Here is a 58,820-nt window from a genome sequence, read left to right as displayed (position 1 = left end):
TAAATAGCTGCTTGTGCACGATATCTAAGGAAGTCTCCAGGTTATGCTCGCCTGAGGTAGAGTATCTCATGATAAGCTGTAGACCACACTATCTACAGTGAGGGGAAAAAAGTATTTGATCCCCTGCTGATTTTGTACGTTTGCCCACTGACAAAGAAATGATCAGTCTGTAATTTTAATGGTAGGTTTATTTGAACAGTGAGAGACAGAATAATAACAACAAAAATCCAGAAAAACGCATGTCAAAAATGTTATAAATTGATTTGCATTTTAATGAGGGAAATAAGTTTTTGACCCCCTCTCAATCAGAAAGATTTCTGGCTCTCAGGTGTCTTTTATAAAGGTAACAAACTGAGATTAGGAGCACACTCTTAAAGGGAGTGCTCCTAATCTCAGCTTGTTACCTGTATAAAAGACACCTGTCCACAGAAGCAATCAATCAATCAGATTCCAAACTCTCCACCATGGCCAAGACCAAAGAGCTCTCCAAGGATGTCAGGGACAAGATTGTTGACCTACACAAGGCTGGAATGGGCTACAAGACCATCGCCAAGCAGCTTGGTGAGAAGGTGACAACCTTTGGTGCGATTATTGCAAGTGGAAGAAACACAAAAGACCTGTCAATCTCCCTCGGCCTATGGCTCCGTGCAAGATCTCACCTTGTGGAGTTGCAATGATCATGAGAACGGTGAGGAATCAGCCCAGAACTACACGGGAGGATCTTGTCAATGATCTCAATGCAGCTGGGACTATAGTCACCAAGAAAACAATTGGTAACACACTACGCCGCGAAGGACTGAAATCCTGCAGCGCCCGCAAGGTCCCCCTGCTCAAGAAAGCACATATACATGCCCGTCTGAAGTTTACCAATGAACATCTGAATGATTCAGAAGACAACTGGGTGAAAGTGTTGTGGTCAGATGAGACCAAAATGGAGCTCTTTGGCATCAACTCAACTCGCCATGTTTGGAGGAGGAGTAATGCTGCCTATGACCCCAAGAACACCATCCCCACCATCAAACATGGAGGTGGAAACATTATGCTTTGGCGGTGTTTTTCTGCTAAGGGGACAGGACAACTTCACCGCATCAAAGGGACGATGGACGGTGCCATGTACCGTCAAATCTTGGGTGAGAACCTCCTTCCCTCAGCCAGGGCATTGAAAATGGGTCGTGGATGGGTATTCCAGCATGACAATGACCCAAAACACACGGCCAAGGCAACAAAGGAGTGGCACAAGAAGAAACACATTAACCTGTTTGGGATAGGGGGCAGTATTTTCACGGCCGGATAAAAAAAGTACCGGATTTAATCTGGTTACTGCTCCTACCCAGAAACTAGAATATGCATATAATTAGTAGATTTGGATAGAAAACACTCTAAAGTTTCTAAAACTGTTCGAATGGTGTCTGTGAGTATAACAGAACTCATATGGCAGGCCATAACCTGAGAAGATTCTATACAGGAAGTGCCGTCTGACTATTTGTTCTCCTTCTAGGGCATGTCTATCAAAAATACAGCATCTCTGCTGTAACGTGACATTTTCTAAGGCTTTCATTGGCTCTCAGAAGGCGCCAGAAAGTGGAATGAGAGCTCTCCAGTCTCTGGGCGAAAAACAGCAGGGGTTTTTGTGAGTGGTCCTTCTGAGAACAATGACACTGGAGCGCGCATGCACGAGACGACTCCATTTTTTTCTTTCAGTGTTTGAACAAATACAATGTCGCCCGGTTGGAATATTATCGCTATTTTACGAGAAAAATAGCATTAAAATTGATTTTAAACAGCGTTTGACATGCTTCGAAGTACGGTAATGGAATATTTTGCATTTTTTTGTCACGAAATGCGTCGGCACGTCACCCTTCGAATAGTGACTTGAACGCACGAACAAAACGGAGCTATTTGGATATAACTATGGATTATATCGAACCAAACCAACATTTGTTGTTGAAGTAGAATTCCTGGGAGTGCATTCTGACAAAGAACAGCAAAGGTAATCCAATTTTTCTTATAGTAAATCTGAGTTTGGTGAGGGCCAAACTTGGTGGGTGTCAAATTAGTTAGCCATGATGGCCGGGCTATCTACTCAGAATATTGCAATATGTGCTTTCACCGAAAAGCTATTTTAAAATCTGACACTGCGATTGCATAAAGGAGTTCTGTATCTATAATTCTTAAAATAATTGTTATGTTTTTTGTGAACGTTTATCGTGAGTAATTTAGTAAATTCACCGGAAGTTTGCGGTGGGTATGCTAGTAATGTAAAAAGCTGGTTTTTGATATAAATATGAACTTGATTAAACAAAACATGCATGTATTGTATAACATAATGTCCTAGGTGTGTCATCTGATGAAGATCATCAAAGGTTAGTGCTGCATTTAGCTGTCTTCTTGGTTTTTGTGACATTATATGCTAGCTTGAAAAATGGGTGTCTGATTATTTCTGGCTGGGTACTCTGCTGACATAATCTAATGTTTTGCTTTCGTTGTAAAGCCTTTTTGAAATCGGACAGTGTGGTTAGATAAAGGAGAGTCTTGTCTTTAAAATGGTGTAAAATAGTCATATGTTTGAAAAATTGAAGTTTTTGTATTTTTGAGGAATTTGTCATTCGCGCCACGCCCATCATTGGCTATTGGAGCAGGTGTTCCGCTAGCGGAACGTCTAGAAGTAAGAGGTTAAACAGGTCAACATTAACAACGCCGCAGGGCCAGATGGATTACCAGGACGTGTACCGCGAGCATGCGCTGAACAATTGGCAAGTGTCTTCACTAACATTTTCATCCTCTCCCTGTCCGAGTCTGTAATACCAACATGTTTTAACCTCTTAGGGCTAGGGGGCAGTATTTACACCGCCGGATAAAAAAACGTACCCGATTTAATCTGGTTACTACTCCTACCCAGTAACTAGAATATGCATATACTTATTAGATATGGATAGAAAACACCCTAAAGTTTCTAAAACTGTTTGAATGGTGTCTGTGAGTATAACAGAACTCATATGGCAGGCAAAAACCTGAGAAGATTCTGAACAGGAAGTGGCCTGTCTGACCATTTATTGGCTTTCTTTGACATCTCTTTCCAAAACAAAGGATCTCTGCGGTAACGTGACACTTCCCACGGCTCCCATAGGCTCTCAGAGCCCGGGAAAAAGCTGAATGTCGTCATTCCAGCCCCAGGCTGAAACACATTATCGCCTTTGTCAAGTGGCCGATCAGGGGACAGTGGGCTTAGGCGCGTGCACTGGTCGCCCCCGTCTTTCTTTTTTTTCCTCTATTTACCGAAACGCAGATTCCCGGTCGGAATATTATCGCTTTTTTTACGAGATAAATTGCATAAAAATTGATTTTAAACAGCGGTTGACATGCTTCGAAGTACGGTAATGGAATATTTAGAATTTTTTTGTCACGAAATGCGCCATGCTCGTAACCCTGATTTACCATTTCGGATAGTGTCTAGAACGCACGAACAAAACGCCGCTGTTTGGATATAACGATGGATTATTTGGGACCAAACCAACATTTGTTATTGAAGTAGAAGTCCTGGGAGTGCATTCTGATGAAGAACAGCAAAGGTAATAACATTTTTATTATTGTAAATCTGATTTTGGTGAAGGCTAAACTTGCTGGGTGTCTAAATAGCTAGTCCGTGATGGCTGGGCTATGTACTTAGAATATTGCAAAATGTGCTTTCACCAAAAAGCTATTTTAAAATCGGACATATCGAGTGCATAGAGGAGTTCTGTATCTATAATTCTTAAAATAATTGTTATGCTTTTTGTGAACGTTTATCGTGAGTAATTTAGTAAATTGTTAGTAAATTCCCCGGAAGTTTTCGGGGGGTATGCTAGTTCTGAACATCACATGCTAATGTAAAAAGCTGTTTTTTGATGTAAATATGAACTTGATTGAACAAAACATGCATGTATTGTATAACATAATGTCCTAGGGTTGTCATCTGATGAAGATCATCAAATGTTAGTGCTGCATTTAGCTGTGGTTTGGGTTTATGTGACATTATATGCTAGCTTGAAAAATGGGTGTCTGATTATTTCTGGCTGGGTACTCTGCTGACATAATCTAATGTTTTGCTTTCGTTGTAAAGCCTTTTTGAAATCGGACAGTGTGGTTAGATAAAGGAGAGTCTTGTCTTTAAAATGGTGTAGAAATAGTTATATGTTTGAGAAATTGAAGTAATAGCATTTTTAAGGTATTTGAATATCGCGCCACGGGATTAGACTGGCTGTTGTGTAGGTGGGACGATTTGGTGCCACCTACCCTAGAGAGGTTAAGCAGACCTTCATAATCCCTGTGGCCAAGAACACTAAGGTAACCTTCCTAAATGACTTCCGACCAGTAGCACTCACATCTGCAGCCATGAAGTGCTTTGAAAGGCAACATTATCCAGAAACCCTAGACTCACTCCAATTTGCATACCGCCCTAACAGATCCACAGATGATGCAATCTCTATTGCACTCCACACTGCCCTTTCCCAACTGGACAAAAGGAACACCTATGTGAGAATGCTATTCATTGGCTACAGCTCAGTGTTCAACATCATAGTGCCCTCAAACCTCATCAATAAGCTATGGACCCTGGGACTAAATACCTCCCTCTGCAACTGGATCCTGGACTTCCTGACGGGCCGCCCCCAGGTGGAAAGAGTAGGTATCATCACATCTGCCACGCTGATCCTCAACACAGGGGTCCCTCAGGGGTGTGTGCTCAGTCCCCTCCATTACTCACTTTTCACTCATGACTGCACGGCCAGGCACGACTCCAACACCATCATTAAGTTTGCCAATGACTCAATAGTGGTAGGCCTAATCACCGACAATGACGAGACAGCCTATAGGGAGGAGGTCAGAGACCTGGCCGTGTGGTGCCAGAACAACAACCTCTCCCTCAACATGATCAAGACAAAGGAGATGATTGTGGACTACATATGTTAATGTTGGCTATATTTAGCACTTTTCTGGGATGCTTGATTGTTTTCATTGCTTTACTGGGAAGCTTAGCAGCATGTTATTTATGTTAGTGCAGGGTGAACTCAACACAGCCTTATAATGCTGTGAATGGATCCAGGAACCCAGATGATTTGAGTGGATCCCATCCTCCTTCTAAAACAAGCTTTGTTTACAGGTGTATCAAAATGGTAAATTAATGTTGCTACAATAGTCTCGTAGCCAGTTATGAACGCTTATAGCAATAAAGTTACATTGTTTTCAGTAATTTCTGCAACATGCATTGCACATAGGCAGTTTATATTAAGTGCTATTAAAGAATGCTACAGCAGTAACAAAAAATGTATGAATGCAGTCTGATATGACAGACTATACAGCGGTCCCCTCATCTTTGGTGAAATAAGACATATTGTAAGTAAACAGAAGTAAGCTGACAAAAGTGAAGGGGAAAGGCTCCACACAACAAGAACATCCAATTAAAGTTAAATTATTCTTAATTATGATTTTTTTGATGACCAAAACAGTGCATGAATCATGATTCTTATATGACTGGCCGTAAGAGTTACTGCTAGACCACAGGCTCTGCATGTTAAGTAAGGGATAATCAACAAAGGGCTATGCTTTCTCTGGAACATAATGATTGACGTGGAAGCTTAGCTCCACTCCAACAGCATGACGTGGAACACACCTTCCACATCGTTCATTATTTTCCATAGAACGCATAGCCCCTCGTTGATTATCTCTTACCTGACGTGCAGAGCCCGTGGTTTAGCAGTAACTCTTACGGCCAGTCATATACTGCTCTGCATTTGTCACGACTACTGCCGAGGGCGGTTCCTCTCCCTGTTCGGGTGGCCCTCGGCGGTCGTCGTCACCGGCCTACTAGCTGCCATCAATCTCTTTTTTGTTTTTTTGTTAGTTATGTCTTTATGAGTTACACCTTTTTCCCATTAGTAATTTGTTTTATTATTTAAGCCCGCCTCTCCACCTCTTCTGTGTGCGGGCTTGTTACGTGTCGTCACTTTGTATGTTTTGTGGTACATGTATTTTGGACTTCGGGGTTATTGTTTCGCCCTGTTGTGTTTGGACATATTTCCTCGGTTTTCAGTACTTATTAAATTACATATTGTACCAAACATTTTCCTGCTTCCTGCGCATGACTCTACACCCACGAAGCCCAAAGTGTTACAGAAGCCCGCACCATAGAAATGGAGTCAGCAGAAGCAGCCACCACCCCTCTACCATCGATGGAGGAACGGGTCCTCCATAACACCACTGTTCTCCATCGGATTGGGTCAGCCATGGACCAGATGATGGAGAGAATGGATCGATGGGAGAGGAGTGGTCTCCCTTCACCTCCGGTTCACCCGACGAGCTCACCTCCTCCACTCCCTTCCCCGTCTGGATCTGGGGCACTACGTCTTACGCCTTCGAGGGAGTATGATGGAGCAGCGGCAAGGTGCCAGGGATTCCTATTACAACTTGAATTATACCTGGCGACCGTGAGGCCGACTCCCTCGGGGGAGGAGAGCGTGAGCCTCCTCATCTCCTGCTTGACGGCCCGAGCATTTTTGTGGGCCAACGCTGTGTGGAATGGACCCGATTCCGCACGAAACAACTACCCTGAGTTCACCCGCCGTTTCAGGGCCGTCTTCGATCATCCCCCGGAAGGAAGAGCGGCGGGTGAACGACTGTTTCACCTTAGGCAGGAGATGAGGAGTGCGCAAGATTTTGCCCTAGAATTCCGGACTTTGGCGGCTGGAGCTGGGTGGAACGACAGGGCCCTAATAGATCACTACCGGTGTAACCTCAGGGAGGACGTCCGCAGGGAGCTAGCGTGTCGGGACACTACACTCTCCCTAGATGAACTGATCGACATGTCTATACGACTGGACAATCTGCTGGCTACCCGCGGGCGTTCAGAGAGGGTCCTGTCAGTTCCAGCTCCTAGCCTGCCTGCACCCATTCCTATGGAGCTCGGAGGAACTGCATCAAGGGGAACCGGAGGATGGCGCCCCTCCTGCACCAATTGTGGTCGACGAGGACACACGGCCGACCGGTGCTGGGGGGGTCCCTCTGGGAGTTGAGAGGGCAGGCAGAACACTCATCGTTCATCCCAGGTGAGTCAGCACCACATTCACCCAGAATCCTCTGTTGGTCACGTTTTTGTCTTAATTTTTTTCCTTGATTTTGCTCCCTTTTCCCAGCATAAGGCGCTAGTCGATTCAGGCGTAGCTGGTAACTTTATGGATAGCGGACTAGCCCTTAAGTTGGGAATTCCGCTGGTACCGTTAGATTCCCCTTTCCCTGTGCAATCCTTAGATAGCCGACCATTAGGGTCAGGGCTGATCAGGGAGACCACAGTGCCACTGGACATGGTAACGCAGGGGAATCATAAGGAACGAATTAGTTTCTTTATTATCAACTCACCTGCGTTTCCAGTGGTGCTGGGGGTGCCGTGGTTAGCTAGTCACAATCCTAAGATTTTGTGGAAACAGGGGATTCTCCAGGGATGGTCAGAGGAGTGTTCAGATAGATGTCTAGGTGTTTCCATCGGTGCCACGTCGGTGGAGAGTTCAGACCAGGTTTCCACTGTGCGCATTCCCCCTGAGTATGCAGAATTGGCTCTCGCCTTCTGTAAAAAGAAGGCGACTAAATTACGACCTCATCGACCGGGGGATTGTGCGATAGACCTCCAGGATAACGCTGCGCTTCCTAAGAGTCACGTGTACCCATTGTCCCAGGAGGAGACGTTGGCTATGGAGACATATGTCACGGAAGCTCTGGGGCAAGGGTACATTTAGCCCTCCATTTCACCTGTCTCCTCGAGTTTCTTTTTTGTGAAAAAAAGGGGGGAGGTTTGCGTCTGTGCATTGATTACAGAGGTCTCAATTCTACCACAGTGGGGTTCAGTTACCCGCTACCTCTCATTGCTACCGCAGTGGAATCATTTAACGGAGCGCGTTTTTTCATGAAACTGGATCTCAGGAGCGCTTATAATCTGGTGCGTATTCGGAAGGGAGACGAGTGGAAAACCGCATTTAGTACCACATCGGGCCACTATGAGTACCTCGTCATGCTGTATGGGTTGAAGAATGCTCCAGCCGTCTTTCAATCTTTTGTGGATGAGATTCTTAGGGACCTGCACGGGCAGGGAGTGATTGTGTATATCGATGATATCCTTATTTACTCCTCCACACGCGCCGAGCATGTGTCTCTAGTGCGCAAAGTGCTTGGTAGACTGCTGAAGCATGATCTATACGTCAAGGTTGAGAAATGTGAGTTCTTCAAAAAAGCAGTAGTATGGGAGGTGGACGCGGACATTGAGTGGGCGTTGTAAATGGAGCCTGCACCTTCAAATTGTCCTACCGGTTTTAAATACGTTCCGCTTGGTGTTCGTGATCGATTGATTCGATGGGCTCATACACCACCTTCGTCGGGTCATCCTGTGGTGGAGAGGACAGTGCAAGGCCTTAGGGGGAAGTACTGGTGGCCCACCTTGGCTAAGGACGTGAGGTTTTATGTCTCTTCCTGTTCGGTATGCGCCCAGAGCAAGGCTCCTAGGCACCTTCCTAGAGGGAAGTTACAACCCCTCCCCGTTCCACAACGGCCGTGGTCTCACTGTCGGTGGACTTTCTTACCGATCTTCCCCCGTCTCAGGGGAATACCACGGTTCTGGTAGTTGTGGATCGGTTTTCTAAGTCCTGCCGTCTCCACCCGTTGCCCGGTCTCCCTACGGCCCTACAGACTGCGGAGGCTCTATTCACCCATGTCTTCCGGCATTACGGGGTGCCGGAGGACATCGTCTCTGATCGGGGTCCCCAGTTCACGTCCCATGTATGGAGGGCGTTTATGGAGCGTCTGTGGGTCTCAGTTAGCTTGACCTCCGGTTATCACCCCGAGAGCAATGGGCAGGTGGAGAAAGTGAACCAGGAGGTGGGTAGGTTTCTGCGGTCGTACTGCCAGGACTGGCCAGGTGAGTGGTCGAGGTATTTACCCTGGGCTGAGGTGGCGCAAAATTCACTTCGCCACTCATCCACTAACATGTCGCCTTTCCAGTGTGTGTTAGGCTACCAGCCGGTCCTGGCACCACGGCATCAGAGTCAGACCGAGGCTCCTGAGGTGGAGGATTAGGTACAGCGCTCCAAGGACACCTGGAGAGCTGTGGAGGAATCCCTTAAACAAGCAGGAGAAAGGCAAAAGAGGAGCGCTGACCGCCTCCGCAGTGAGGCTCCCATATTCGCACCGGGAGACAGGGTCTGGCTCTCGACCCGAAACCTGCCCCTCCGCTTGCCCTGCCGGAAGCTGGGTCCGCAGCGTGTAGGGCCCTTCAAAGTCCTGAGGAGAATAGAAGAGGTGTGTTATAGATTAAAACTCCCTTCTTATTATCGTATTAACCCCTCGTTTCATGTGTCTCTCCTCAGGCCGGTGGTAGCTGGTCCCCTACAAGACGGTGAGATGCCGGAGGTCCCTCCGCCCCCTCTGGACATCGAGGGGGGCCCAGCACTCCATTCTGGACTCAAGACGCCAGGTGGGGGGCCTGCAGTACCTCGTTGACTGGGAGGGGTACGGTCCGGAGGAGAGGTGCTGGGTCCTAGTGGGGGACATACTGGATCCATCATTGTTAGTTGATTTCCATCGCCCTGTGCCTCGTCCTCCGGGTCGAACTCGAGGCCGGTGTCGGCGCGCGGCTCCGTCGGGAGGGGGGGGGTACTGTCACGACTACTGCCGAGGGCGGTTCCTCTCCCTGTTTGGGTGGCGCTCGGCGGTCGTCGTCACCGGCCTACTAGCTGCCATCGATCCCTTTTTAGTTTTTCTGTTAGTTATTTCTTTATGAGTTACACCTGTTTCCCATTAGTAATTTGTTTTATTATTTAAGCCCGCCTCTCCACCTGTTCTGTGTGTGGGCTTGTTACGTGTCGTCACTTTGTATGTTTTGTGGTACATGTATTTTGGACTTCGGGGTTATTGTTTCACCCTGTTGTGTTTGGACATATTTCCTCGGTTTTCAGTACTTATTAAATTACATATTGTACCAAACATTTTCATGCTTCCTGTGCCTGACTCTACACCCACGAAGCCCAAAGTGTTACAGCATTGGAGACCAGGGATCAATCCCTGTGTTGTCCCACTTGCCTGTCTCCTCCTCTGTTGTTTCCACCTGTTTAAGTAAAGGCTAAATTTACATACATATATATACACTGCTCAAAAAAATAAAGGGAACACTTAAACAACACAATGTAACTCCAAGTCAATCACACTTCTGTGAAATCAAACTGTCCACTTAGGAAGCAACACTGATTGACAATAAATTTCACAAATTTCACAACAGGTGGAAATTATAGGCAATTAGCAAGACACCCCCAATAAAGGAGTGGTTCTTCAGGTGGTGACCACAGACCACTTCTCAGTTCCTATGCTTCCTGGCTGATGTTTTGGTCACTTTTGAATGCTGGCGGTGATTTCACTCTAGTGGTAGCATGAGACGGAGTCTACAACCCACACAAGTGGCTCAGGTAGTGCAGCTCATCCAGGATTGCACATCAATGCGAGCTGTGGCAAGAAGGTTTGCTGTGTCTGTCAGCGTAGAGTCCAGAGCATGGAGGCGCTACCAGGAGACAGGCCAGTACATCAGGAAACGTGGAGGAGGCCGTAGGAGGGCAACAACCCAGCAGCAGGACCGCTACCTCCGCCTTTGTGCAAGGAGGAGCAGGAGGAGCACTGCCAGAGCCCTGCAAAATGACCTCCAGCAGGCCACAAATGTGCATGTGTCTGCTCAAACGGTCAGAAACAGACTCCATGAGGGTGGTATGAGGGCCCGATGTCCACAGGTGGGGGTTGTGCTTACAGCCCAACACCGTGCAGGGCGTTTGGCATTTGCCAGAGAACACCAAGATTGGCAAATTCGCCACTGGCGCCCTGTGCTCTTCACAGATGAAAGCAGGTTCACACTGAGCACATGTGACAGACGTGACAGAGTCTGGAGATGCCGTGGAGAACGTTCTGCTGCCTGCAACATCCTCCAGCATGACCGGTTTGGCGGTGGGTCAGTCATGGTGTGGGGTGGCATTTCTTTGGGGGGCCGCACAGCCCTCCATGTGCTCGCCAGGGGTAGCCTGACTGCCATTAGGTACCGAGATGAGATCCTCAGACTCCTTGTGAGACCATATGCTGGTGTGGTTGGCCCTGGGTTCCTCCTAATGCAAGACAATGCTAGACCTCATGTGGCTGGAGTGTGTCAGCAGTTCCTGCAAGAGGAAGGCATTGATGCTATGGACTGGCCTACCCGTTCCCCAGACCTGAATCCAATTGAGCACATCTGGGACCTCATATCTCGCTCCATCTAACAACGCCACGTTGCACCACAGACTGTCTAGGAGTTGGCGGATGCTTTAGTCCAGGTCTGGGAGGAGATCCCTCAGGAGACCATCCGCCACCTCATCAGGAGCATGCCCAGGCATTGTAGGGAGGTCATACAGGCACGTGGAGGCCACACACACTACTGAGCCTCATTTTGACTTGTTTTATTAAGGACATTACATCAAAGTTGGATCAGCCTGTAGTGTGGTTTTCCACTTTAATTTTGAGTGTGACTCCAAATCCAGACCTCCATGGGTTGATACAAATACAAAGACTGGCTATCCATGATGCGGCCCACTTTTTGGAAGCAAACCACTCGATTTCGTCTCTGCTTTATATTGGCATCGAACATGTCACCCACCCTAGGAGAGGGGGTGACCTTGATCATTTATTGTTAAAACGAAAGGCTGCCTTGATCTTTAACTTAAAGACCCTTGCACCCTTCGGTCTCAACATAGACTTTGATCTTAAGCCATTCTTGTGATTATTGTGACTTTGTCATTGTAATTGTTTGTTAGCTTGTGTAGTCTAAAATGAATCTACGATCTTATGCTATTAATTTCTTCTTATGTATGCTGTTCTTTGTATGCCATTTTTAGATTTTTATATTTGAGAATTAACCAACAGCCTTCCCTGTAGCTCATTTGGTAGAGCATGGTGTTTGCAACACCTGGGTTCGATTCCCATGGGGGGCCAGCACAGAAAAAAATGTATGAAATGTATGCATTCACTACTGTAAGTTGCTCTGGATAAGAGCGTCTGTTAAATGACTAAAATGTAAATGCTGATAAATTGGATTTCCATTGAGTATTTTTGTTGTCAGCACATTCAACTATGTAAAGAAAAAAGTATTTAATAAGATTATTTCATTCATTCAGATCTAGGATGTGTTATTTTAGTGTTCCCTTTATTTTTTTGAGCAGTGTATATATATACCATTTTTATTCATTGATGTCAATTTATGTGATTGTGTTTACCTGAAGTTACCTGACTTACCACAAAAACAAATATTTAACATTTAATATGTTTAATTAGCAAATACAATTTCCTCCATATACAGTATTTTAATTTTTACATTGGTTTTGTGTTTGAAAACTGTCGGCTGGAATACCACTTTTCTCATAAAATATCAAAAACATTATGTGAATATTTTTTTCAATTTGTAAACCACACTTTCCACCACTCTTTTCCTGACACATTCATTCTCAGTTTGGTTTTGTATTTGCATCCTTTGTAGTACTTTTTTATGTAGTTGATTCAACCTGTATGGCACTGAAATTAATCTGTCCTCTGATGAAGGGTGCTACGCAAAATGATCTTCAACCAATCAGCAGAAGCCATGTGGGCTAAACCCGCCCATAGTTTCTGAGAGGATGCTGATCAAGTGCCTCGACTGGAGAATTTCCAGACTGAATCAGTGAAGTGAAACAATAGTGGAACAGAGCGATATTCAGTGTGTAGACACATTTTCACAGATCAATTAAAGTCTAATTTCAAGATGAGTCCATGTCTCACGCCATCTGTGGTGTTGATCGATCTTTATACTGTAATCCCGATGAAATAGGAAAGATAGGCACCAAATAATATGAAATTAGGTGGTGCCTATGCATCTTAAAATGTGGAGTCATTCTTCAACACAGACTGTTATAACCATGATCAAAGATATCACAGGATGGCCTTCGTCATAGGAGTCATCAAATTGCTTTAAATGTCTCTCATAGTTTGATGTCTTAGGGAAGGTCTCATACTTCTCGTGTCCTCTCTCCTCTCTCCTCGTCTCCTTCTCAAAACCCATTGGAGGAGAAGGTCAGAAGGGAAGGGACCTCTGGCTTTCACATCCAATGGATTTTGAGAAGGAGACGAGGAGAGAGAACAACAGGAGTAGGCAATTGAGATCTTCCCATTGACAGCATGATTTACCTTTTGTTGTGAAACCTTGACAAGCCTGAAACGTCCTTACTAGTTTATTCAAAAGATGATCTTCTACTTACATTGTCTGTTGTTCGTTGCCCCATACCGTTTTTTAAGTGTATTTGTAGGGTTATTTAGTTTGTTCCAGCTAAATCAGTCACTGATTAACATTAGCTTCATAGGGCCCAAAATGAATGGAACCCAACAATGGTTGTTATATCATTTACCATGTCCGTTTCAAAGCAAGTGAGTGATTTCTTGACACCCCGGGGTGTTCTAAATGGCTTATTGGTTTTGGTTATCCATTGGTCCAATTCAGATTCCTTGATTTAAAAAAGGGGGATCCACAAATTATTTATGCTACAAAAAACCTACTGTACACCTTCCAAAAACAGAAATGACTGACTTGTTATACTCTGGTGCCATTGTATAGACCATTTTTGGTCTTTCTGTCACTGATAGGCCTACCTTCTCACAGGGACAAAGTACAGGCATAACAATTATACAATACAACTTAATTATCCATGTACAGTGGACAACTGACGTGTCTTTTGCTATTGTTACAATCAAATGTACTGTATTAATTCTACGAGCTGCACACACACACACACACACACACACACACACACACACACACACACACACACACACACACACACATACACAAGACACACACACACACACACACACACACACACACACACACACACACACACACACACACACACACACACACACACACACACACACACACACACACACACACACACACACACACACACACACAGACACACACACACCCATAACCGATCTTAACCCATTACACATTTTAACCTAAAAAAAAAGAAGATGTTGTCATTGTCTTGCACAAAAAGACGGAACACAACTCTAATTTTCTTTGACTGATTTACAAAGGAGCATTTCTTTATTTTATTGGGAAGGCCTTAAAAACTGTCTAAAGCCCATGCCGTGTATTATACAGATTCATGTACAGTATTTATTCTCATTTAACTGAAGATACCTTTCGTTTGTAGAAACCCAGAACATTTTGCCGAATTTCTTTCGTTTTTAGACCATATATGAGGGGATTGAGAATGGGAGGGAACACCATAACTGATACTCCAAAAGCCCTCCTCAAGGAAGGGGCTGCTTGCTCGAATCGATGAGCTATCAGGCTAAAGCAGGCGTTGAACTCTAAGAATAAGAACACTACAAGATGTGTACCACATGTCTGAATGGCCTTGCTCCGGGCATCAGACGACTTATTCATGACACAGGTGAGCAGGATCTTGATATAGGTAAATATAACCACTATCAACGATACACCCTGAAAGACATGTCACGTCCTGACCAGCAGATGGAGCTAGTGTTTTAGTTTTGGGGTCAGGACGTGGCATGTTTGTATTGGTTAAATGTTGGGTGGATGATTGGGACTTCCAATTGAAGGCAGGTGTGTATAGTTGCCTTTGATTGGAAGTCCTATATAGGTGTGTGTGTTTTTCTTTGGGGTTGTGGGTGGTTGTTTTTTGCACTGCGTTTCTAGCCTGCAGAACTATAGCTGTTGTCACTTTGTTTGAATTGTTAAGTGGATGCTCTACTCCTTTATTTTAATTAAAGATGAGTATTCACATACCTGCTGCGCCTTGGTCCATTTCTACAGAAGACAGCCGTTACAGAACCACCCACCAAAGGACCAAGCAGCAGAAGAGGAGGAAGCCACAGGAGAGAAAAAGGGAGGAATGGACATGGGAGGACGTCCTGGACGGCAAGGGAGCCTACACCTGGGAAGAGATCCTGGCCGGAAGGGATCGCCTCCCATGGGAACAGGTGGAGGCACTCAGGAGAGTGGAGGCAGCTGGACAGAGGAACCATCGGGAACGTTACGCTGGAACACGGTTGGCTAGGAAACCCGAGAGGCAGCCCCAAGATTTTTTTTGGGGGGGGCACACGGGTAGCTTGGCCAGGCCAGGGAGGAGCAGTAAGCCAGCTACCCGTGACTACAGGGAGGTGCGTACGAGGTGGAGGGCGCCATGTTACGCTGAGGTATGCACCATCTCGCCTATACGGACGCACAGCCCAGTTCGCCCAGTACCAGCGCCCCGCAGGTGCCAGGGCAAGGTGAGCATCGAGCCGGAAGGGGGGATGCCAACCCTACAATCAAGACCGCCAGCGCGCCCTTTCGGTCCGGTGTTTCCCGCCAGACGCACTAGCATGGAGGTGCGTGTCTCCAGGCTGGCACGTCCTATACCAGCCCCACGCATCAGGAGTCTAGTGTGTCAACCCAGCCTCGCCAGTCAACAGTCACCAGAGCTGCCCGCCAGTCAACAGTCGTCAGTGCTGCCCGCCAGTCAACCATCACCAGAGCTGCCCGCCAGTCAACATTCGTCAGAGCTGCCCGCCAGTCAACAGTCGTCAGAGCTGCCCGCCAGTCAACAGTCGTCAGAGCTGCCCGCCAGTCAACAGTCGTCAGAGCTGCCCGCCAGTCAACAGTCGTCAGAGCTGCCCGCCAGTCAACAGTCGTCAGAGCTGCCCGCCAGTCAACAGTTGCCAGAGAGGTCAGACTGCCCTGAACTGCCGGAGTGGCCAGACTGCCCTGAACTGCCGGAGTGGCCAGACTGCCCTGAACTGCCGGAGTGGCCAGACTGCCATGAACTGCCGGAGTGGCCAGACTGCCCTGAACTGCCGGAGTGGCCAGACTGCCCTGAACTGCCGGAGTGGCCAGACTGCCCTGAACTGCCAGAGTGGCCAGACTGCCCTGAACTGCCAGAGTGGCCAGACTGCCCTGAACTGCCAGAGTGGCCAGACTGCCCTGAACTGCCAGAGTGGCCAGACTGCCCTGAACTGCCAGGGTGGCCAGACTGCCCTGAACTGCCAGGGTGGCCAGACTGCCCTGAACTGCCAGGGTGGCCAGACTGCCCTGAACTGCCAGGGTGGCCAGACTGCCCTGAACTGCCAGGGTGGCCAGACTGCCCTGAACTGCCAGAGTTGCCAGACTGCCCTGAACTGCCAGGGTGGCCAGACTGCCCTGAACTGCCAGGGTGGCCAGACTGCCCTGAACTGCCAGGGTGGCCAGACTGCCCTGAACTGCCAGGGTGGCCAGACTGCCCGGTTCTGCCAGAGGTGCCCGCCTGCCCGGATCTGCCAGGGTGCCCTGCCTGTCAGGACCGGCCAGAGTGGCCCTCCTGTCCTCCGGCCCAGCCCGAGTGGCCCTCCTGTCCTCCGGCCCAGCCCGAGGGGCCCTCCTGCCCTCCGGCTCAGCCCGAGGGGCCCTCCTGCCCTCCGGCCCAGCCCGAGGGGCCCTCCTGCTCTCCGGCCCAGCCCGAGGGGCCCTCCTGCTCTCCGGCCCAGCCCGAGGGGCCCTCCTGCTCTCCGGCCCAGCCCGAGGGGCCCTCCTGCTCTCCGGCCCAGGCCGAGGGGCCCACCTGCTCTCCGGCCTAGCCCGAGGGGCCCTCCTGCTCTCCGGCCCAGACCGAGGGGCCCTCCTGCTCTCCGGCCCAGCCCGAGGGGCCCTCCTGCTCTCCGGCCCAGCCCGAGGGGCCCTCCTGCCCTCCGGCCCAGCCCGAGGGGCCCTCCTGCCCTCCGGCCCAGCCCGAGTGGCCCTCCTGCCCTCCGGCCCAGCCCGAGGGGCCCTCCTGCTCTCCGGCCCAGACCGAGGGGCCCTCCTGCTCTCCGGCCCAGCCCGAGGGGCCCTCCTGCTCTCCGGCCCAGCCCGAGGGGCCCTCCTGCCCTCCGGCCCAGCCCGAGGGGCCCTCCTGCCCTCCGGCCCAGCCCGAGTGGCCCTCCTGCCCTCCGGTCCAGCCCGAGTGGCCCTCCTGCCCTCCGGTCCAGCCCGAGTGGCCCTCCTGTCCCCCGGCCCAGCCCGAGTGGCCCTCCTGTCCCCCGGCCCAGCCAGAGTGGCCGTCCTGTCCCCCGGCCCAGCCCGAGGGGCCCTCCTGTCCCCCGGTCCAGCCCGAGGGGTCCTCCTGTCCTCCGGCCCAGCACGAGTGGTCCGTCTGCCAGGGTCAGCCCAAGTGGCCCATCTGCCCGGCGCAGTTAGCAGCGCCACCGAAGTGGGCTACGCCGACGGTGGAGCAAGGTCCACGCCCTGCACCTGAGCCACCTCCTGGATAGGTGGGTTGGGGAGGGAGGGTGTAGCACAGTGCCGTCGGTGACGGCAGCCACCCTCCCTTACCTCCCTTATTGTTTTAGGGTTATTGTTTATGGGTTTTGTGTTGGGTTTTTTTTGTTGGTAGGTGCATTCCGGGGTCTGCACCTTGAGGGGGGGGGTACTGTCACATCCTGACCAGCAGATGGAGCTAGTGTTTTAGTTTTGGGGTCAGGACGTGGCATGTTTGTATTGGTTAAATGTTGGGTGGATGATTGGGACTTCCAATTGAAGGCAGCTGTGTATAGTTGCCTTTGATTGGAAGTCCTATATAGGTGTGTGTGTTTTTCTTTGGGGTTGTGGGTGGTTGTTTTTTGCACTGCGTTTCTAGCCTGCAGAACTATAGCTGTTGTCACTTTGTTTGAATTGTTAAGTGGATGCTCTACTCCTTTATTTTAATTAAAGATGAGTATTCACATACCTGCTGCGCCTTGGTCCATTTCTACAGAAGACAGCCGTTACAAGACAGCTGTTATCAACAACCCATAGTAGTTGTTTATACGTGTGTCATCACAAATGAGCCTCACTAATGATGGATTGTTACAATAAATATCCACTATTGTTGTTCTGCAGATCTTGAAGCGAGTGACCAGAGCCAGCAGAACCACAATCAGGGTAATGACCAAAAGCCACATGAAAATGATGATTTTCATCAAGTTACTGGAACTCATGATAGAGTTATACCTCAGTGGACAGCAGATTGCGATATACCTGTCATAAGCCATGCTAGTCAGGATAGTTAAGGAGCCAGCTCCATACAGGTGGACGAGCAGAGCTTGGAGGTAGCATGCAGGGTAGGAGATGGACCTGTTCTGAGCCAGGATGCTAACCAACAGCTGAGGGATGAAGGCTGTAGCACCAATCAAATCATTGATAGGCATGTTGAAGAGTAGGATAAACATGGGTTTATGCAGCTTTCTGTCCAGGGCTATGGTGGATAAAACCGTCACGTTGCAAAACACAATGAAACAGTACGTAAGGGTTCCAAAATGAAACGCTGGGTAAACACCTGATGGAGCTATGGCCAGTGATTCCATGCTCAACATGTATGTAGAGTTTGTATACATAACTACTGTAGAATGATTTTGTAATTGCCTTCTGGAAAGCAGCCCACCTGAAATAATACAAAAATAGTCATATAGTCTTCAGCACATATGTTTGTCCAATGAATGTACTGAATTAAAAGAGCACACTGTTGCCTACTGCAATGATCATGATGTTGTTGTGACTACAACAAATATGACAGAAAGAACTCATCTCTACAACTAAAATGAACAAAACAAAAATCAAAATAATACATATATACATATATAGATATATATATTTTGCAACTGTTAAACATAACACACATTTTTCTTTGCCTAATGGAAACACATGAATTACATCTACCGTACTTATGTGATAATGCCCGAGATCCCTGGAATAACCTTTTAACCATTCAACTTTCAGGATTAGACCCACCCGTTGTATAATAATTAAAGCATGCCTACTTCTCTCTTCCTGGATGTCAGTCCACGACCAGAGCTGGAGGCTACCTTCAGTTGTGACAGACCCCTGACAGGCCCTTTTATTGCCTCATTACCAGTAAAGGACAGCCCTTTAGTGTCCTAGAGGTCTGTGTCCTAGCTGATGTAACCTAGGAACCTCCTGACATATATGTTGCTGTGTAGTCTACTTAATGATTAACATTTTAAAAACAACTTTTGCAATATTATCATCTCCTTATATTAACATGTAAATCATTGGTGACTGAATTGATGTAGCAATATTGTTCAGAGTTCTCCCATTGTTTTGCATTAAATTATGCTAACACTAAATTGTGATCAGGTAAGCGAAGCCAAGTTTTCAGTTACTGACTCTCATCCGTCGTGCATATATTGCCAGTTATCTGTCAATATGTAACTTGGGTGAACAATCACTTTATAACAGCCCAATGTGTACTATGGAGCCAGTGAACTATCCCTTTACAACAGCCCAATGTGTATGACGCCAAGTGTATTTTTGTGTGTATTTTTGTAAATAGCTGCTTGTGCACGATATCTAAGGAAGTCTCCAGGTTATGCTCGCCTGAGGTAGAGTATCTCATGATAAGCTGTAGACCACACTATCTACAGTGAGGGAAAAAAGTATTTGATCCCCTGCTGATTTTGTACGTTTGCCCACTGACAAAGAAATTATCAGTCTGCAATTTGAATGGTAGGTTTATTTGAAGAGACAGTGAGAGACAGAATAATAACAACAAAAATCCAGAAAAACACATGTCAAAAATGTTATAAATTGATTTGCATTTTAATGAGGGAAATAAGTATTTGACCCCCTCTCAATCAGAAAGATTTCTGGCTCTCAGGTGTCTGTTATAAAGGTAACAAACTGAGATTAGGAGCACACTCTTAAAGGGAGTGCTCCTAATCTCAGTTTGTGACCTGTATAAAAGACACCTGTCCACAGAAGCAATCAATCAATCAGATTCCAAACTCTCCACCATGGCCAAGACCAAAGAGCTCTCAAAGGATGTCAGGGACAAGATTGTAGACCTACACAAGGCTGGAATGGGCTACAAGACCATCGCCAAGCAGCTTGGGAGAAGGTGACAACCTTTGGTGCGATTATTGCAAATGGAAGAAACACAAAAGACCTGTCAATCTCCCTCGGCCTATGGCTCCGTGCAAGATCTCACCTCGTGGAGTTGCAATGATCATGAGAACGGTGAGGAATCAGCCCATAACTACACGGGAGGATCTTGTCAATGATCTCAATGCAGCTGGGACCATAGTCACCAAGAAAACAATTGGTAACACACTACGCCGCGAAGGACTGAAATCCTGCAGCGCCCGCAAGGTCCCCCTGCTCAAGAAAGCACATATACATGCCTGTCTGAAGTTTGCCAATGAACATCTGAATGATTCAGAGGACAACTGGGTGAAAGTGTTGTGGTCAGATGAGACCAAAATGGAGCTCTTTGGCATCAACTCAACTCGCCGTGTTTGGAGGAGGAGTAATGCTGCCTATGACCCCAGGAACACCATCCCCACCGTCAAACATGGAGGTGGAAACATTATGCTTTGGGGGTGTTTTTCTGCTAAGGGGACAGGACAACTTCACCGCATCAAAGGGAATATGGACGGGGCCATGTACCGTCAAATCTTGGTTGAGAACCTCCTTCCCTCAGCTAGGGCATTGAAAATGGGTCGTGGATGGGTATTCCAGCATGACAATGACCCAAAACACACGGCCAAGGCAACAAAGGAGTGGCACAAGAAGAAGCACATTAAGGTCCTGGAGTGGCCTAGCCAGTCTCCAGACCTTAGTACCATAGAAAATCTGTGGCGGCAGCTGAAGGGTCGAGTTGCCAAACGTCAGCCTCGAAACTTTAATGACTTGGAAAAGATCTGCAAAGAGGAGTGGGATAAAATCCCTCCTGAGATGTGGGCAAACCTAGTAGCCAACTATAAGAAACATCTGACCTCTGTGATTGCCAACAAGGGTTTTGCCACCAAGTACGAAGTCATGTTTTGCAGAGGGGTTATATACTTATTTCCCTCATTAAAATGCAAATCATTTTATAACATTTTTGACATGCGTTTATCAGGATTTTTTTGTTGTTATTCTGTCTCTCACTGTTCAAATAAACCTACAATTAGAATTATAGACTGATCATTTCTTTGTCAGTGGGCAAACGTACAAAATCTGCAGGGGATCAAATACTTTTTTCCCTCACTGTCCTTAGAGAGTTTTTATCTGTATTTTTTGTAGCTGTCTACATACCACCACAGACCGCACTCAATGAGCTGTATTCTGCCATAAACAACCAGGAAAACACTCACCCAGAGGCGGCACTCCAAGTAGCCGTGGACTTTAATGCATGGAAACTTAAATCCATCTTACCAAATTTCAAGCAGCATGTTAAATATGCAACCAGAGGGGAAAAAGCTCTGCACCACCTTTATTCCACACACAGAGACACATACAAAGCTCTCCCTCACCCTCCATTTGGAAAATCTGACCATGATTCTATCCTCCTGATTCCTGCTTACAAGCAAAAATTAAAGCAGGAAGGACCAGTTACTCGATCAATAAAAAAGTGGTAAGATGAAGCAGATGCTAAGCTACAGACTGTTTTGCTAGCACAGACTGGAAAATGTTCCAGGATTCCTCCAATGGCATTGTGGAGTACATCACATCAGTCATTGGCTTCATCAATAATTGCATCGATGATGTCGTCCCCACAGTGACCATACCCCAACCAGAAGCCATGGATTAGGCAACATCCGCACTGAGCTAAAGGCTAGAGCTGCCGCTTTCAAGAAGCGGGGCTCTAACCTGGAAGCTTCTAAGAAATCCTGCTATGCACTCCGACGACACATCAAACAGGCAAAGCATCAATACAGGACTAAGATGGAATCGGCTCTGATGCTCGTCGGATGCGGCAAGGCTTGCAAACCATTACAAACTACAAAGGGAAGCACAGCCGAGAGCTGCCCAGTGGCACGAGTCTTCCAGACGAGCTAAACTACTTCTGTGCTCGCTTCGAGGCAAGTAACACTGAAACATGCATGAGAGCACCAGCTCTTCCGGAAGACTGTGTGACCACGCTCTCCACAGCCGATGTGAGTGAGACCTTTAAACAGGTCAACATTCACAATGCCGCAGGGCCAGATGGATTACCAGGACGTGTACCGCAAGCATGCGCTGAACAATTGGCAAGAGTCTTCAGTGACATTTTAAACCTCTCCCTGTCCGAGTCTGTAATACCAACATGTTTTAAGCAGACCTTCATATTCCCTGTGGCCAAGAACACTAAGGTAACCTTCCTAAATGACTACCGACCCGTAGCACTCACATCTGCAGCCATGAAGTGCTTTGAAAGGCAACATTATCCAGAAACCCTAGATTCACTCCAATTTGCATACCGCCCTAACAGATCCACAGATGATGCAATCTCTATTGCACTCCACACTGCCCTTTCCCACCTGGACAAAAGGAACACCTATGTGAGAATGCTATTCATTGGCTACAGCTCAGCGTTCAACATCATAGTGCCCTCAAACCTCATCAATAAGCTATGGACCCTGGGACTAAATACCTCCCTCTGCAACTGGATCCTGGACTTCCTGACGGGCCGCCCCCAGGTGGAAAGAGTAGGTATCATCACATCCACAACGCTGATCCTCAACACAGGGGTCCCTCAGGGGTGTGTGCTCAGTCCCCTCCAGTACTCACTTTTCACTCATGACTGCACGGCCAGGTACGACTCCAACACCATCATTAAGTTTTCCGATGACTCAATAGTGGTAGGCCTAATCACCGACAACGACGCGACAGCCTATAGGGAGGAGGTCAGAGACCTGGCCGTGTGGTGCCAGAACAACAACCTCTCCCTCAACGTGATCAAGACAAAGGAGATGATTGTGGACTACATATGTTAATGTTGGCTATATTTAGCACTTTTCTGGGATGCTTGATTGTTTTCATTGCTTTACTGGGAAGCTTAGCAGCATGTTATTTATGTTAGTGCAGGGTGAACTGCACACAGTGGACTTCCTGCTAAGGCACACCCCCTCAGTGCTAACAGTATATATCTGGTTAATGGACACATGATAACTGCATACAAAAGCTGTAGGATCAGCAGAGGCATTCAGGGCAGTTAGAGGGACATAAATTAGGTTACTTACATTGTGTCTTCCAACGCCCCTGGTATGATGTACATTTGCTGAAGCATTATGAAAACTAAGCGACACAATAGTAGCAATGAGCTGAGCTGTGCTTGGGTCTTTAATAAGTCATTGTCTCAACACAGCCTTATAATGCTGTGAATGGATCCAGGAACCCAGATGATTTGAGTGGATCCCATCCTCCTTCTAAAACAAGCTTTGTTTACAGGTGTATCAAAATGGTAAATTAATGTTGCTACAATAGTCTCGTAGCCAGTTATGAACGCTTATAGCAAAAAAGTGACATTGTTTTCAGTAATTTCTGCAACATGCATTGTACATAGGCAGTTAGTATAAAGGGCTATTAAAGAATGCTACAGATGTAACACAAAATGTATGAATGCAGTCTGATATGACAGACTATACAGCGGTCTCCTCATCTTTGGTGAAATAAGACATATTGTAAGTAAACAGAAGTAAGCTGACAAAAGTGAAGGGGAAAGGCTCCACACAACAAGAACATCCAATTAAAGTTAAATTATTCTTAATTATGATTTTTTTGATGACCAAAACAGTGCATGAATCATGATTCTTATATGACTGGCCGTAAGAGTTACTGCTAGACCACAGGCTCTGCATGTTAAGTAAGGGATAATCAACAAAGGGCTATGCTTTCTCTGGAACATAATGATTGACGTGGAAGCTTAGCTCCACTCCAATAGCATGTTGTGGAACACACCTTCCACATCGTTCATTATTTTCCATAGAACGCATAGCCCCTCGTTGATCATCTCTTACCTGACGTGCAGAGCCCATGGTCTAGCAGTAACTCTTATGGCCAGTCATATACTGCTCTGCATTGGATACCAGGGATCAATCCCTGTGTTGTCCCACTTGCCTGTCTCCTCCTCTGTTGTTTCCATCTGTCTAAGTAAAGGCTAAATATACATACATATATTTATGTATTTAAAAAAGGGGGATCCACATATGATTTATGCTAGAAAAAACCTACTGTTCACCTTTCAAAAACAGAAATGACTGACTTGTTCTACTCTGGTGCCATTGTATAGGCCATTTTTTGTCTTTCTGTCACTGATTAGGCCTACCTTCTCACAGGGACAAAGTACAGGCATAACAATTATACAATACAACTTAATTATCCATGTACAGTGGACAACGGACGTGTCTTCCTATTGTTACAATCAAATTTACTGTATTAATTCTGCGAGCTGCACCCACACACACACACACACACACATACACACGACACACACACACACACACACACACACACACACACACACACACACACACACACACACACACACACACACACACACACACACACACACACACACACACACACACACACACACACACACACACACACCACTATTTTGTGTTGTCTTTGTTATTGTTATTAAAATGCTGAAGACAGACAAACAAAACAAGTTACACACAATTTGCTCAACATGCTGTAGCCAACCCATAACCAATCTTAACCCATTACACATTTTAACCTAAAAAAAAAGAAAATGTTGTCATTGTCTTGCACAAAAAGACGGAACACAACTCTAATTTTCTTTGACTGATTTACAAATCAGCGTTTCTTTATTTTATTGGGAAGGCCTTAAAAACTGTCTAAAGCCCATGCCGTGTATTATACAGATTCATGTACAGTATTTATTCTCATTTAACTGAAGATACCTTTCGTTTGTAGAAACCCAGAACATTTTGCCGAATTTCTTTCGTTTTTAGACCATATATGAGGGGATTGAGAATGGGAGGGAACACCATAACTGATACTCCAAAAGCCCTCCTCAAGGAAGGGGCTGCTTGCTCGAATCGATGAGATATCAGGCTAAAGCAGGCGTTGAACTCTAAGAATAAGAACACTACAAGATGTGTACCACATGTCTGAATGGCCTTGCTCCGGGCATCAGACGACTTATTCATGACACAGGTGAGCAGGATCTGGATGAGGGTAAATATAACCACTATCAACGATACACCCTGAAAGACAGCTGTTATCAACAACCCATAGCCCAGTGTGTATGAGGCCAGTGAACTATCCCTTTATAACAGCCCAATGTGTAGGAGTCTAGTGAACTATCCCTTTTTAACAGGCCAATGTGTATGAAGCCAGTGAACTATCCCTTTATATCAGCCCAATGTGTATGAGTCCAGTGAACTATCCCTTTATAACAGGCCAATGTGTATGAGGCCAGTGAACTATCCCTTTATAACAGGCCAATGTGTATGAGGCCAGTGAACTTTCCCTTTATAACAGGCCAATGTGTATGAGTCCAGTGAACTATCCCTTTATAACAGGCCAATGTGTATGAGGCCAGTGAACTGTCCCTTTATAACAGGCCAATGTGTATGAGGCCAGTGAACTATCCCTTTATAACAGGCCAATGTGTATGAGGCCAGTAAACTATCCCTTTAGAACATCCCAATGTGTATGAGGCCAGTGAACTATCCCTTTATAACAGGCCAATGTGTATGAGGCCAGTGAAATATCCCTTTAGAACATCCCAATGTGTATGAGGCCAGTGAACTATCCCTTTATAACAGGCCAATGTGTATGAGGCCAGTGTGACTATCTGTAGACTAAGCTCAAAGTGTAATTCAATACCTTAAAAAGCATGTTTACAGATGGGTAGGCTCCTAACTCACTTCACTGCACCTCATATAAAGTAGAGGAGAGTGGGCGGATCATGACAATCCCTAGAGTCCAAAAATAATTTGTTGTGATTATAGGGCTTCTGTGGTGCTGCTGTCCCGGTTGTGAAGTACAGCTGTGTAACACCTGCCACCTAACAGTCACAGCTCCTAACCTAACAGTACACAACCGCAAGACCATCCAAAGGCCTTACTTAAAGGTCCAATGCAGCTATTTTTTTTTATCTCAATGTGAAATCATTTCCTGGTAACAGTTAAGTACCTTATTGTGATTGTTTTCAATTAAAATGGTCAAAAATAAATAAAATAGCATCTTGGCAAAGAGCAATTTCTCAATCAAGAATTTTGCTCGGACTGTCTGGGAGTGGTCTGAGTGAGGATGGGAAAACTGAAAATTAGCTGTTATTGGCAGAGCGGTTTGGAACTCTTTCTTATTGGTCATTAACTAATTTACTGGATGGTGGCCAAATCGCCATCCCACCAAAACAGGCACAATTTTCAGGCGGTCTTTTCAAACAGCTCTTACACTAAAAGTGCATTATCATAATTTTCACAATTTCACAGTATTATCCCAACCTGTGGAAATATATATAAAACACAGGAAAATCATGTTTTTGACTGCACTGGGACTGTGTAACCTAACAGTACACAACCACAAAGCCTTCTAAAGGCCTTAGTTAAGTCATTGAGACTGGGTAAGAGTACCAATTACACACACAGCTGTCTCATAGTCTGCTCGACTCCACAGACAAAATAGGCTTTCATAGACTGATGCAGTTCATAATCAATTGAATAATTCATAATCACACTTATTAATAATGTTTTTAGGGTTTCTTGGCTGATTGAACAATATAACACAGCACCAAGTGATTCTGTCTGGGTGACTTGGGAAATTGCAGGACTACTTTTTCACATGACATAATTTTCCACACTGAGGTCACCTTGCGATATACCAATCTATATGAAAAAAAATTATGCATACATTAATAATATCAAGTAAAATATAAAAGAGTAAAGCAAACCTTTATAGAGGCAACTGCCTAACATATCCAGTTTACAAAATGTGATTGAATAGTAATCTCAGAACAAGTCAAGGAAGAAAGGTATTAAACAGATGTTCGGTATGCTACTATGACAGATTATTGATACACCACATCAGCAGAATAAGAAAGGTATTAAACAGATATTCGGTATGCTACTATGACAGGTTATTGATACACCACATCAGCAGAATAAGAAAGGTATTAAACAGATATTCGGTATGCTACTATGACAGGTTATTGATACACCACATCAGCAGAATAAGAAAGGTATTAAACAGATATTCGGTATGCTACTATGACAGGTTCTTGATACACCACATCAGCAGAATAAGAAAGGTATTAAACAGATATTCGGTATGCTACTATGACAGATTATTGATACACCACATCAGCAGAATAAGAAAGGTATTAAACAGATATTCGGTATGCTACTATGACAGATTATTGATACACCATATCAGCAGAATAAGAAAGGTATTAAACAGATATTCGGTATGTTACTATGACAGATTATTGATACACCACATCAGCAGAATAAGTTGTTGCCCCAAAACCGATTCATTTTATATTTACCCCCAATGATTAAAGAAAGAGATATAACAATGAGCCCTGAGATACACAGGAAACCAGAGCGTCGCTGACATTCATTAAATGTTCACTTGAATGCCATCTTTTTGTTTCTCTCCATCTGTTCTGATGTCCGTTGTTTTCATCCCCTATATAATTGGAGTAATAAATCAAATCAAACTGTCTTTGTCACATGCGCCGAATACAAGAAGTGTAGACCTTACTGTGAAATGGTTTCTTACAAGCCCTTAACCAACAGTGCAGTTCAAGAAGAGTTAAGAAAATATTTACCAAATAAACTAAAGTAAAAATAATAAAAAGTAACACAATAACATAACAATAACGAGGCTATATACAGGGGGTACTGGTACCGAGTCAGTGTGCGGGGGTACAGGTTAGAGGTCATTTGTACATGTAGGTAAGGTTGAATTGACTATGCATAGTTAATAAACAGCGAGTAGCAGCAGTGTACAAAACAAATGGGGGGGTCAATGTAATAGTCCAGTGACCATTTGATAAATTGTTCTGCAGTCTTATGGCTTGGGGGTAGAAGCTGTTAAGGAGCCTTTTGGTCCTAGACTCGGCGCTCCGGTACCGCTTGCCGTGCGGTAGCAGAGAAAACAGTCTATGACTTGGGTGACTGGAGTCTCTGACAATTTTATGGGCTTTCCTCTGACACTGCTTATTATATAGGTCCTGGATTGCAGGAAGCTTGGCCTCAGTGATGTACTGGGCCGTACGCACTACCCTCTGTAGCGCCTTACGGTCAGATGCCGAGCAGTTGCCATGCCAGGCGGTGATGCAACCGGTCAGGATGCTCCCGGTGGTGCAGCTGTAGAACGTTTTGAGGATCTGGGGACCCATGCCAAATCTTTTCTCCTGAGGGGGAAAAGGTTTTGTCGTGCCCTCTTCACGACTGTCTTGGTGTGTTTGGACCATGATAGATCGTTGGTGATGTGAACACCAAGGAACTTGAAACTCTCGACCCGCTCCACTACAGCCCCGTTGATGTTAACAGGGGAGTGTTCGGCCCACCTTTTCCTGTAGTCCACGATCAACTCCTTTGTCTTGCTCACGTTGAGGGAGAGGTTGTTGTCCTGGCACCACACTGCCAGTTCTCTGACCTCCTCCCTATAGGCTGTCTCATCGTTGTCGGTAATCAGGCCTACCACTGTTCTGTCATCGGCAAACTTAATGATGGTGTTGGAGTCGTGTTTGGCCACGCAGTCGTGGGTACAGGAGGGGACTGAGCACACACCCCTGAGGGCCCCCTGTGTTGAGGATCAGCGTGGCGGATGTGTTGTTACCTACTCTTACCACCTGGGGGCGGCCCGTCAGGAAGTCCAGGATCCAGGTACAGAGGGAGGTGTTTAGTCCCAGGGTCCTTAGCTTAGTGATGAGCTTCGTGGGCACTATGGTGTTAAACGCTAAGCTGTAGTCAATGAACAGCATTCTCATAAGTGTTCCTTTTGTCCAGGTGGGAAAGGGCAGTGTGGAGTGCGACTGAGATTGCGTCATCTGTGGATCTGTTGGGGCGGGATGCAAAATGAAGTGGATCTAGGGTATCCGGGAGGATGCTGTTGATGTGAGCCATGACCAGCCTTTCAAAGCACTTCATGGCTACCAACATGAGCGCCATGGGGCGGTAATCATTTAGGCAGGTTACCTTGGCCACAGGGACTATGGTGGTCTGATTGAAACATGTTGGTATTACAGACCCAGTCAGGGAGAGGTTGAAAATGTCAGTGAAGACACTTGCCAGTTCACGCAGGCTTTGAGTATACATCATGGTAATCCATCTGGCCCCACAGCTTTGTGAATGTTGACCTGTTTAAAGGCCTTGCTCACATCGGCTACCAGTGCTCTTGTGCATGCTTCAGTGTTGCTTGCCTCGTAGCGAGCATAAAAGGCATTTAGCTCGTCTGGTAGACTCACGTCACTGTGCAGCTCGCGTCTGGGTTTCCCTTTGTAGTCCGTAATAGTTTTCAAGCCCTGCCACATCCGACCAGCATCAGAGCTGGTGTAGTAGGATTCAATCTTAATCCTGTATTGACGCTTTGCTTGTTTGATGGTTTGTCTGAAGGCACAGCGGGATTTCTTATAGGTGTCCGGATTAGTGTCCCGCTCCTTGAAAGTGGCAGCTCTAGCCTTTAGCTCGATGCAGATGTTGCCTGTAATCCATGGCTTCTGGTTGGGATATGTACGTACGGTCACTGTGGGGACAACGTCGTCGATGCACTTATTGATGAAGCCAATGACTGAGGTGGTGTACTCCTCAATGCCATTGGATGAATCCTGGAACATATTCCAGTCTGTGCTAGCACAACAGTCCTGCGCCATCTGACCACTTCTGTATTGAGTGAGTCACTGGTACATCCTGCTTTAATTTTTGCTTGTAAGCAGGCATCAGGATGATAGAATTATGGTCAGATTTGCCAAATGGAGGGCAGGGGAGAGCTTTGTATGCATCTCTGTGTGTGGAGTAAAGGTGGTCTAGAGTTTTTTCCCTCTGGTTGCACATGTGACATGCTGGTAAAAAGTTCGTCAAACTGATTTAACCTGTTGGGGCTAGGGGGCAGTATTTTCACGGCTGGATAAAAAAACGTACCCGATTTAATCTGGTTACTAATCCTACCCAGTAACTAGAATATGCATATACTTATTATATATGGATAGAAAACACCCTAAAGTTTCTAAAACTGTTTGAATGGTGTCTGTGAGTATAACAGAACTCATTTGGCAGGCAAAACCCTGAGACATTTTCTGACAGGAAGTGGATACCTGATGTGTTGAATTACCTTTAAGCCTATGCCATTGAAACACACAGGGGTTGATTAATGTTTTGGCACTTCCTATTTCTTCCACTAGATGTGACCAGCCTTTACAAAGTGTTTTGAGTCTTTTACTGTGAGATCTGATGGCCGATTAGACTCTGGCGCGCGAGTTCATGTTGGGTACCCTCGTTCCAATACGTTATAAAAGAGAATGCATTCGTCCACCTTGAATATTATTCATGTTCTGGTTAAAAAAGGCACTAATGATTTATGCTATACAACGTTTGACATGTTTGAACGAACGTAAATATATTTTTTCCCCTCGTTCATGACGAGAAGTCCGGCTGGCTTAGATCATGTGCTAACAAGACGGAGCTTTTTGGATATAAATGATGAGCTTTTTTGAACAAAACTACATTCGTTATGGACCTGGGATTCCTGGAAGTGACATCTGATGAAGAGAATCAAAGGTAATGGATTATTTACATAGTATTTTCGATTTTAGATCTCTCCAACATGGCCGTTTGTCTGTATAGCAAAGCATATTTTTCTGGGCGCAGTGCTCAGATTATTGCAAAGTGTGATTTCCCAGTAAGGTTATTTTTAAATCTGGCAAGTTGATTGCGTTCAAGAGATGTAAATCTATAATTCTTTAAATGACAATATAATATTTTACCAATGTTTTCTAATTTTAATTATTTAATTTGTGGTGCTGACTTGACTGCTGGTTATTGGAGGGAAACGATTTCCTCAACATCAATGCCATAGTAAAACGCTGTTTTTGGATATAAATATGAACTTGATAGAACTAAAAATGCATGCATTGTCTAACATAATGTCCTAGGAGTGTCATCTGATGGAGATTGTAAAAGGTTAGTGCATCATTTTAGCTGGTTTTATGGTTTTGGTGACGCCTGTCTTTGAATTGACAAAACATTACACACAGCTATTGTCAATGTACTCTCCTAACATAATCTAACTTTATGCTTTCGCCGTAAAACCTTTTTGAAATCGGACAACGTGGTTAGATTAAGGAGATGTTTATCTTTCAAAGGGTGTAAGATTGTTGTATGTTTGAAAAATTTGAATTTTGACATTTATTTGGTTTCAAATTTGCCGCTCTTGAAATGCACCTGCTGTTGATAGGGTGCACCACGGGTGGCACGCTAGCGTCCCACATAGCCCCAAGAAGTTAAGTTTGCCTGCATTAAAGTCCCTGGCTACTAGGAGCACCGCTTCTGGGTGAGCATTTTCTTGCTCACCCAGACCCAAATAATATAGATGAGAGCTCTCTTGATAGATAGTGTGGTCTACAGCTTATCATGAGGTACTCTACCTCAGGCGAACAATACCTCGAGACTTCTTTAATATTAGACATCGTGCACCAGTGGCTCCAGTGCAGGTCGTAGCCCCCGCCCAGACCCCGGATCCAGCCCTGGCGCCGGGCTGAACGCCGTGCCTGGACTGGGCATCGGCGCAGAGTAAGGCTCCGGCCTTGGAGCGGTACTGGATGCCGTGCCTGGACAGGGCAACGGTGCAGAGGAGGGCTCCAGCCATGGAGCTGGATTGGATGTCGTGCCTGGACTGGGCACCGGCGCAGAATAAGGCTCCGGCCATGGAGCTGGGTTGGCCGCCGTGCCTGGACTGGGCACCGGCACAGAGGAAGGCTCCGGCCTTGGAGCGGGACTGGAAGCCGTGCCTGGATTGGGCACCGGCGCAGAGGAAGGCTCCGGCCTTGGAGCGGGACTGGACGCCGTGCCTGGACTGGGCACTGGCGCAGAGGAAGGCTCCTGCCATGGAGCTGGACTGGGCGCCGTGCCTGGTATGTGCCCAGGCACAGAGGAAGGCTCCTGCCATGGAGCGGGACTGGACGCCGTGCCCGGACTGGGCACCGGCGCAGAGGAAGGCTCCGACCTTGGATCGGGACTGGACACCGTGCCTGGACTCTCCGGACCGTTGACCGTCACTTGAAGCTCCGGGCCATTGACCATCACTGGAAGCTCCGGGCCGTTGACCGTCACTGGAGGCTCCGGGCCATTGACCGTCACTGGAGGCTCCGGGCCATTGACCGTCACTGGAAGCTCCGGACTGTGAACCGTCGTTGGAAGCTCCGGACTGAACCGTCGCTGGAAGCTCCGGACTGTGAACGTCTCTGGAAGCTCTGGACTGTGAACCGTCGCTGGAAGCTCTGGACTGTGAACCATCGCTGGATGCTCTGGACTGTAAACCGTTGCTGGAGGTTCCAGGCTGTCGAGGCGCACTGGAGACCTAGTGCATGGAACCGGCACAGGACGTACCGGGCTGGGGAGGCGCACTGGAGGCTTGGTGCGTGGAGCCGGCACAGGTGGCACCGGACTGGTAACACGCACTTCAGGGCGAGTGCGGGGAGCAGGCACAGGACGTACCGGGCTGGGGAGGCGCACTGGAGGCTTGGTGCGTGGAGCCGGCACAGGTGGCACCGGACTGTTGACACACACTTCAGGAAGGGTGCAGGGAGCTGGCCCATGACGCACCAGACTGCTGACAGGATCTTCAGGTCGAATGTTGTGCAGAACACACTTGACCAACATCTCTCTCATCTCTGTCTCTCCCAACTTCTCCATTGCCTCCCTGACAGTCTCTGGCTCTTCAGGACGAGTGTGGGGATCTGGCACAGGACGTACCGGACTGGGGAAGCGCACTGGAGGCCTGGTGCGTGGAGCCGGCACAGGTTTCACCGGTCTGATGACACGCTCCTCCAAACGCCTGCGTTGCCACATACTCCTAGCTAACCCCTCTCTCCGGTATCCTTCCTCACACTGTTCCATCGACTCCCAGGCGGGCTCTGGCACTCCCCGCTGCTCAGTCGACCACCCCTCGTGCCCCCCCCAAAATAATCTTGGGGTTTCTGTGACCGCGGTCCTCGGCATCGTCGCTGTCCTTCCTGCGTCCTCTGCGACTCCCGCCAAGGAAGGGTCTCGTGTCCTCCCATGATCTCCTCCCATGTCCAAAACTCCTTTATCTCATGAACACGCTGCTTGGTCCTTGTGTGGTGGGATATTCTGTCACGTTTGTTGTAAGAGACGGACCAAGGTGCAGCGTTTGTCTGCATAACCACTCTCATAGATAAGCCAGAAATGTTGTTAACTGTGAAATCTTCTCCACATGAGAGGCAAAGTAGAGAGGGATTGGACTGGATATTTAGTATGTAAGCATTGCACCTCTTAACTCTGGACTGAAGAGTAAACAGGGTCAGTATCATGGCCAGGTCCAGGCCCCAAGCAGCTGATCAAATGACACATAGTGTAAAAGGAGTCATGATCAAGGGGTATTGCAGTGGTTTGCAAATGGCAAAAAATCTATCAATTGATATCGCTGCTAGTAGGGAAAATACACCACCCCCGTACATGTGACAAGGAAAGGCTTGAAAAGCACGTGGGGTAGTGTGGGCTTGTGGAGAGTCCACTGTGTGATGAGCAACAGCATGATGGTCAGGTTACAGAAGACAGAGAACAGAGAGAGCAGGAGACCAATGGTGAACACAGGGTAAGCTCACTGGGGTAGGGATGTCAAAACTGGCAATCTGCACGTGGTAACTGAGTGTCTGATTAAGATTCTGGCCCGGCATCATCAAATACCTTTAAAGGAAGAAAAGCTAATCTTATGTACACATTTAATGTACTATAAGTTATGTAAATCTGACTCAATACTAGCAAAGAAATATCTAAAGCTAGTTAGCTCCAGTCTAGCTTACTGTAGGGCTCGTATTAACTGAATTATCAGATTGGTTATATTCAGTCACTCTAGAATTGAAATGTAATCATATTGTAGTTGATCATTTTAAACATATATTGTCTTTAACTTAACATGTACTCTGCATTAAAGCAATGTGTGTATAGGTATATGGCATGTTATTCAGATGAGTGGTGTAGCTTAGCTGAGGGTTTACCTGTCTGTTACATTTTGTCTAAAAGCAAACAATACCTTGCTATGATGGTGTCAATCTTTCTAAACTAGCTTGGCTAGAGCAGAAATAATGCCCACTCAGAAAACCACTCACATTCTGACGTAACTCAAGACTAAGTGATAGGTTGTTGTGATGATGTATTCATTACTGTTTATACAGTGCATTCGGAAAGTATTCAGACCTGTTGACTTTTTCTACATTTTGTTACATTACAGCCTTATTCTAAAATGTATTAAATCGTTTTTTTCCCCCTCATCAATCTACACACAATATCCCATGATGACAAAGCAAAAACAGGTTTGAGAAATGTTGCAAATTTATAAAAATAAAAAAAAGTATTCAGACCCTTTGCTCAGTACTTTGTTAAAGCACCTTTGGCAGCGATTACAGCCTCGAGTCTTCTTGGGTATGACGCTACAAGCTTGCCACACCTGTACTTGGGGAGGTTGGATGGGGAGCGTCGCTGCACAGCACAGATGTTCGATCAGGTTCAAGTCCGGGCTCTGGCTGGGCCACTCAGGGACATTCAGAGACTTGTCCCAAAGCCACTCCTGCGTTGTCTTGGCTGTGTGCTTAGGGTCGTTGTCCTGTTGGAAGGTGAACCTTCACCCCAGTCTGATGTCCTGAGCAGGCTTTCATCAAGGATCTGGCTGTTCTTTGTTCTATTCATCTTTCCTCGATCCTGACTGGTCTCCCTGTCCCTGCCGCTGAAAAACCATAATAATGCTTCCCCGTAGGGAGGGTATTGACCAGGTGGTGAGTTTCCTCCAGACGTGACACTTGGCATTCAGGCCAAAGAGTTCAATCTGGTTCCATCAGACCAGAGAATCTTGTGTCTCAAGGTCTGAGTCCTTTAGGCGCCTTTCGGCAAACTCCAAGCTGGCTGTCATGTGCCTTTTACTGATGAGTGGCTTCCGTCTGGCCACTTTACCATAAAGGCCTGATTGGTGGAGTGCTGCAGAGATGGTTGTCCTTCTGCAAGGTTCTCCTATCTCCACCGAGGAACTCTAGAGGTCTGTCAGAGTGACCATCGGGCTATTGGTCACCTCCCTGACCAAGGCCCTTCTCCCCCGATTGCTCAGTTTTTCCGGGTGGCCTGCTCTAGGAAGTCTTGGTGGTTCCAAATTCATTCCATTTAAGAATGATGGAGGCCACTGTGTCGTGAGGACATTCAATGATGCAAAAATGTTTTGGTACCTTTTCCCAGATCTGTGCCTTGACACAATCCTGTCTCTGAGCTTGACGGACAATTCCTTTGACCTCGTGGCTTGCTTTTTGCTCTGACATGCACTTCTTCTTCTTTACGTTTTATTTGACGAATCATAACCAACAGACAGGTGCATACACCGGCACCTACTGTACTGGTGGGTGAGGCCGTTCTCAACCTATCTATACCACTATATTCTCTTAACTAACCCTGAATTTCTAATAAATTGTAATTCCCTACAAACCTCACTACTCCCATCACCCCCACCCAAAATACCACCCATTCCTGACCAACCTCTGACCCTATGAAACAATCTCTTCCTTTCTACAGCATTCATTTCACAAAATAATAATACATCTTCAACATTTTCCTCTACCATACATCCATTATACATTCCAGTACCATGTTTCCCTATCAATGTTAAAGATGAATTCAATCCCATATGTTAATGTCATCCTACACAACCTCCTCCCTTCTGTTCCCATTATATGACACTATCTCCTGTACAGATTTCCTTGTACTATAAACATGTCTCAAATCAATCAATCAAATGTATTTTTATATAGCCCTTCGTACATCAGCTGATATCTCAAAGTGCTGTACAGAAACCCAGCCTAAAACCCCAAACAGCAAGCAAAGCATGTGAAAGAAGCACGGTGGCTATAGAAGCACGGTCTGCCCTTACTACTTTCATCCCATTGTCTCTGCCAGCAATTTAACCCATTTTTCTGAATCAATGTTTTAATTTCCCCTCTACCCAACTGCACATGTATATTCTTTTTCACTGCTCTTTTTGCTATTATATCTACTGTATAATTTCCATTCACTCCTGTTTGAGCCGAAATCCAACAGAAGTGAATTTCAATACCATTTCCTTGTTAACCTAACAACAGCATCATTATTTTTACTCATGACTCCTCACGTTCTGACTTTCCAGATCTTAAACTGCAAAACACTGATGCAGAGTCCCAACATATTACTACTCTTCTTGGTTGCACCTCATCTATCCATTGCAATCCAACAATTATCGCAACCATTTCTGTTGAATATACAGATACATCTTTAGTTAGTCTCTTGCATAGACTAACATTGAACTCAGAAATAAATATACCTGCTGCTGTCTTCTTATTCATGGGATCCTTTGAACCATCTGTACACACTGCAAGACAAGAATAAAACGGATTACTAGTATATTGATCCACTATTGTTCCTACATTATCTTCTTCACACCACTGTTTATTTTCTTCAATCAGGCTAAGATCAACAGTATAAAACCACGGTGGCACATTTCCTATTGCCACAGATGGCCCTATAACAATATCACATTTCCTATTGCCACAGATGGCTCTATAACAATATCACATTTCCTATTGCCACAGATGGCCCTATAACAATATCACATTTCCTATTGCCACAGATGGCCCTATAACAATATCACATTTCCTATTGCCACAGATGGCTCTATAACAATATCACATTTCCTATTGCCACAGATGGCCCTATAACAATATCACATTTCCTATTGCCACAGATGGCCCTATAACAATATCACATTTCCTATTGCCACAGATGGCCCTATAACAATATCACATTTCCTATTGCCACAGATGGCCCTATAACAATATTACATTTCTTATTGCCACAGATGACCCTATAACAATGTCACATTTCCTATTGCCACAGATGGCCCTATAGTATATACTCATCAACCCTTTTTCCAATCTCTGGGTCAAACCCCCTCTTTTGATATTGTTCATAATCCCAACAGTCTTCCAATACTGTCAGTGTAGGATGATCTGCAATACTACCCTTCAGTCTTTCCCAGTATGCCAGGGCCATCTTAACTTTTCTAAGGGCTATTGGCATTTCCCCAGTATCTACTTGTAAAGCCTCAACCAGTGTAGTTTTAAATGCACCATCGCACATCCTGAGTGCCCTCGCTTGCATCCTATCAAGGTGCAACAGCGATGTAAAAAATTTACAAAGCACCCATGATCTACAGACGATCTCATCAAAGTACGATAAATATTCAGTAAAGCTTTCCGATCTACCCCCAATCATGCCCAACTATTGTCCTCATAAGATTTAATATTTTCTTAGATTTACATTTAGTCTCAAAGTAATATGTTGTATCCATGTAAGCTTTTCATCAAACCATAGCCCCAAATACTTAAATTATGTTACCCTTTCCATTCGTTCTTGTCACGACTTCCGCAGAAGTCAGTCCCTCTCCTTGTTCGGGCGACGTTCGGCGGTCGACGTCACCGGCCTTCTAGCCACCGCCGATCCACTTTTCATTTTCCATTTGTTTTGTCTATGTCTTACACACCTGGTTTCACTCACCCAATTACCTGTTTATTATTTAACCCTCTGTTCCCCATGTTTGGTTGTGAGTGATTGTTTGTTGTATTGTGATCCTTATTGTGGGCTTGGTAATTCTCTTGTATTTTGATGACTTTGAGTAAAGTTACTTTTATTTACTCATCTCTGTTGTCCTGCGCCTGACTCCTCTGCACCAGCTACACACAGATCCTTACAGTTCTCCATATAATTGAACACTGACATCTTCCTTAATCATTTTTGTCATTTAGCGCACATCATATGGCAATATTTAGATACAGATAACTTGAAACCCCATGATAAGGGGCATTCCAGCACCTTGCATTGTCTCTATTACATAAGGAATATTCTTTCCCCTTTTCTAAATGGCACCATCATCTGCATATGACATTGCCCCTATACCCTGTCCGATATCCACGAAGATGTCATCAATCATCAACATGAATAAGGTAGGACTAATAGCACTACCCTGTGGAGTTCCATTTTCCACCTCATATTCTCTTGATACTACCCTGGCGTTACAAACACTATTATGGCATTACAAACACCATGTTCTATCAACTGAGCTGCAAAGTTGCTGGATAACTGTAACCTCTCTCAAATTCATAGACTGCTATAGATGAAAGAACGGGCCATCCATGATATCAAAATTATAGCTTTAAGCATGAGTGTTTGTTTACAATTATATTGTTTACAATGGAGTTAAAGCTTGAACTAAGCTAATGAGGCATTTATAAATTATACTGTATTCTTGAAGAACCAATGGGTATATATAATTAATTTAAAAGTAATAAAAGAGAAGGGATACATCTTTCAACTTAAAAGCACAATCTCGAATTTCAACAGTTTGACCCAGCCACTTTGTTAGGTAAACTGAGAGAAAAGCCAGTGGATTCAGGGACTGCCAGTCCATGATGTTGAAATGATAGTTTGATGGATGATTTGAAGCTACGGTATACTATGCCTTGTTTACCAATACAAAGCACAGATATAGTGATGAACTACCGATATTATATAACTATTCCGATTTTTTGTGTTCTGTGCAGAAAAAAATACACTTTTCCCCACATCTGGCCTCATTGTGACTGTGAACCATCATCATAGACCAGATTTGTAATTGGTTCAGACTAATACTTTCAATAGGGTGATTCGTATTTCACTTGCGTTCAGTCCATATACAATTGGATTCAGAAGAGGAGATACTAGAAAGATGAGCATGCCCATAATCTTTCACAAATAATATTTTACAAATTTGACCTAGATAGTTTGTGTGTATGCATTGATATGTAGGCTACGTGTGCCTTTTTAAAAAATGTATGTAGTTCTGTCCTATTGATGTTCTGTATTATGTCATATTTCATGTTTTGTGTGGACCTCATGAAGAGTAGCTGCTGCTTTTGCAACAGCTAATGGGGATCCTAATAAAATACCAAATACCAAAAGTCAGCTGAGACAATCTTGAATCTTTGTGATACAATGATGAAGGTTCCTACAACCTCAAATATGAAGAATATGACCAACTCTGCCACAAACGTGTGCAAACATTTACTGCTAGGTTCAGACTTCTTGGTATTTGTATTTATTATGGATCCCCATTAGTTGCAGCCAAGGTTCCTCAATCCAGAGCTTGGACGGAAGGTTGTCGACTTCGAAATCGTAGGAGTAGTTACTGCCGCCGCAGACACCCCCAGTGACGAAGGTGCAGGAAGATCAGGCTCCAGGACGGCGAAACTATTCGTTGTTTGTAACCAAGCAAGTGATCAGAATCTTCACATAGGAAACAATACACTTATAATCTGCATGACTGCTGTGTTAAACAGGCCTATGACATTATTCAGTATAGTTTTACCACAGGTGAGTTTAAGAAGGGAACGGTTGTCACAAAACACATTCATTATGGTGGATCCACACCGGGGCAGCTTCGTCTGCAGAGAGAACAGTAGTAAGATCAAGAGAAAGTCAAGAACCCATACCAGTAAAATAATCAGCAGCACATTCCTGGGTGTGATACTAGTATTGTACCTTATGGCAACATAATGATCAAAGGCCATTGCCGCAAGAATAAAGACAGTGTCACGGGTGTCATAAGGATTAGACCAAAACGCAGCGGGAATGTGTATACTCATCTTCTTTTTAATAGGCAGAAAGAAGGAAAAACAAAACAAAAGTATACAAAAACAACGACGATAACAGTCTTGTCAGGCACACAGCTAAACAAGAAACAACTACACACAAAATCCCATAGAAAAACACCCCTCTTAAATAGGACCTCCAATTAGAAGCAACTAGGAGCAGCTGCTTCCAATTGAAGGTCAACCCAACAAACACCACATAGAAATAGACATACTAGAACATAACCCAACAAACCCCGAAACACTCTAAACAAACACACCCCTGCCACGTCCTGACCAAACTACAATAACAAATAACCCCTTATACAGGTCAGGACGTGACAGACAGCCACACTTCCACACATGTGGAGCAAGAAGCCCTGAATATCACATAGAGGATAAAAGACTGTGTTTGTCCCAGTCACAAAGTCTGACAGCACCTTTGGGAGCATTGCAGTGATTCCTATCAGATCGTTGAGAGGAAGACTGAATAGAACAAAATACATGGGTTTGTGTATAAAAAAATAAGTAAAATATAATACTCTTTGTTTCAAGTGAGGATGTCTCTTTTTAACTTTTACCATCTTATAAAAGCCCCTTCTAGTACTCAATCTGTTTACCTTCATTCGCCTAATACAGTTCATTGTGGCTATTTTGTTAATCATAACACTTCCATGATTACATCAGTTAGCAAAGACTTTCATCTCGGTGTGAAAAACACGTATTAATTAGCCCCGTAGAGAGTTGATTAAATAATGTATTTTTGAGTGTATCTTGTTGTAATTAATCCATTGGGACTGCAGAAACAGTTATTAGATTCTTCACCTCTCGCTAATGAAGCATGCTGATAAAAATACCCCCGAGGCACCATAAGTTCAAGTTAGGCCTCTGCCTTATAGTTAGGTGACATTGCACATATTTGAATGACATAAATCATGTAGATGATATCTCAAATGTCTAATGCATTTCAATAGAAGGGAGAAATATATCTATCTATCATAACGTTGCCTTGTTTTATTCTCCATGCCTCTAGCCCAGGCATGCTCTAACCTGAGTATACATGTTGATGCTCCATCAGAACATATATCGAATCACATGTTAAAAATGAATATTGTATCTAGTCATATCTAGAACTCCTTCCTTCCTGTTGTGTAAGAATGTCCTCAGAGAGAAACATTGATGAAGTATCTATTAAAATAGGAGGGGATAAGGGAATATGTGGACACTGACCTATGGGATTGCAATGGGGACAAGCGGGCCTCTTTACCAAAGTGGCGTAGAGAACTGGGGAATGGACTAAAGGGATAGGTTAATCGTTCCACCCAGGAGAGATAGCCCTATTGGACAGGGAGGTAGTTAATTACTTTTAGAGTTGTGTGTATTATTGTGAATTGTTAGATACTACTGCACTGTTGGAGCTAGAAACACAAGCATTTCGCTACACCCACAATAACATCTGCTAAATATGTGCATGTGACCAATAACATTTAATTTAATTGAATTGAATCGAGCTCTGGTCATTGTTAGTTGATGAAGGGTTAGGGCGAGGCCACCCCTCTCATTACTGGAGGAATACTGGAGGATCCTGAGGGATGGAAGACTCACTTTACCCACTGCTAGCAGTGCTTCACAAACCCACCGAATTGGTGGGGAATTAGGTCTTTAAAAACATATAAAAACAGAGAAAATTCACAGCCCTTGATTTTTTCCACATGTTGTTGCTACAGCCTGAATTTAACATGGATTAAATGTAGATGTTATGTCCCTGACCTCCACACAATACCCCATAATGTCAACGTGGAATTATGTTTTTCAGAAATGTAAAAAATTTAAGAAAAGCTGAAATGTTTTGAGTCAATATGAATTCAACCCCTCTGTTATGACAAGCCTAAATAAGTTCAGTACTGTAATTATTAACAAGTCCAATAATAAGTTGTATGGACTCACACTTGGTGCAATAACAGTGTTTAACATGATTTTTAACATGACTACCTCATCTCTGTACCCCACATATACAATTATCTGTAAGATCCGTCAGTGAATTTCAAATACAGATTCAACCACAAAGACCAGGGAGGTTTTCCAATGCCTCACAAAGAAGGGCACCTATTGATACAAATTTATAAAAATAAAACACTAAATATCCCTTTGTGCATGGTGAAGTTATTTATTACTCTATGCTGGAGTGAGTAGTCATGCTGTACTTCGCTCCGCGGGTAAAATTACATTTAATTACATTACATTACAACGGAACGATTTGATTAGTGTAATTTTAGCTAGCTAGCTACAAAGTTGTCTTTGCATCAAGGATAAAGGTGTAGCTAAAGGTGTAGGTGTAGCTTTGAGAAACTAACTTTGAGGAACTAACAAGGTTAGCTAGCCAGCTGTATTCGTTCGGTCGCGCCATTTTCCAAACGGCGTCAACACCACAGGCACTGCTAGCTAGCCAACTTTACCAACTAGCAGTACTGTAGAAACTAAATACATTACAACGGAGTGATTTGATTAGTGTAATATTAGCTAGCTACATAGTTGTCTATGTATCAAAGATAAAAGATAAAGGTAAACGCAGCCACTGCTAGCTAGCCAACTCTACCAGCTAGCAGTACTGTATCATTTTTAGTCAATAAGATTTTTGCAACGTACCCTTAACTTTCTGAACTTTCGAGTTGTGTAGTCCACTTGTGTAGCTAGCAGGACTGACTTTGTGTTAGCTAGCCAACGTTTAATTACTTATGCATTATGAAAGGAACTAGACACAGACACGAATGATCCATTGGTAGTTTGTTGTAACCAAGTATTGGTTCTAACCGTGTGTTATTGGATGCTAGCATGCTAGTTAGCTACGGCGTCATAGGACACGGTGCACTGGGTGGGTTTCATGGTAGAATACTGTACCAAGTTATCTAGCTGAATAAACTAAGTTTGAGCCTATTCCTGGAAACATTAAACCACTGTAGTTTACATCAATTATAATTTCTAAAGTGGAAGTTGGAAAAGGTATATTTGAGTGTTTCAGTGAATGGTTAGTGAGGGAGGCCCTGCTCTCTCGCTTGCCCAGTTGTTTAGTTAATTTTCATTCCAATCTCCTTTGCATTAGCATAGCCTCTCCTGTAGCCTGTCAACTATGTGTCTGTCTATCCCTGTTCTCTCCTCTCTGTACAGGCCACACAAATTCTTCACACCGCATGGCCACTGCCACTCTAACCTGGTGGTCCCAGCACGCACAACCCACGTGGAATTCCAGGCCTCCGGCAGCCTCTGGAACTGCCGGTCTGCAGCCAACAAGGCAGAGTTCATCTCAGCCTATGCTACCCTCCAGTCCCTCGACTTCTTGGCGCTGACGGAAACATGGATTACCACAGAAAACACTGCTACTCCTACTGCTCTCTCCTCGTCTGACCACGTGTTCTCGCATACCCCGAGAGCATCTGGTCAGCGGGGTGGTGGCACTGGAATCCTCATCTCTCCCAAGTGGACATTCTCTCTTTCTTCCCTGACCCATCTGTCTATCTCCTCATTTGAATTCCATGCTGTCACAGTCACTAGCCCATTCAAGCTTAACATCCTTATGATTTATCGCCCTCCAGGTTCCCTTGGAGAGTTCATCAATGAGCTTGATGCCTTGATAAGTTCCTTTCCTGAGGATGGCTCACCCCTCATAATTCTGGGTGACTTTAACGTCCCTACGTCTCCCTTTGACTCATTTCTCTCTGCCTCCTTCTTTCCACTCCTCTCCTCTTTTGACCTCACCCTCTCACCGTCCCACCCTACTCACAAGGCAGGAAATACGCTTGACCTCATCTTTACTAGATGCTGTTCTTCTACTAATCTCACTGCAACTCCCCTCCAAGTCTCCGACCACTACCTTGTATCCTTTTCCCTCTCGCTCTCCTCCAACACTACTCACTCTGCCCCTACTCAGATGGTATTGCGCCGTCACAACCTTCGCTCTCTCTCTCCCGCTACTCTCTCCTCTTCCATCCTATCATCTCTTCCCTCTGCTCAATCCTTCTCCAACCAATCTCCTGATTCTGCCTCCTCAACCCTCCTCTCCTCCCTTTCTGCATCCTTTGACTCTCTATGTCCCCTATCCTCCCGGCCGGCTCGGTCCTCCCCTCCTGCTCCGTGGCTTGACGACTCATTGCGAGCTCACAGAACAGGGCTCCGGGCAGCCGAGCGGAAATGGAGGAAAACTAGCCTCCCTGCGGACCTGGCATCTTTTCACTCCCTCCTCTCCACATTTTCTTCCTCTGTTTCTGCTGCTAAAGCCACTTTCTACCACTCTAAATTCCAAGCATCTGCCTCTAACCCTAGGAAGCTCTTTGCCACCTTCTCCTCCCTCCTGAATCCTCCTCCCCCCCCCCCCCTCTGCCCTCTCTGCGGATGACTTCGTCAACCATTTTGAAAAGAAGGTCGACGACATCCGATCCTCGTTTGTTAAGTCAAACGATACCGCTGGTCCTGCTCACATTGCCCTACCCTATGCTTTGACCTCTTTCTCCCCTCTCTCTCCAGATGAAATCTTGCGACTTGTGACAGCCGGCCGCCCAACAACCTGCCCGCTTGACCCTATCCCCTCCTCTCTTCTCCAGACCATTTCCGGAGACCTTCTCCCTTACCTCACCTCGCTCATCAACTCATCCTTGACCGCTGGCTACGTCCCTTCTGTCTTCAAGAGAGCGAGAGTTGCACCCCTTCTCAAAAAACCTACACTCAATCCCTCCGATGTCAACAACTACAGACCAGTATCCCTTCTTTCTTTTCTCTTCAAAACTCTTGAGCATGCCGTCCTTGGCCAGCTCTCTTGCTATCTCTCTCAGAATGACCTTCTTGATCCAAATCAGTCAGGTTTCAAGACTGGTCATTCAACTGAGACTGCACTTCTCTGTGTCACGGAGGCTCTCCGCACTGCTAAAGCTAACTCTCTCTCTCCTCTGCTCTCATCCTTCTAGACCTGTCTGCTGCCTTTGATACTGTGAACCATCAGATCCTCCTCTCCACCCTCTCCGAGTTGGGCATCTCCGGCGCGGCTCACTCTTGGATTGCGTCCTACCTGACAGGTCGCGCCTACCAGGTGGCGTGGCGAGAATCCGTCTCCGCACCACGTGCTCTCACCACTGGTGTCCCCCAGGGCTCAGTTCTAGGCCCTCTCCTATTCTCGCTATTCACCAAGTCACTTGGCTCTGTCATATCCTCACATGGTCTCTCCTATCATTGCTACGCAGACGACACACAATTAATCTTCTCCTTTCCCCCTTCTGATAACCAGGTGGCGAATCGCATCTCTGCATGTCTGGCAGACATATCAGTGTGGATGACGGATCACCACCTCAAGCTGAACCTCGGCAAGACGGAGCCGCTCTTCCTCCCGGGGAAGGACTGCCCGTTCCATGATCTCGCCAGCACGTTTGACAACTCCATTGTGTCCTCCTCCCGGAGTGCTAAGAGCCTTGGCGTGACCCTGGACAACACCCTGTCGTTCTCCGCTAACATCAAGGCGGTGACCCGATCCTGTAGGTACATGCTCTACAACATTCGCAGAGTACGACCCTGCCTCACACAGGAAGCGGCACAGGTCCTAATCCAGGCACTTGTCATCTCCCGTCTGGATTACTGCAACTCGCTGTTGGCGGGGCTCCCTGCCTGTGCCATTAAGCCCCTACAACTCATCCAGAATGCCGCAGCCCGTCTGGTGTTCAAACTTCCCATGTTCTCTCACATCACCCCGCTCCTCCGCACACTCCACTGGCTTCCAGTTGAAGCTCGCATCTGCTACAGGACCATGGTGCTTGCCTACGGAGCTGTGAGGGGAACGGCTCCTCCGTACCTTCAGGCTCTGATCAGTCCCTACACCCAAAGAAGGGCACTGCGTTCATCCACCCCTGGCCTGCTTGCCTCCCTACCTCTGCGGAAGCACAGTTCCCGCTCAGCCCAGTCAAAACTGTTCGCTGCTCTGGCACCCCAATGGTGGAACAAGCTCCCTCACAATGCCAGGACAGCGGAGTCAATCACCACCTTCCGGGGACACCTGAATCCCCACCTCTTTAAGGAATACCTGGGATAGGATTAAGTAATCCTTCTAACCCCCCCCCCCCCCTGCTAAATGTAATTACACTTTGGATGGTGTATCAATACACCCATTTACTACAAAGACAGAGACGTCCTTCCTAACTCAGTTGCCAGGAGGAAGGAAACCACTCAGTGATTTCACCATGAGGCAAAATGGTGATTTTAAAACAGTTACAGAGTTTAATGGCTGTGATAGAAGACAATTGAGGATGGATAAATAACATTGTAGTTACTCCACAATACTAAACTAAATGACAGAGTGAGAAGAAGGAAGCCTGTAAAGAATAAACATATTCCAAAACATGCATCCTGTTTGCAACAAAGTACTAATGTAATACTGCAATAAATGTGGCATAGCAATTAACCTGTTGTCCAATTTACAAAGTGTTGTATTTGGGGCAAATCAAATACAACACATTACTGAGTACAACTCACCATATTTTCAAGCATAGTCGTCCTTGCATTATGTTATGGGTATGCTTGTAATCGTTAAGGACTGGGGAGTTTTTCAGGAAAAAAAATAAACAGAATGGAGCTAAGCACAGGCAAAATCCTAGAGGAAGACCTGGTTCAGTCTGCTTTCCACCAGACACTGGGAGATTACTTTTTGAAAATGTATATCGAGCAAATGTTTCAAAATCGCTTAGAGACTTATACAGAATTTCCCAGAGTTGTAATTGCTGTCAAATGTGCTTCTACAAACTATTGACTCAGCGGTGTGAATACTTATGTAAATTAGATATTTTATTTTGATTTGCAAACATTTCTAAAAACATGTTTTCACTTTCTCATTATGGGGTATTGTGTGTAGATGGGTGAGGAAAAATATCTATTTAATTAATGTTGAATTCAGGCTGTAACACAACAAAATGTGGAAGGGGTATGAATACTTTCTGAAGGCACTGTACAAAACATTGCTTTATTAGGGTATTATTGATAAGATATCATGTTACAGGTGACAATGTTCTGATCTTTTACAGAACCATATTCACTAAAGTATAACTTCTACCTGAGAAGAGGATAAAAAGCCTTCAGTCATGCTCCAAAGCAAACATTACTCACATTTTTCAGGAGATTTCTTAATATTTGAATTATTGAAAACATGAATGCAACTAGATGTAAGGTCTTGTTAATTATTCTAAAGGACTATCTGCTTTAATAACTGAAGGTTAAGAATTTGACTTTACAGTCCTCTTTAGTTTAATTGCAGTAAGTTGAGTCCCCGACTAAGTTCACTGCAAAAAAAAAAAAAAGGAATATATACAGTACCAGTCAAAAGTTTGGACACACCTACTAATTCAATGGTTGTACTTATTTTTTTACTATTTTCTACATTTTTGAATAATACTGAAGACATCGAAACTATGAAATAACACATATGGAATCATGTAGTAACCAAAAAAGTGTTAAACAAATCAAAATATATTTTAGATTTTAGATTCTTCAAAGTAGCCACCCTTTGCCTTGATGACAGCTCTAACGTTCATTGCTCCTGTTTCTTGGCCCAAGCATTTGTTAAACATTTATTTGATCTGCAATCTGAGGTGCAGTAAACTCTAATCAACTTATTCTCTGCAGCAGAGGTAACTCCGGGCCTTCCATTCCTGTGGAGGTCCTCATGAGAGCCAGTTTCATCATAGTACTTGACGGTTTTTGTGACTGCACTTGAATAAACTTTCAAAGTGCTTGAAATATTCCGTATTGACTGACCTTCATGTCTTAAAGTAATAATGGACTGTCTTTTCTTCTTGCTTATTTGAGCTGTTCTTGCCATAATATGGACTTGGTATTTTACCAAATAGGACTGTCTTCTGTATACCACCCCTACCTTGTCTCAACACAACTGATTGTCTCAAACGCATTAAGAAGGAAAGAAATTCCACAAAATTACTTTTAAAAAGGCACACCCGTTAATTGAGGCTGGTTGGAAATGATGCCAAATTCTCTAAAATGACGTTGGAGGTGTCTTATGGTAGAGAAATTAACATTCAATTCTATGGCAACAGCTCTGGTGGATATTCCTGCAGTCAGCATGCCAATTGCACGCACCATCAAAACTTGAGACATTTGTGTAATTGCATTGTGTGACAAATCTGCACATTTTAGAGTGGCCTTTTATTGTCCCAGCACAAGGTGCACCTGACTAATGATCATGCTGTTTAATCAGCTTCTTGATATGCCTCACCTGTCAAGTAGATGGATTTTCTTGGCAAAGGAGAAATGCTCACTAACAGGAATGTAAATACATTTTTGCACAACATTGTTCCATATGCTTTTTGTGCATATGGAACATTTCTGGTATCTTTCATTTCAGCTCCTGAAACATGGAACCAACACTTTACATGTTGCGTTTATATTTTTGTTCAGTGTAAACAGCTATTGTTTAAATTCCCTAGAAAGCAATTGTTTACCTTATATATTTCTAAACACACTATCTATTTGTTCGGCTCACAGCCTAACAATCAGATCATCTTTTGGCCCAAAAGGCCCAAAAGACCCAAAAGTTTGAGCACCACTGTTTTATTGATACAAACGTTTGGATTACACACACATATTTTTTAACAGTAAATGTAGCCATACTAATTTGTTATCACATCCACTAGTGTTTTCCTCTCCATTGCATCATTCTTCTCCCTTGTGGGAATTAGAGTTTAGGGATTCTAGATAATTAGCCCTCTGTTATTAGCCTGATTTGTTAGTGCTGCAGTACATAGTGATCATTGCGCTCATTAGATCCTCTAGTCTTTGTACTATAACAGCTTGACCAACCATGGAAAACAGACTTTATAATGTCAGGTAACTCTCACCTGACCCACTGTCAATATCAAATGTATCCACTTGCTCCACTTGGTCAATTAACAGTGAAATTATGTAATTCAAAGAGGGTTGCAGACAGGTGTCATTTCACTGACAAAGGGCACCAAATTATAGGTCTAAGTCATTGTTGAGAGTATGACAGTAGTCCATAAACGTAGATATTTATACACATTGAGTATTTACTGCATCATCAACTTTACTGATAATTAAACAGCATAACTTGGTTATTTGTTACATATCTACGTACCATAAAGACTGAATGCTGTAACCAATGTATCTCAGGCACATACTGGCCTAGAGAAGGGTGAAGGCCTCAATTAAATCACTTGAGGTATCAGCATAAAATACACTACAAGACTAAAAGTATGTGGACACCTGCTCGTGGAAAATCTCCTTCCAAAATCATGGGCATTAATATGGAGTTGGTCCCCCGTTTTCTGCTATAACAGCCTCCGCTCTTCTGGGAAGGCTTTCCACTAGATGTTGGAACATTGCTATGGGGACTTTCTTCCATTCAGCCACAAAAGCATTAGTGAGGTCGGCGCTGAAGTTGGGCGATTAGGCCTGGCTCACAGCCAGCGTTCCAATTCATCCCAAAGATGTTCAATGGAGTTGAGATCAGGGCTCTGTGCAGGCCAGTCCAAAACAATTACTCCTCCTGACCCGCCAAGTAGAAGCCAACAATCTCACCCACCTTCCAACACTACTAGTCTGTTCCCTAGTATACATCGCTACTGCGTGCTTTGAACAGTGAGTTTTCTCGTCGTTTTGAGGATTTCAAAGTGTTGGAAAATAACATGCTGTTGGTTTCCTCTCCTTTCACCTTCAATGTGGATAACGCTCCCACTGAGCTTATCAATCTTCAGTCTGATGCAGTGATTGGAGAACTATTCAAATATCACTGACGAGGTTCTATGCAAAACTTTCCAAAGATTAGGAGTCATGCTCAGAAGATGTTTGTACTGTTTGGGTCAACCTATGTATGTGAACAGACATTTTCAGTGACGAAATATATCAAGTCAATGCACAGATCATCTCTTAATGACTCTCACCTCTCAGCAATCCTGCGCATAGCGATGTCAGAAACTATACCTGACTTCACTGCTCTAGTCAATGCCCACTTCACTTCTCACACTGATTGAGTAGTTTAAATGTAATGTTGAGCTCTCTCTCTTTCCTATGTTTTTGTTCATACCCGTTAACAAGAGTTGCTGAATGCACAGTGTACTTTTCCCTCCGTGTGGTTGATAACAATGAAAATACCTACCAAAAGGAGACATGGATGTGGTTTTATTTCTGTGCATGTTAAAAAACTAAAATATGTAGCATATCTGGACGTAATTTACAGTAGATATATCATACACATGTATAATCCTGTAATATGATTCTGGCCCGCGATGGCAAAACTATATTCTAATGTGGCCCCCAATGGAAAATAAATGCCCAGGCCTTGTCTAGAATGTCATTGTATGCTGTAGCGTTAATATTTCCCTTCATTGGAACTAAGGGGCCAAGCCTGAACCATGAAAAACAGCCCCAGACAATTATTCCTCCTCCACCAAACTTTAAATTGCACTATGCATTGGGGCAGGTAGCGTTCTCCTGGCGTCCGCCAAACCCAGAATCGTCCGTCAGACTGCCAGATGGTGAAGCGTGATTCATCACTCCAGAGAACGCGTTTCTACTGATCCAGAGTCCAATGGCGGTGAGCTTTACACCACTTCAGCCGATGCTTGGCACTGCGCATGGTGATCTTAGGCTGTGTGCTATATTTTATACACCTGTCAGCTATGGGTGTGGCTGAAATAGCCAAATCCACTAATTTGCAGGGGTGTCCACGTACGTTATATATAGTGTATCAGGATTTGATCCTACACAGCACAAAAAGACCAGCTAGTCTAGTACCAAAACTGTTTGTGCTGTCTATCCAAGTCCTATATGGAGTAACTGTCACGCCAACCAGCCATGTTGGCCTGCTTGGTGTGAAGACGGCACGAACAAATCCAGGACCAGGCTAACAAACAGCTACAGATTAACATTCAAAATCTAGTTGCCAGATGGCTTCCATTAGTGGTCGCTCACACAATATTTTCAACATTTTAAATGTATAACAATTTCCTTCTCAAGAGGAGTTGCCTAGCTATAGCTCTTGAGACTATGACATGAAAATCCACATGTTGATAATCACGTGACCATTTGACTTACCTCATCATTGTTGACATAAAATGAAGGATGATAAATGATGGGGGAGTGTTTTAGATAAAAAGGATGTGGCCGATACCTGTGGCAGGATTCATACCCTCTTCAGCAAGGTACAAGTGTGGCTTTTGAGGACTGCCTGTATACAGATTTTCCTCATGACTGACTACAGCAGCAGATTGAAAAAAAGAGGATACAAACAGCATGTGTAGTATATCTTCATTTAAAACTTGTATTTACAATTATAACAAATGATCATTTATATTTATATTTCTGTCCTTTTTTTACAGGTTTGCCCTGCATTGCTAACAGGATGGACGACAACATGTCATTACCAAGCCATATCCTTCACATCCAGGGTTTTCAATTGTCACAGACATTCATGTATCCAATTTTTTTCTCCTTGCTGTTTGTCTATCTCGCCCTCCTTGTGTCTAACATTGGAGTCCTGGTCGCCATCATCACAGAGAGAAGCTTGCACCAACCAATGTATATCCTCTTCTGTAACCTGTCTGTAAATGATCTGATTGGCAACACTGTCTTGTTGCCTCGCCTCATGGCTGACATTGTTTCAACTGAGAGGTTTATCACGTACAGCCAATGTGTTGCTCAGGCCTTTTTCAGTCACATGTTTGGATCAGCCTCACATATGATACTGATCATTATGGCTTTTGACAGGTATGTGGCCATATGTTACCCATTAAGGTACACGTCCATAATGACAACCAAAACTTTAGTTATGTTGTCTGTGTCTGCTTGGGGGGTTTCCCTTGTGTTAGTGTCTGTCCTACTGGGTCTCACCATGAGGCTATCCCGCTGCAGTTCAATCATTCGGAATGCTTATTGTGACAATGCATCATTGTTCAAGCTATCCTGTGAGAACGTTTCAATCAACAACATTTATGGACTATTTTTCACTGTGCTGCTCTTTACTTCCTCAATGGGAAGCATCGCTGTCACTTATTTCAGGATTGCTGTGATTTGCTGGACCAAGAAAAGCAAAGAGCTGAACAACAGAGCATTGCAGACCTGTACAAGCCACCTGGTACTGTATCTCATTATGCTGTGGACTGGGTTTCTAACCATCATACTGCATCGCTTTTCAGAATATCCATATTTGAGAAAACTTGCTTACATTCTATTTCATGTCGTCCCTGCTAATTTGAATCCAATTATCTACGGCTTGCAAACAAAGTCATTGCGGCAGAAAATTATACAAATACTCAGCCGGAAAGTTACAGACTCTTAATACAGATATTTGTTTGGCACTTCGTAAATAATATTGACAGGCTTGTTGATTATTCTGGTATTGAAACCCTAAAACAAAATGGATTAGAATTCAACACATACCATTCTTAAAAGTGATGTTTAAAGTGTATTTAAAAAATGTTCTACTCCATTTTCATAATCTCCAGCACCACCCCAACATCAACATATGTTAGAATGACACTTTTCTATGTTTTGTAGTCAAAAAGATAGAGGAAGATAAGTGTTTCCAATGACATCATCTAGTGTGTTTTTAACCAATTATGTGCAGGCAATGAGCAGGCAATGTTCGGGAGTAAATTGTCTTTCCATTTACACATTTTGATGTTGGAGATTATGAATATGAAGTAGAAAAATTGTGAAATCACCCTTTAAAGGTGATGTTCTGTAAGATATTAGGAGGTATGAATGAGGGAACTGTAAAGGTGACGATGAGCACACATTGTTTTACAGGCTTTGCTGTCTGTGTCTTGTCATTACCTGATTGCCAGTCAAAATGGTATCTCTATAGAGACCTCTAGTGTCTGTTAGCTGAAAATTCAGAGGGACATCTGAGATGCTCAAATCCAAGATTGAAGGTCTGCAATACTTCTGGTTTCAGGTGAATTGAGAGATTGTCCTTAATGGCCAGAGATTCCACTCACCTGTACCTGATTCACTCTACAGAGTCAACCTGTACCTGATTCACTCTATAGAGTCAACCTGTACCTGATTCACTCTATAGAGTCAACCTATACCTGATTCACTCTATAGAGCCAACCTGTACCTGATTCACTCTATAGAGCCAACCTGTACATGATTCACTCTATAGAGTCAACCTGTACCTGATTCACTCTATAGAGCCAACCTGTAGCTGATTCACTCTATAGAGCCAACCTGTACCTGATTCAATCTATAGAGCCAACCTGTACCTGATTCAATCTATAGAGCCAACCTGTAGCTGATTCACTCTATGGAGCCAACCTGTACCTGATTCACTCTATGGAGCCAACCTGTAGCTGATTCACTCTATGGAGCCAACCTGTAGCTGATTCACTCTATAGAGCCAACCTGTAGCTGATTCACTCTATGGAGCCAACCTGTAGCTGATTCACTCTATGGAGCCAACCTGTAGCTGATTCACTCTATAGAGCCAACCTGTAGCTGATTCACTCTATGGAGCCAACCTGAAGCATATCAGATATTTTTTTTTTGGAGTAACCAGCTCAGCGCAGTACAGTTCAACTCGGCTCGGTTTGACTGTCGTGTGAAAAGGAATACAGAAAATGTGTATAAACTGATATTAAAGTAGCAAGGTATTCACAGCTCGGGAGCCTGAATGTGAACTCAAATGTGCATAACCACTTTAAGCATGTGCAACACTCTGGCAAAAGCATTATACTGTCATAGAAATATGTGCTATTTTGGACATTTTAACTGGCATTGGGCAGAAATGTGCTCTTTTTAAACCACAACATTTTATGAAAAAGTAGACATTTAAATGATTTGAATCATAATAAACAATAAGCATCAACTTATGACATTATTGCTATTCTCTATACACGTTTCTAGAAAATAGGCAAAATATAATGTTTTTAATTACATTCATTTTATTTAGTCAATGCAATAAGATAGGATACTCTAAATGTTACCAGAAAACATTTGTCCTTTTTGCTGGCAAAGGAGACAGACAATATTGAATAAAATATTTCACAATTTCTTATAGATATCATTGTGACTTTGGCTGTGGCTAATTGAAATGACCATTGAAAAGCAGGAAATATCCCAGATTGCCTTCAACTGATCCAAGGCCTTTTCCCTCTGAAACAGTTCCTACAGTCCTTCATTTGCTCCCTCTCACAGGAGCAGAGCCAGGCAATTGACATTCATGTCTGTCTGTTAACCAATAACATCACAAGAGGGACATACAGTGAGCTCCAAAAGTATTGGGACAGTGACAAATGTTTTGTTGTTTTGGATCTGTACTCCAGCACTTTGAATTTGAAATAATACAATGACTATGATGTTAAAGTGCAGATCGCCAGCTTTAATTTAAGCGTGTTTTCATCCATATTGGGTGAACCGTTTTGAAATTACAGCACTTTTTGTACATAGTCCCCACATTTTAGGGGACCAAAAGTGCTGGGATAAATTAACTTATGTGTATTAAAGTAGTTAAAAGTTTACAGTAGTATTTGTTCCAATATTCATTGTACGCAATGACTACATCAAGCTTGTGACTCTACAAATTTGTTGGATGCATTTTCTGTTTATTTTGGTTGTGTTTCAGATTATTTTTTAAACAAGAATATAATATTTTTCTAAACACTTCGACATTAATGTGGATGCTACTGTACCAGGATTATGGATCATCCTGAATGAATCGTGAATAATGATGAGTGAGAAAGTTACAGACGCACAAATATCAAATATGCACAAGTATACAGAAGATAGCCCTATTTGGTAAAACACCAAGTCCATATTATGGCAAGAACAGCTCAAATAAGTAAAGAGAATGACAGTCCATCATTACTTTAAGACATGAAGGTCAGTCAATAGTCAATACGGAATATTTCAAGCATTTGAAAGTTTCTTCAAGTGCAGTCACAAGAACCGTCAAGTACTATGATGAAACTGGCTCTCATGAGGACCGCCACAGGAATGGAAGGCCCGGAGTTACCCGGCTGGAGAGGATAAATTCATTAGATATGTTTTTCAACAGGACAATGACCCAACACACCTCCAGGCTGTGTGAGGGCTATTTGACCAAGAAGGAGAGTGATGGAGTGCTGCATCAGATGACCTGGCCTCCACAATCCCCCGACCTCAACCAAATTGATATGGTTTGGGATGAGTCGGACCGCAGAGTGAAGGAAAAACAGTCAACAAGTGCTCAGTATATGTGGGAACTCCTTCAAAAGGAGTTGGAAAAGCATTCCAGGTAAGGCTGGTTGAGAGAATGCCAAGTGTGTGCAAATCTGTAATCAAGGCATAGGGTGGCTATTTGAAGAATCTCAGATATATTTTTACACTTTTTTGATTACTACGTACATGATTCCATATGTGTTATTTCATAGTTTTGATGTCTTCACTATTATTTTACAATGTAGAAAATAGTAAAAATAAAGAAAAACCCTGGAATGAGCAGTTGTTCTAAAACTTTTGACTGGTAGTGTACATTTTCCCCGACACCCAAAAGTACTCATTACATTTTGAATGCTTACCAGGACAGGAAAATGGTCAAATTCACGCACTTATCAAGAGAACATCCCTGATCATCCCTACTGCCTCAGATCTGTCAGACTCACTAAACACACATGCTTCATTTGTAAAGTATGTCTGTGTTTTTAGACTTTGCCCCTTGATATCCATAAATTAAAAAAACAAGGAAATGGTGCTGTCTGGTTTGCTTAATATAGGGAATTTGAAATGATTTATACTTTTACTTTTGATACTTAAGAATATTTTTGCAATTACATTTAATTTTGATATTTAAGTATATTTAAAACCAAGTACTTTTAGACTTTTTCTCAAGTAGTTTTTACTGGGTGACTTTATTTTTACTTGAGTCATTTTCTATTAACGTATGTTTACTTTTACTCAAGTATGACAATAGGGTACTTTTTCCATGGGATGTTCTTATGTTCTTCTACTTAGTATATTTAATCACTGCATGAATACTATATAATTTAATATTAAATCACAGTGTATTGGACCACAGTGTATTGAAGGGTCTCTGTGTTCTGATTAAACCAATTAGAGCTGGTGTTGTAGGTCCCAATTATGAGCTTGTGCCAGACAACATAATAAAAAGGTCCCAAAGTGACTCCTGTGTTTTCTGTCTAATTAAAAAGCTTCCTGAACAAGGATTACAGAGGAAGTGCGGTGAGAAGTTGTTATATAAATTCCCACATTATGCAGCTCTTCCTCAATCCCAGAGATGCGGGTCTGGTGAGATGACCAACTCAATGGCAAGTAAGTGAGAACTCCAGTGCTTTCTATGACATGAAAATTGTTTGTGTTTTCTAATTTTCCAATTGGAAAAATCGAATGATACAAGAGCTGTTCAAGGAACAAGAAGAACGGCAGCCATAATAAACATACTTCTCTTTCAGGTAAACAAAATTACTTTCCCAATATTTAAATAGGAATTTCTCACCATCTGATTAATGTAAAATATATTGTCAACAGTGTCTGGTGAATTGGAGGATGCTAACAATTTTCTGGTTTCTTTAGAACGTCCTGTTAAATGTTTTTAAAATGCAATGACAACAAAATGTATAGCTACAATTATTACCTTATTTGAGTCGATGTATTAACCCTAACACAATCCATTCAACCTTTGCAGATATTCTTTCTCCCATGTCCATATTTATTTATTTTATTCTCAGTTGTGTGAATCAATGTTTTTTTCTAAGTGGGATGCTTTGGATGACCCAACTGACCTAACCCCATTGAAATGTAAAATGGTTAAGGTAAGGGTTAGGGTTGGGGTTAAGTAAGGGTTTGTGTAATGGTCAGGGTTAGGGGTCAGGATTTAGGGTAGGGTCGTCCCACTTAGCAACCTAGCGAGGCTCTATGATTACCTGTGGCAACTTTGGACAACCATGCCCTTGTCCGGATCAACCTTACTCTAAACCCCCCCGCACCGCTTTGATCCAGCCTGGTTGGGTTACATGCGGAAGACACATTTTGGTTGAACGCACTAAGTTGTGCAAGTTGTGCAACTGTGCAACTGACTAGATATCCCTCCTTCATTGTCAGCTGATTCCATACAAATCTTTGCTTTCGAGTTTGCAGTGTTGTCTATTGGTGAAACGTGAACAGTGAACAACTATCAAACTCTTATTTCATCCTTAGGCTTTTGTTTCGTTCTATTATGATGTAACTTCTGTATCCCATGAAGTTCAAAAAGGTCCTACTATATGTGTGTGTGTGTGTGTGTGTGTGTGTGTGTGTGTGTGTGTGTGTGTGTGTGTGTGTGTGTGTGTGTGTGTGTGTGTGTGTGTGTGTGTGTGTGTGTGTGTGTGTGGTGTGTGTGTGTGTGTGTGTGTCTATGGTGTGTGTGTGTGTATGGTGTGTGTGTGTGTGTGTGCTGTGTGTGTGAGTGCATGCGTGCGTGTGTATGGTGTGTGTGTGTATGGTGTGTGTGTGTATGGTGTGTGTGTGTCTGTTTGTATGAGTGCATGCGTGTGTATGGTGTGTGTGTATTGTCTCTCTGTGTGTGTGTGTGTGTGTGTGTGTGTGTGTGTGTGTGTGTGTGTGTGTGTGTGTGTGTGTGTGTGTGTGTGTGTGTGAAAATACTGCATGCAGATGTTATACCTATTCATAATAAGGTCATAACAACTATACTGCTTAACAATGTATTCCTTGTAGTTACACTGTGCCCGACTATATACTTACTGTTTAAATATAAACCAGTATGTGTTTTAGACAGTACTTCGTGGATGCATGAAAATCTCATTCTTCTCATGATGTTTTTCAGATGTTTCTCAACCACTGGAGTTCAACGTGAGCCTGTTTTCAGATTTCCTGATACATGGAGGGGAGCTGGGTCTCAAGGAGATCTACACAGACTTGGCCATCTTTCTTCTGGTGGTATACATCATGGTTGTCATCGGCAACGCCATGATCATCACTCTGGTGTTGCTCGACTCCAAACTTCACACACCAATGTATATTTTCCTCTGTAATCTGTCTCTCATAGATATAGTGATCACCACCAGCGTTCTACCTAAAATGATATCAGTGTGTTTGTGGAATGATGTGTCCATTTCATTTGCAGGTTGCTTCTTGCAGATGTATACCTATTTGACATTCCAAACTGCAGAGGGATTTCTCCTATGTGCTATGGCCTACGACCGCTATGTTGCTATCTGCAATCCTTTACGCTACAACAGCATCATGACATTCAAAGTATGTGTGATCCTGGCCTCAACAGCATGGGCTTTGGGGATAATTCTTCCAGCATTGAATGTCATTCTTGCATCACAACTACCTTTCTGTAGTAATCAGATAATGTATTGGTTTTGTGATTATCCTCCGATTGTTACATTGTCTTGTTTGGACACAACACTGTTGATAGATCTAGCCCTCGCATGTGCTTTATTTGTGATGTATGTTCCATTCACTGTCATAATTTGGTCATATTGTAAAATCATCAAATCTGTTTGCAAAATTGCCACATCTGAAGGGCGGAAAAAAGCTTTCTCCACCTGCTCCTCTCATCTCATTGTTGTCCTTACCTTCTACACTGCTCATTCATGTGTCTACATCAGTGCTAAATCATATCATATTCATCCCAATGTTCTCATCTTGATATCTATTGTTAACTGTATTTTAACTCCTCTTGTGAACCCACTTGTTTACAGTTTCAGAAACAAACAGATAAAGGATTCTGTCCTGAAACTCTTGTTCTCCAATAAAGTTATTCCATAACGCACCATGTTTGGATTTTATTATTTAAAGGTACAATACAGCTGTTCTTTTTCATTCTTTTTTTAAAATCTCAAAATCAAATCATTTCTGGGTAACAATTAAGTACCTTACTGTGATTGTTTTCAATTAAAATTGTAAAAATCTTAGCAAAATTTCTCAAGCAATACTTTTGCTAGGACAGTCTGGGACTGGTCTGAGTGGGAAGGAAAAACTGAAAACTAGCTGTTATTGGCAGAAAGGTTTGGAACTCTCTTTCTTATAGGTCTATTAACAAATTTACTGCCTGGTGAGGTCACCAGACAGGCCAAAACTCCATCTCACCAGAACAGACTGAAATTTCAGGCAGTCTTT

General features: G+C 44.2%; 3 protein-coding genes and 1 pseudogene across 3 annotated transcripts; 2 read left to right on the top strand and 2 right to left on the bottom strand.

Annotated features, from left to right (window-relative positions):
- Window positions 1–12,329: 12,329 nt before the first annotated feature.
- LOC106581378 (olfactory receptor 52K2-like) lies at window positions 12,330–18,906 on the bottom strand (annotated as a pseudogene).
- Window positions 18,907–24,640: 5,734 nt separating this feature from the next.
- On the bottom strand, window positions 24,641–40,282 carry LOC106584553 (olfactory receptor 52H1-like). The gene is made up of 4 exons (XM_045703407.2): window positions 40,054–40,282; window positions 39,375–39,664; window positions 32,356–32,362; window positions 24,641–25,022 (listed from the first exon to the last, which is right to left on the bottom strand). Exons 1-4 carry the CDS (start codon window positions 40,280–40,282, stop codon window positions 24,715–24,717), a joined length of 834 nt encoding a protein of 277 aa, XP_045559363.2. The 3' UTR covers window positions 24,641–24,714.
- Window positions 40,283–51,086: 10,804 nt separating this feature from the next.
- On the top strand, window positions 51,087–52,366 carry LOC106581380 (olfactory receptor 52E4). The gene has a single exon (XM_045704230.2). It carries the CDS (start codon window positions 51,100–51,102, stop codon window positions 52,033–52,035), a length of 936 nt encoding a protein of 311 aa, XP_045560186.1. The 5' UTR covers window positions 51,087–51,099; the 3' UTR covers window positions 52,036–52,366.
- A 3,621-nt stretch (window positions 52,367–55,987) lies between these two features.
- On the top strand, window positions 55,988–58,473 carry LOC106581379 (olfactory receptor 6N2). Its single transcript, XM_045703406.1, has 2 exons — window positions 55,988–56,006; window positions 57,517–58,473. Exons 1-2 carry the CDS (start codon window positions 55,988–55,990, stop codon window positions 58,467–58,469), a joined length of 972 nt encoding a protein of 323 aa, XP_045559362.1. The 3' UTR covers window positions 58,470–58,473.
- The last annotated feature ends 347 nt before the right edge of the window (window positions 58,474–58,820 follow it).

Source organism: Salmo salar, chromosome 20 (genome assembly GCF_965601325.2).
Source record: "Salmo salar chromosome 20, fSalSal1, whole genome shotgun sequence".
NCBI classification, from domain to species: Eukaryota; Metazoa; Chordata; class Actinopteri; order Salmoniformes; family Salmonidae; genus Salmo; species Salmo salar.
The sequence above is the reverse complement of the archived record's forward strand: the minus strand, read 5'-3'. Positions and strand labels throughout refer to the sequence as shown.

Excerpts from the sequence above, each read along its gene's own strand:
- LOC106584553 (XM_045703407.2), bottom strand. The coding sequence starts at position 40,282 with ATGGTAAAAGTTAAAAAGAGACATCCTCACTTGAAACAAAGAGTATTA. Across the intron at positions 39,665-40,053 it reads CTTGCTCCACATGTGTGGAA|GTGACACTGTCTTTATTCTT; the intron begins GTGTGGCTGTCT and ends CTTATGACACCC.
- LOC106581380 (XM_045704230.2), top strand. The coding sequence starts at position 51,100 with ATGGACGACAACATGTCATTACCAAGCCATATCCTTCACATCCAGGGT.